The sequence below is a fragment of the Pistacia vera genome, unplaced genomic scaffold (genome assembly GCF_008641045.1).
Source record: "Pistacia vera cultivar Batoury unplaced genomic scaffold, PisVer_v2 Contig332, whole genome shotgun sequence".
NCBI lineage: Eukaryota > Viridiplantae > Streptophyta > Magnoliopsida > Sapindales > Anacardiaceae > Pistacia > Pistacia vera.
Genome location: NW_022196149.1, coordinates 347,756 through 419,844, shown reverse-complemented (window position 1 = coordinate 419,844; position 72,089 = coordinate 347,756). Strand labels below are relative to the sequence as shown.

The 72,089-nt window shown below is 35.0% G+C and overlaps 1 protein-coding gene and 1 long non-coding RNA gene across 6 annotated transcripts; one reads left to right on the top strand and one right to left on the bottom strand.

The window, feature by feature from the left end:
* Window positions 1–19,765: 19,765 nt before the first annotated feature.
* LOC116137676 (MADS-box transcription factor 23-like) lies at window positions 19,766–40,179 on the top strand. 4 transcript variants are annotated; one of them, XM_031423355.1, is made up of 9 exons: window positions 19,766–19,901; window positions 20,006–20,188; window positions 37,455–37,533; window positions 38,365–38,426; window positions 39,119–39,218; window positions 39,326–39,367; window positions 39,449–39,490; window positions 39,644–39,816; window positions 39,911–40,179. In XM_031423355.1, exons 2-9 carry the CDS (start codon window positions 20,007–20,009, stop codon window positions 39,927–39,929), a joined length of 699 nt encoding a protein of 232 aa, XP_031279215.1. In that variant the 5' UTR covers window positions 19,766–19,901; window position 20,006; the 3' UTR covers window positions 39,930–40,179. The 4 variants fall into 4 exon arrangements, with proteins under 4 accessions (XP_031279215.1, XP_031279214.1, XP_031279212.1 ...); XM_031423354.1 differs by having other exon boundaries at window positions 39,449–39,532; window positions 39,914–40,179; XM_031423352.1 differs by having other exon boundaries at window positions 39,449–39,532.
* On the bottom strand, window positions 35,959–51,400 carry LOC116137677. Of its 2 annotated transcripts, none has more exons than XR_004129218.1 (5): window positions 51,342–51,400; window positions 37,452–37,643; window positions 37,188–37,286; window positions 36,535–36,640; window positions 35,959–36,425 (listed from the first exon to the last, which is right to left on the bottom strand). It is a non-coding gene; the product is annotated as an uncharacterized LOC116137677 (long non-coding RNA). The 2 variants fall into 2 exon arrangements; XR_004129217.1 differs by having other exon boundaries at window positions 35,959–36,313.
* Window positions 51,401–72,089: the final 20,689 nt, after the last annotated feature.

Here is a 72,089-nt window from a genome sequence, read left to right as displayed (position 1 = left end):
CGTCGGCAAGCAAAGGGAAATGGCTACACTGTCCACCTTGTTTTGATGTTTTGTACATGATACAACTTTTTGTATAAAGAATGTATATATTTAATAAAAGAAAAATTTGGGCCCAACCTTTTATACTACTTTATATGTATTTTATTATGTACATGTTTTATGAGTATTTGAGTAGAAAGCGGCTATTACATAAATTTTCTCTCTAGTTATCAAGTTGACTACAATAAGAATAGTACTTGGGTTAGTGGCAAAAAAAGACCTTCATCTTGAGCAGTTAGATGTAAAGAGGGCGTTTCTTCATGGAGAACTGGATGAAGAAATTTATATGCAGCAGCCATAGGGTTTTAAAGTAGAAGGAAATGAGAGAATGGTGTGCAAACTTCACACCTAGACAATGGTACAAAAAGTTTGATGGGTTCATGAGTAGTAAAGGTTTCCTAAGATGCCAAGCAGACCATTGTTATTATTTCAAGAAACTTGTTACTCTTATATCATCATATTATTATATGTAGATGACATGTTGATTACAGGGGCTTGTAAACAGGAAATCGATAAGCTAAAAAGGCAATTGTCAAAGGAGTTTGCTATGAAGGATTTGGGAACTGCAAAACAAATCCTTGGTATGAGGATTACCAGAGACAAAGCCAAAGGTTTCTTGAAGTTATCACAAAAAGAGTATGTGAAGAAAGTACTTAATAAGTTTAACATGGATGGAGCAAAGTCAGTAAGTACTCCTTTGGCTAGTCACTTTAAACTATCCAAAGATCAGTCATCTGCAATAGAGCATGAGCGAAACTACATGGCCAAGGTACCCTATGCATAAGCAATTAACAGTCTTATGTATGTCATGATGTGTATAAGGCCAGACATAGCACATGCAGTGGGAGTTGTGAGTTGGTACATGAGCAATCCAGGAAAGCAACATTGGGAAGCAGTAAAGTGGATTCTCAGATATTTGAAAGGTACTAAAGATTCAACATTATGCTTTAGGAAGACAAACTTAGAGCTATAAGGTTATGTGGATGCTGATATGGTTGGTGATATTAACATTTTGTAAAAGTATCACGGGCTATGTCTTTACATTTGGTGGTACAGTGATCAGTTGGGTTTCAAAGTTATAGAAAATTGTTGCTCTCTCTACTACAGAAGTAGAGTATGTTGCTATGACAGAAGCTAGTAAGAAGCTAATATGGTTACAGCGGTTCCTAGAAGAATTGAGTCAAAATTATGAGAAGAGCACTCTATATTGTGATAACCAAAGTGCAATTCACTTGGCAAATAACCTAGTCTACCATGCTAGGACAAAACACATAGAAGTTTTTTACCATTTCATATGCTCAGTTTTGGAAGAAGGAGTTATAGCTCTCGAGAAGATTCGAGGGAGTAAAAATCCAATTGATATGTTTACAAAGGTGGTTACCATTGAGAAACTAAAGTTGTGTATAACTTCAGTTGAACTTCTCGCTTGAAGAAAGAGAAGTTGATGCCGCTGCTGATGGAAGTGAAGAATTGAAGACATATTGAATTAGTCTCCAAGCCTAATCCTTGATAAGATGAATGATCAAATCTAGACAAGTATGAAACACTATACTAACCTTTCTATCAAATAAGATATTCCAGGCCTCTCTGCTCAAGGCCTACCAAACTGTGAACTTGATGATGTCCAGTTGAATGTAGAATATCAAGCTGTATAACCATATAACTCCAGCCCATCCCCATCCAATGTCACTGATATAAACAAAGCTAGATTTTAATAGAGAATGAAGATACTCTTCATTCTCTATTAAATCTAGCTTCAAAGGAGCAAAGATTGTCAAAAATTGAAATAAAACAAAATATACATATCTTAGAAGACTAAATTCCATTGAAGCAAAGGTACATAATCCTTTAGAAAACCATTAATTTGGTACTATAACATACATCAGACTTATAGCATTTTGTTTGGATTATTCTTGTCCAAATACATATTTTATTGCTTAGGTGGCTGAAGCTAATTTCTATTTTATTCACCCAATTTTAGATTGTTAATATCATTCAATACATCTTCAAGCATCTTAGCTCTCTCATCACAAGCATCCCTTTGCTATGTAACTGTTTAGACCTCAGCCTCTAGTAGGGGTGGGACAAAAAATCCGAAAACCGAACTGAACTGAAAAACCGGTCTGACACAGAACAAAAAATTCGGTTTTTTTGTAAACCGATTCGGTTCTGATTTAAGCAAATTGAAAAATTGGAAAACCGGTTCAGTTTTTGGTTTGAGAGTATTCCCAAACCAGTTAACCGAAACTGGTTTTTAAAACTGATTTTAAGTTTTCAATAACCCTAGGTATATAAGGAAAAAGATTTTTAGTCAAATGTGTTTTGTAAAAACTCCATATCTATAGTCCTCTATCACATCGCCATTCGCCACCCACCACCCAACCCATCGGCGAAGCTTTCTCATCACCGTTAAGGCGTTATCCTTTCTCATCGGCTAACGGCGACAACCACCCAATGACCACCATGACGACACAACCACGGCTTTACGAACGATGAACGATGACAACCACCCACCCACAAACGACGAACGGCGACAACCACCCACCCACGAGCACGAACAAACAACATTCAACAAGCACCCAATGACCACCACGACGACACGACCACGACTAAAAATCTGGGTCCTCAGCTGCTCCACGTTGGTTTAGCAAGGTAAGCTGAAAATCCGGGTCTTGGTGGCTAGTGCTACCGAAGAGTCTGTTGCTGAGGCCTTGCTTCAATTCTTCCTTCTTATTTTTTTTAACAATGTTTCTTTTTTGTTTATTGTTAAAAAATAAATATGTTGACTAATCCCTCAGTGTATGCCATTTTTTTATTGTTTAACGATGTTTCCTAGTGCCTCATATAGTTTCCTTTTTTGCCAGCTCCTCGGGAAATAGATGAATATGAACTTATTGATCCTGTTGACATATCGACACCTTTAGAGAAATCTGGTTTTTGGGAAGGAGTGGTAAGTGCTCTGTCTTTGTGTTTTAGACTATAGATCATAATGTTTGTCATGCGTATTTTGTTGTAATAATTTATCTATCATTTTAGAAAGCTACCAAGTGATCGGAATGGAAACAGGCTATTACAAAGCTAACGAAGCTTGCTTCAACAAAAAAGATAGCCCCTGGTGATTTTTCAGAAGTTTGCCAAACCTTGAAGAAAGTATTTTTGAGACACTATATTTTCACTCATTGTTTCTGATAGCCCTTAATGTTTCTTGATGATTGGTTGGTGATCATTTGTATATTTGCTTGTAACAAAATCATGAGCTCTACTTGTAATTTGGCTAAATCTTCAGGAAGCTCAATGAATCTTTTCCTTTAGACCATTGATTATATGTTTACTTTTGAGTTTAAAATTTAAATTTGTGTGACATACTTTAATTAATTATTTGTCTGGGAAAAGAAAAGAAGAGAAAAGAATGTGTTTTGTATTCTATCTTGTAAAATGTAAACTATTTTGTGTTCATTTTCTATGTCATTTATGTTAAGAGTCCCACACTAATGAAGTCTACGATTTTGACAAGGCTAGTCATATGATAGGTAACGTTTTACTAAGGACTTAAGCTTTGAGGTTGGACTTGTTAATAATATATTAAGAAGTTAAAGGTTGCATCCATATTTGTGAAAGTTAATTAATTTTTGGTGGACCATCTTTTGCTTTGAATTTCTATTTTTTGGAGAGTTGCTAACTACAAGTTTACTGCACATGCAGATTGTTACTTTACCATGGAGGCCTGAATTGTTGTCCTTATCCAGTAGCACTATAGCAAGTTGAAGAAGTTTGGAGATCTGAAGTTTGGTGTTTTGACTTTTAAGATGGTTGAAGAAGACTTTTTCTGTTTGCAAATGTTTTTACTTTTTAATTATACCAATGTTTTTATTGATGAGTATTGAGTAATGTATGATTGAATACTTTTTTATATTCTGGATTCAGCATTTAAAAATAGGTCATTTAATGTGTTTTTTACACAAAAAATACAACAACAATACCCAAATAAAATAAAAATATAGCACGAAATTATATATAAAATAATAAATAACTGAATGCTGTTGGGACTGAAATGTAAAAAAAGTACAATTTAGGGTGGAATTAGAAAATCAATTTTAAAACTAGTTAATCGGATTCGGTTCGGTTTAAACTCGGTTTATACCATAAACCGGTCCGATTTCGGTTTAGCTTTTTGCCTAAACCGAATAACTGGTTCGGTTAACGGTTTACTCAAACTGGTTCAGTTAACCGGATTATCCCACCCCTAGCCTCCAGAGCTTTGCATCTCTCCGCTAGAGCTAGAATAATAGTTGATGATGAGCTAGAACTACCCATGCCTAGCCCACCGCTGCACTTTTTCTCTCTCATATCCTTGACATATGTCACATCACCACAATCCTAATGATTGACAGTAAAAGTGAATCAAATTCAATCATGCAGGAAAAAAAAACCAAAAATATTGTTAATATTATAATTAACATCCGCATAATTTGATTCTCATTCCCTTGTACAAATGATAGTAATGCTTACTGTACAAAAATAATAGTGCTTCCTAATTGTCTCCCTTTTATTTGAAACCATGAGGTTCTGCTTCTTTCTGCAAGATTCACAAGGAATAATGAGTTTCTTCACAAAAAGATAAAAAAATGACAATCTTACATATTTAGCCTATAAGAATATTATGGCAAGAAAGAGAACGAAGAATGAGTCTTACTCCTTCTAACCAGTTTCTTTCTTCTATAATTGCTTCAAAAGTAGCGACATCATCATAGCTTGAATAAAAAGAACAATGCACAACATTTGAAACTCCTTAAACTTGAGATTTGCATTCATCCCAACTGTTATATATGTCAGGCTCATGCCTAACATAAATCACGAAAAGTTTATTCATCTGCACCAAAAAAAAACAAAAAAAATATGAGATTGAACAGGCGCAACAAAATAAGGGAAAGAAAAAACAAACCTAGTGTAATACCCCGTATTTTTTTTTGTATGGAAGACTTATTGTGTTTACTTTTATAGTTCATGGGGGGTAAAATTTTGAGAACAGTTTACATATTACTGTTCTCCAATTTAATTTAGACAACTCAGCTTTGATAGAACCAATCTCACCATAATCTTTGAAATACTTGCATTTCTATAAGAAGTTTAAGCCTTGAGCCTCAATTCATCTTTGTTTGCGTCACCACAAATAGAAAATCACAAAGTTGGCCACCGAAGTTGCTGACCTCACATGACAAATACAAATAGCAAACACTATCCCACAAGTTCACTTCTAACTAACCAAAAGCAACAAAAGAAACACCTAATGGTAGTATAAAGCTTCTACCTTGGCGAAATTATAGCTAAAATCACCACATTTCCAAAAACATGAACCCATATTTCACCACTTAACATACAAATACGCTGAAAAATCCTGAGTTCATTTCAAATTAACCTAAGTAAACAAAAATTCACCACGTTATTATAATCGCAAATTCAAGGCCATCTACAAAATGTAGCCAAAATCACCACATTTTTAGCTTCCTAAAGCATCAAAATCACTTCAAAACACTAATTACAACACTCCTAATCTTGCAAACCGCAAACCCTAGACTCCATAACTTCACACATAAAACCACCAACAACCAAAAATGACAAAATTTCACTAAATTAACCATAAGCAAAAAAACGTCACCTGATTCAAGATAAAACTCTTTCCTTGTCGAGCTCGACTTTAGATAGAAGCTACATCGATTGGCTCCTTGACGAGTTGGAGCGTCGTGACTACCTTAAGAGCCATCAAAACTTTCCTTTCTCATCATAGTGCACAAGCCGGATCAGCCTCACTAGACCGGTAATTGGAGACGAAATAGATGGAGAATGTGACGGTGACGAAGAGGAATTAGATTGTGGTAATTTTATGTTTTTGTTTTCTTCGTTTTCTTGTTTTTGTTTCTGCTTTTGCTTTTGGTTTAGAGTCAATCACAAAAAGAGGGAAAGTGTGAGGTCGAGAGTTATAACTGGTTTTTGGGTTTACAAAGTGGTGTCAAGTGAAGATTTGAAGACATATTGAATTAGTTGTTGTCGCAGATCCTAGTGTTACCTCGAGTTTGTGGCATTGTAGACTTAGGCATATGAGTGTGAAAGGAATGAAGAAGCTTTAATCAAAGGGAAAACTACCAAAGTTGAAGTCGATTGATTATAATTTGTGTGAAGGTTGCATCTTTGGCAAATAGAGAAGAGTAAGTTTTTTCAAAGTAGCAAGGGAACCAAAGACAAAGAAGTTGGAGTTGGTTCATACAGATGTGTGGGAACCCCTCCTGTGTCATCCCTTAGAGGCTTAAAGTACTGTGTGATATTCATTGATGATGCGAGCAGAAAGGTATGAGTTTATTTTTTGAAAAATAAATCTGATGTTTTAGATACTTTTAAAAAGTGGAGAGCCATGATTGAAAATGAGACAAACTTAAGGGTGAAGTATTTGCGATCCAATAATGGGGGAGAGTACATTGATCAAGGGTTCAAAGAATATTGTGCCAATAATGGGATCAAGATGGAGAAGACCATTCCTACAACTCCTCAATAGAATGGTGTCGCGGAAAGGATGAATAGAACATTAAATGAGCATGCAAGAAGCATGAGATTGCATGCTGGATTACCACAAACATTTTGGGCTGAGGCAATTACTACTACAACCCACTTGCTCAATAGAGGACCCTCTGTACCGCTAAATTGCAAGATCCCATAAGAAGTTTGGAGCTGCAAAGAGGTAAATTACTCTTTCTTAAGAGTGTTTGGTTGTTTAGCATATGTTCATATTGACTCAACTCTTAGAAGTAAGCTTGATGCTAAATCTAACAAATTTTTTTTCATTGGTTATGGTGACGCCGAGTTTGGTTATCGTTTTTGGGATGACCAAACCGCAAGATTATAAGGAGTAGAGACGTCATATTCAATGAAGAAGTGATATACAAAGATAGCCTCAACATGAAGTTAGAATATCGAAACACTAAAGTGAAGAAGCAAGAGGTAGTTCATTTGAAAGACTTCCCAATGAATGACAAGTAGAACAATAACTAAGAAGATCAAGATAATATAGCTATAAAAGTTGAACCATAAACGCTCGTGTTTGAACTTAGAAGATCTTCCAAGACTTTAAAACCACCACATAAATACTCTCCTTTGTTGAATTATATTTTACTAACTAATGGTGGTAAACCAGAGTGTTACGAGGAAGCAATGCAAGTTGATGACTCAATCAAGTGGGAGCTAGCTATGAAGGATGAGATTGACTCATTATTAACAAATCAAACCTGGCAATTGACAGAGCTACCATAAGGGAAGCAGGCATTTCAAAACAAGTGGGTATATCGGGTGAAAGATGAACGTGATGGCAACAAACGATATAAAGCAAGACTGGTCGTGAAAGGATTCCCGCAGAAAGAAGGCATTGACTACATTGAAATTTTCTCTCTAGTTGTCAAGTTGACTACAATAAGAATAGTACTTGGGTTAGTGGCAAAAGAAGACCTTCATCTTGAGCAGTTAGATGTAAAGACGGTGTTTCTTCATGGAGAACTGGATGGAGAAATTTATATGCAGCAGTCATAAGGTTTTAAAGTACATTTCTGCAAACTTCAAAAGAGCCTATATGGGCTAAAACAGACACCTAGACAATGGTACAAGAAGTTTGATGGGTTCATGTGTAGTAAAGGTTTCCTAAGATGCCAAGCAGACCATTGTTATTATTTCAAGAAACTTGGTAACTCCTATATCATCCTATTATTATATGTAGAAGACATGTTGATTGCAGGGGCTTGTAAACAGGAAATCGACAAGCTAAAAAGGCAAAGGAGTTGCTATGAAGGATTTGAGAGCTGCAAAACAAATCCTTGCTATGAGGATTACCAGAGACAGAGCCATAGGTTTCTTGAAGTTGTCACAAGAAGAGTATGTGAAGAAAGTACTTAATAGGTTCAACATGGATGGAGCAAAGCCAGTAAGTACTACTTTGACTAGTCACTTTAAACTATCCAAAAATCAGTCACCTACAACAGAGCATGAGTGAGACTACATGGCCAAGGTACCCTATGCATCAACAATTAACAGTCTTATGTATGTCATGATGTGTACAAGGCCAGACATAGCACATGCAGTGAGAATTGTGAGTAGGTACATGAGCAATCCAGGAAAGCAACATTGGGAAGCAGTAAAGTGGATTCTCAGATATTTAAAAGGTACTAAAGATTCATCATTATGCTTTAGGAAGACAGACTTAAAGCTACAAGGTTATGTGAATGCTGATATGGCTAGTAACATTAATAATTGTAAGAGTGCCACAGGCTATGTCTTTACATTAGGTGGTACAGCGGTCAGTTGGGTTTCAAAGTTACAGAAAATTTTTGCTCTCTCTACTACAGAGGCAGAGTATGTTGCTATGATAGAAGCTAGTAAGAAGCTAATATGGTTACAGCAGTTCCTAGAAGAATTGGGTCAGAATTATGAGAAGAGCGCTCTGTTTTGTGATAGCCAAAGTGCAATTCAACTGGCAAAGAACCCAGTTTACCATGCTAGGACAAAACACATAGAAGTTATTTACCATTTCATACGCTCAGTTTTGAAAGAAGGAGTTATAGCTCTCGAGAAGATTCAAGGGAGTAAAAATCCAGCTGATATGTTTACAAAGGTGGTTACCATTGAGAAATTGAAGTTGTGTACAACTTCAGTTGGACTTCTTGTTGGAGAAAGAGAAGTTGATGTCGTTGCTGATGGAAGTGAAGAATTGAAGACATATTGAGATTGTTGAGATTATGGAGCCAAATTCAATCCAAATTAGAGTTGGATTAGGACATGGATTTTCCTAATTTGTGTTTAAGTAGAATTGTTTTCTTTTAGGAATACAATTGGAAATAGGATTATAATTGTATTAGGAATTAAAATATAATACCTATTAGGATATGAGATTTGAGTTCTATTGGGAATTGTGTCCCATGTATTACCTATAAAAAGGGGTTAAATCCTAGAATTAGATATCACGAATTGAATAGAAGCCACAATTAGAGAGTGAGAGCCACCAAATAGGGTTTAGTGAGTGAGACAATTTGTGAGGCTTGTGAAAGATTCTTGTAATTTCTTTTCTTCTTATTCATAATGAAATTCCGCAGCGGCAAAATGAACGTAGCTCTCATACGAAGAATAAACCACTATAAATTTTGTGTTTGTGTGTGTGGTTATTTTGTGTCATTTGTTCACACTATTTTTTGCTTTCAGGGATTTAGGATTTGTTAGTGTCCAATTCAATCCCCCCAACATTAAGAAATAAAGAAAAGGGTTTTTGTTTTCTTAATGGTGCCTTTGGCGTTGAGATAAAATATAAATAAATGAAAGAAACAACAAAAAAAGAGGGAACCGTCTGGTGTAGAGAATCCTTGCAACACCCCACTTGGAGATCAGATTATAATTTCCTTGCTGTGATCATGTTATTAATTAACATTACCATCATTAAACCTTTTGAAAAACAAATAAAAATGCTTAATTAATTAATCTGCTGCCCAACTTCATTGTCACTTTAAGGCTCCTCTTAATGGAGAAAAAAAGTGGGAGAAAGGGACATGGATGATGCATATCATGACTTTTCCTTTTATGTGGCATGATGGCCGATGGGAAGGAGAAGAGAGCAGATAGAAAGCAAAGGGAAATTTTCCATTTGTTGATTTCTCCGATCTTCCATGTTGCCACTTTAGGTCAATCTAATCTTAACGGCAATCATGTTCTCTGAAATTAAATTTGTACCGTTCACTTAATAATGCTTACGAGCACCGTTTAATATCATTCTTAAATCAAACTTATTTTATAACAAGATGCAGACAGGTTGCCGTTATATATGTGCAGACTTGATATCAATCAATATATATAAGAACCAGATAGTACAAATAATTTAATTTTAAAATTTTCAATGGCAACTTGCACTATTATAATTTAATCCTTCTGGTTAAGCAATGCACACGCACAGTACTGAATTTTATCATTGCACCACCTACTTGTAGGTGAACCACCTGCCATCGTTTCCTTTGGTTAAAATATGCTAATTATATGATCAAACGCATGTTGCAATAACAAATTTTAAATCATATATATCTTAATTGGGGAATGAAGACGAAAATAGTGAGTTTGGTGTTTAAAAGCAAGGCGTTAAGTAGATTAACGATGAACTCTAACTTTCTTATTTTGATTAGAGTAATGCTACAGTTACCGATAGGTATACATCGAATTTGTGTACCGAATAACGTGACTAAATCCTGACTATTTATTTATTATCAGTTAATATTAATTAACGGTTAAGATTTTATTATGTTATTTGATACACAAATTCGATGAAAACTTTTCGATCATTTTATCATTTTCTTTTTGATTATGTGTGCAGTACTAGTTGGCGGTTATGTTTCTTTTTTCTTTGTTTTCTTGGCACAATAATGAGGTGATTGGTTGGGCAAATACTGACCCACCATAGAAAGTAGAGTACTAAGTGGAGTAGATTCCCCATCAAAAGAAACAATAACTCAATAAGAAAAAGCCAATACTCCTTCCTATAAAGGATATACTTTTATTTGCTTTCCTTCTCTTAGTATTGCTCCACATTTATAAACGTGAAAAGCCTCAAACAAGTAATTTTCATAGAAACAATGATTAAGTAAAGAGTTATATTAATGCTATAAGCCTAATGGAGGAATGGAAGATAAGATCACCTTTTTCTTCGTTTATGAAATTTTGTCATTTTGCTGATGATTGACACTTGTCCCTGGTTTTTAGTTTAACGCTTATAAAATAAACACTGTTATCAATTAATGGGTTGAAGAAGCAAGCAACCATCCCCTCCCTCGATTTTCTATTCACCTTTTTTGTATCAAAAAGCTAACCCGAGTTTCCGTTGGTTGACCCTCATTTAAGATGGAATCTTATTGGTCCACGCAACGTTATTAACGTGGCTTCACCCCAATTGTACTTTGAGCTCATCAAACAATCCCTGAACATTGGATTGGATAGAGTGTTCTGCGTTTAGTTAGGCCTTGACTGCTTGACACGCTCATCATGTACGTATGAGATTCTTCATAAAAGCTTACCGGGCGGCTACCATACTGGAATATCAGATTATAAATATATATTTTTTGTAATGTCAATAAGATTCAGCTAAATGAAGTATGTAAAGGTGAATTACGTTGGTCCTGGTCCAGAGCTGTTTCCCATCAGGGTAAACTCGATGAAGGCGTGCGAGATGCGTCCTCGATTGGCTAATGGGCATGTTGGCTTCACGTGCGTGTCAGTCGATCAAATCTTTTCATGTGCAGTAGCAGTTGAACTCCCATAGTCCCATGCGTTTTGAAATAAAGGTAAATCAATTTTGTGATAATAATATGGTTCTTTCTTGTACATCAACATCGAGCAATTAAAAAAAAACCATAATATATAACTTAGCTAACTGATTTTACGTTTGAGGAGAATCCAAGGACTGTGATGTGTGCATATCTTAAATAAACATTTCTCACCTTGGCTAGACTACAACAATTGAAATAGGATTATAATTGTATTAGGATTAATATAATCCTATTAGGATATAAGATGTGAGTTCTATTAGGAATTGTGTCCCTGTATTACCTATAAAAGGGATAAATCCTAGAATTAGATATCACGAATTGAATAAGTCAAAATTGATGTAAATATGTAAATGATAAATATTTGTGAAATACATTTGGAAGCTTCCACCCTATAAATATGTTTTGATTGTGTAATTTCTTAAAGTTTGTAAATTATAAGTTTAGATCTTGTGTGATATTTATATGCATGTTTTGGATATTATTATTATTATCTTTATACAGATTTTTTTCTGAATACAACTCATTCTCCAGACATGTATCCTCGGGATTCTCATTGAGGGATATTCAGGGGATACCTGACTGGAGGGGGGTTTTACATGCAACCCACTTGCTCAATACAGGACTCTCTGTACCACTAAATTACAAGATCCCAGAAGAAGTTTGGAGCTGCAAATAGGTAAATTATTTTTTCTTAAGAGTGTTTGGTTGTTTAGCATATGCTCATATTGACTCTACTCTTAGAAGTAAGCTTGATGCTAAATCCAACAAATGTTTTTTCATTGGTTATGGTGACACCGAATTTAGTTATCTTTTTTGGGATGACCAAAACCGCAAGATTATAAGGAGTAGAGACGTCATATTCAATGAAGAAGTGATGTACAAGGATAGACTTAACATGAAGTTAGAATGTCCAAACACTGAAGTGAAGAAGCAAGAGATAGTTCATTTGAAAGACTTCCCAATGAATGACATGTAGAACAATAACCAGGAAGATCAAGATAATATAGCTTCAAAAGTTGAACCACTAACGCTCGTGTTTGAACTTAAAAGATCTTCCAAGACTTTAAAACCACCACAGAGGTACTCTCCTTCGTTGAATTATATTTTAGTAACTGATTGTGGTAAACCAGAGTGTTACGAGGAAGTAATGCAAGTTGATGACTCAATCAAGTGGGAACTAGCTATGAAGGATGAGATTGACTCATTATTAACAAATCAAACCTGGCAATTGACAGAGCTACCACAAGGGAAGAAGGCATTGCAAAACAAGTGGGTATATCGGGTGAAAGATGAACGTGATAACAGCAAACGATATAAAAGAAGACTGGTCGTGAAAGGATTCCAGCAGAAAGAAGGCATTGACTACAATGAAATTTTTTTCTCTCTAGTTGTCAAGTTGACTACAATAAGAACAGTACTTGGGTTAGTGTCAAAAGAAGACTTTCATCTTGAGCAGTTAGATGTAAAGACGGTGTTTCTTCATGGAGAACTGGGTGAAGAAATTTATATGCAATAGTCATAGGGTTTTAAAGTACAAGGAAATGAGAGAATGGTGTGCAAACTTCAAAAGAGCCTATATGGGCTAAAACAGACACCTAGACAATGGTACAAGAAGTTTAATGGGTTCATGTGTAGTAAAGGTTTCCTAAGATGCCAAGCATACCATTGTTATTATTTCAAGAAACTTGGTAACTCCTATATCATCCTATTATTATATGTAGATGACATGTTGATTGTAGGGGCTTGTAAATAGGAAATCGACAAGCTAAAAAGGCAATTGTCAAAGGAGTTTGCTATGAAGGATTTGAGAGCTGCAAAACAAATCCTTGGTATGAAGATTACCAGAGATAGAGCCAAATGTTTCTTGAAATTGTCACAAGAAGAGTATGTGAAGAAAGTACTTAATAGGTTCAACATGGATGGAGCAAAGCCAGTAAGTACTCCTTTGACTAGTCACTTTAAACTATCCAAAAATCAGTCACCTACAACAGAGCATGAGTGAGACTACATGGCCAAGGTATCCTATGCATCATCAATTAATAGTCTTATGTATGTCATGATGTGTATGAGGCCAGACATAGCACATGCAGTGGGAGTTGTGAGTAGGTACATGAGCAATCAAGGAAAGCAACATTGGGAAGCAGTAAAGTGGATTCTCAGATATTTGAAAGGTACTAAAGATTCATCATTATGCTTTAGGAAGACAGACTTAGATCTACAAGGTTATGTGGATGTTGATATGGCTGATGACATTAATAACTATAAGAGTACCACAGGCAATGTCTTTACATTAGGTGGTACAGCGGTCAGTTGGCTTTCAAAGTTACAGAAAATTATTGCTCTCTACACTACAGAGGCAGAGTATGTTGCTATGACAGAAGCTAGTAAGAAGCTAATATGGTCACAACGGTTCTTAGAAGAATTGGGTCAAAATTATGAGAAGAGCGCTGTTTTGTGATAGTCAAAGTGTAATTCACCTGGCAAAGAACCTAGTTTACCATGCTAGGACAAAACACATAGAAGTTCTTTACCATTTCATGCGCTCAGTTTTGGAAGAAGGAGTTATAGCTCTCGAGAAGATTCAATGGAGTAAAAATCCAGTTGATATGTTTAGGTGGTTACCATTGAGAAACTGAAGTTGTGTACAACTTCAGTTGGACTTCTCGCTTGAAGAAAGAAAAGTTGATGTCGCTGCTGATGGAAGTGAAGAATTGAAGACATATTGAATTAGTCTCCAAGTGGGAGATTGTGAAGCCAAATTCAATCCAAATTAGAGTTGAATTAGGACATGAATTTTCCTAATTTATGTTTAAGTAGAATTGTTTTCTTTTAGGAATACAACAATTGGAAATAGGATTATAATTGTATTAGGAATTAAAATATAATTCCTATTAGGATATAAGATGTGAGTTCTATTAGGAATTGTGTCCCATGTATTACCTATAAAAAGGGATTAAATCCTAGAATTAGATATCACGAATTGAATAGAAGGCAAATCCACAATTAGAGAGTGATAGCCACCAAATAGGGTTTAGTGAGTGAGACAATTTGTGACGCTTGTGAAAGATTATTGTAATTTCTTTTCTTCTTATTCATAATGAAATTCCGTAACAGCAAAGTAAACGTAGCTCTCATACGGAGAATGAACCACTATAAACCTTGTGTTTGTGTGTGTGGTTATTTTGTGTCATTTGTTCACACTATTTTTTTCTTTCAAGGATTTAGGTTTTGTTACTATCCAATTCAATCCCCCCAACATTAAGAAATAAAGAAAAGGGTTTTTGTTTTCTTAACTGTGCCTTTGGCGTTGAGATAAAATATAAATAAATGAAAGAAACAAAAAAAAAGAGGGAACCGACTGGTGTAGAGAATCCTTGCAACACCCCACTTGAAGATCAGATTATAATTTCCTTGATGTGATCATGTTACTAATTAACATTACCATCATTAAACCTTTTGAAAAACAAATAAAAATGCTTAATTGATTAATCTGCTGCCCAACTTCATTGTCACTTTAAGGCTCCTCTTAATGGAGATAAAAAGTGGGAGAAAGGGACATGGATGATGCATATCATGACTTTTCCTTTTATGTGGCATGATGGCCGATGGGAAGGAGAAGAGAGCAGATAGAAAGCAAAGGGAAATTTTCCATTTGTTGATTTCTCCGATCTTCCATGTTGCCACTTTAGGTCAATCTAATCTTAACGGCAATCATGTTCTCTGAAATTAAATTTGTACCGTCTATTTAATAATGCTTACGAGCACCGTTTAATATCATTCTTAAATCAAACTTATTTTATAACAAGATGCAGACAGGTTGCCGTTATATATGTGCAGACTTGATATCAATCAATATATATAAGAACCAGATAGTACAAATAATTTAATTTTAAAATTTTCAATGGCAACTTGCACTATTATAATTTAATCCTTCTGGTTAAGCAATGCACACACAGAGTACTGAATTTTATCATTGCACCACCTACTTGTAGGTGAACCACCTGCCATCGTTTCCTTTGGTTAAAATATGCTAATTATATGATCAAATGCATGTTGCAATAACAAATTTTAAATCATATATATCTTAATTGGGGAATGAAGACGAAAATGGTGAGTTTGGTGTTTAAAAACAAGGCGTTGAGTAGATTAACGATGAACTCTAACTTTCTTATTTTGATTATGTGCACAGTACTGGTTGGCGGTTATGTTTCTTTTTTCTTTGTTTCCTTGGCACAATAATGAGGTGATTGGTTGGGCAAATACTGACCCACCATAGAAAGTAGAGTACTAGGTGGAGTAGATTCCCCATCAAAAGAAACAGTAACTCAATAAGAAAAAGCCAATACTCCTTCCTATAAAGGATAAACTTTTATTTGCTTTCCTTCTCTTAGTATTGTTCCACATTTATAAACGTGAAAAGCCTCAAACAAGTAATTTTCATAGTAACAATGATTAAGTAAAGAGTTATAGTAATGCTATAAGCCTAATGGAGGAATGGAAGATAAGTTCACCTTTTTCTTGGTTTACGAAATTTTGTCATTTTTCTGATGATTGACACTTGTCCCTGGTTTTTAGTTTAACGCTTATAAAATAAACACTGTTATCAATTAATGGGTTGAAGAAGCAAGCAACCATCCCCTCCCTCGATTTTCTATTCACCTTTTTTGTATCAAAAAGCTAACCCGAGTTTCCGTTGGTTGACCCTCATTTAAGATGGAATCTTATTGGTCCACGCAACATTATTAACGTGGCTTCACCCCAATTGTAATTTGAGGTCATCAAACAATCCCTGAACATTGGATTGGATAGAGTGTTCTGCGTTTAGTTAGGCCTTGACTGCTTGACACACTCATCATGTACGTATGAGATTCTTCATAAAAGCTTACCGGGCGGCTACCATACTGGAATATCAGATTATAAATATATATTTTTTGTAATGTCAATAAGATTCAGCTAAATGAAGTATGTAAAGGTGAATTACGTTGGTCCTGGTCCAGAGCTGTTTCCCATCAGGGTAAACTCGATGAAGGCGTGCGAGATGCGTCCTCGATTGGCTAATGGGCATGTTGGCTTCACGTGCGTGTCAGTCGATCAAATCTTTTCATGTGCAGTAGCAGTTGAACTCCCATAGTCCCATGCGTTTTGAAATAAAGGTAAATCAATTTTGTGATAATAATATGGTTCTTTCTTGTACATCAACATCGAGCAATTAAAAAAAAACCATAATATATAACTTAGCTAACTGATTTTACGTTTGAGGAGAATCCAAGGACTGTGATGTGTGCATATCTTAAATAAACATTTCTCACCTTGGCTTTACTTTCAATTTACAAATCTTGATCTCTTGGAAACTTATCTGTCAAACCACCAAGCTGTTCTTGTTTTGATTTTGTTATGTTTAATTAAATGTGGACGAATATCTAAAATATTAATTTAACTACCATAAAAATGTAGTACAAGAAAAGAAATCACAATATCATATGTTTCATATGAAGACTTTGTGGTCGTCGCTTTCCCATTATAATTGGCATAAACTAAGCACGTCTTCTAATTATTTTATTCAGAAAGAGGACATTAGAAGCAAGTGGTGGACAATTATTTTTCCATATTTGGTCAATTGAATGAAAAATTCATTAAGTAAATAACCAAAATTATTAGCAGATAAAACGACAACGTTTATAAGATATTAGTAAATGCACTCAACGAATTAATTTTTTATTTTTATTTTTTCTTTATCAAATTCGTATTGTGACATGTAGATGGATTGGTTATCTAACGTTTTGTTCTTGTCCTCCCTCATATAACTTTCAACATTTTGTCTACTTCATATAACTTAAACCAACTCCTAGGATTTATTTTTCCTGCATATTAGTTATGACCCATAGGCTCAAATAACCAGTAGCCACTGATTAGGTTAGTTTGTGGTTGTAAATGTGTTTTTTAATATTTCTGAAAGACTATCTGCAAAACTTATCTCTACAGCTTCATACAAGGATCTTGCCTCCCAAGATTTAACACTTACCTTCACCTTTCTCAACCACTAGTCATCTTAATTGAAGATAAGATAAAAGAGCTTTTTTTTTTTGTTTTCAATTTTTTTCCTTTTGGCCATGGCATAGAATCATACTGCAGTGATGATAACGTCACTAAATATTCTCATTTAAGCTTTATCTTGGTGGATGCTTGTTTGGAATATGCATTAAAAGCGTACTAGGATACATATAATATTAAGATGATAATATCTTTGGTGGGTTTCAGATGAGCTGATAATTGACAGTGCTCAATTTCCAATTTGCAACTTGCCTTAATTTGTCAGAATCCAGAACATGGAGAGACTCAAATTATCAAGAACAATGAAGATCAAGTTACCTCATTGTTCTTGCCAAAAGAAGATGGGAGTTCAGGTGCTTTGGCAGCATCAAAGTTTAAGATATTTTCTGCAGCTCTCTCTTCCATTTCCTTATTTGGTAACCTTAAAAATCCAAAAAAGAAAGCAACTTTGCTTTCCATTCGCCACGTTCATTTCACGTGCCACTGTCTCACACACCAGGTAATGGGAAATGCACCCCATTAAATAATGCCATTTGTTATGCGTACTTTTACTAAATACCAAATTTATCCCTGATGTTTTTCATAAATTACGAGGATGTCAAGATCACGGGGAACATCATGGCAGGACATGACAGCCCATTTTCATGACCAATAATAGTTAGTCTTTGATTATCTCTAGCCTTTCAAGTGAAATTGCTTTACTAAATTAACCTACCCAAGCTTGACTTTGACTTCAACTGAAATACAATGCCTACTCTGCTTTTTTTAGTTTATTTTACAGCCTATCATGTATTATTGGTTCAATTATACACAAACCCATGAATTTCATTAAATTTATGGTTTACACAGATCCACAATATTGCACATTAGTAAAATAACAATCTCTTTTAAATCATTAAACTTGTTTTACTCGCATAAAGAACAAATTAATATTTCATAAAAATGATTTATCCCCAACAATGGAATTAAGAAATATATAATAAAATAATAATAATAAACGTATTCGGTCATTTAATGGTGAAACGACTTATACCTACCCAAAGTTTAACAAAATGACGATTGGTACCCAAAAGATTTCAAAAAGATAAATATGTACCTTCCGTTAGTGAAAAGACTAGAATGTCTTTTAAGAAATATTAGTCTATTTTTTAATTATTTTAAACCCCTTATGTTTATTAATTCTGTCAAATACCTCCAAAAAGGTTTAAAAATTAACAAAAACACCCCCACCCACCCATACTTGCCAGATTCCAACGGCCACCACCGATAGTAGCCGGAATCTGTCACAACGGTCTACACCACCACCGTAAATAGCCGGTAATTCACCGATCTGGCCGTCAATGGCAGCAACACTCAATCTTTGGCTGTCAGCGATGGCCAAAGATGTGGCCGTCATTGTCTATCAAAGATGGCCAAGATTTGGCCGTCGTTGACAACGACGGCCATTTCTTTAGCCGTCACTTTTCGGCCAGATCTGGCCTTTTCACGTCAGATCTGGCCTTTTCCGGCCATATCCATGGTGGATCTGGCCGAAAAAGGCCAGATGGGTGAATTACCGGCCATTTACAGTGGTGGCGTAGACCGTTGTGACAGATTCTGACTACCACTGGTGGTGGCCGTCAGAATCTGGTAAGTATGGGTGAGTGGGGATGTTTTTGTTAATTTTTAAACTTTTTTAAGGGTATTTGATGAAATTAATAAACTTAAGGGGTTTAAAATAATTAAAAAAATAGAATAATATTTATTAAAGAGCATTCTAGTCTTTTCATTAATGAAAGGTACCTGTTTATTTTTTTGAAACTTTTTGGATACCAATATATCGTTTTATCAAACCTTGGGCAGATATAAGTCGTTCGACCTCATTTAATCCAATACCGTTTGGGAAAAAAAATTGCACTACTTGATCACTAAAACAAATTTGACCGAGCCTTGTATTTCATTTTCATGTTGAATGGTCAAAACTAAAAATCAGGTAAAGTATTGGTCGTCCGTCTTGAAAACGACATCGTCCTGTCACGTTAGCCAGTCTCTTTTGAACTTGGGTGGACAGAACGGCCAATTCCCAACTTCAATGGGCAAAACCACGTGTTCCTAGGACAATAGAAGACCCATCCATCACACTGGGTTTTTTTTTTTTTTAAAAAAAAAAAACCTCCAAATTCCCAAAAAAGGAACTACGGTCTATGAATCCGTATGCCCACGTGTCAATGATCTATACGGTGGACGGCGATACCTTTAAAAACAAAACTGTTATTTTAAATTCTCTCAGCTGTCTATTGGAACACGTGTCCTTAACATAAAAACCACTAGTGGTTTACTAAACGAAACCGCTGGTTTCACCATCTCATTATACACTTTCCTTATATAGCTTTCTTCGGCTGATGATGTGAATCAGTGCGTACTCGGACCAAAACGACGTCTCTGAAAAAACCTTGGTTCTTTTGTCTCTACTATCTTCACTTTTCTTTTTCTTGCCAAGTAGGTCTCTATTTACTTTGTTTTTTTTTGTCAAAAAATTATCTGTTATTTCTCTTTGGCTTAAGCTTAATTTTAAATATTTTTGAATTTTGGTGGATTTTAAGGATGGGGAGAGGTAAAATAGTGATAAGGAGGATCGACAACTCGACGAGCAGACAAGTAACGTTTTCGAAGAGAAGGAACGGATTGTTGAAGAAGGCGAAGGAGTTGGCGATCCTGTGCGACGCGGAAGTAGGAGTGATGATCTTTTCCAGCACCAGCAAGCTCTACGATTTCGCCAGCACCAGGTCTTTCAAGATCTCATCATCATAATTTTTTGTTACTTGATATTACTTTTATTAATCATCTCTAAAATCGTTATATGATCATTTTATATAAAATTTCTTTTTGGTGGATAATGGCATGTACAGCTTGCGATCTGTACTAAATGCTTCACTAAATACCACATTTTATTATAATAATGAAAATGATTCTATACTCGATGCCGCATTTGATATGTTGTTTTCATACTTCTGGTTTATATGAAAGCTAGCGGTGATGTTAATTTGAAATTGTTTTAAGTAATTATTATGTTTGCTTTTATAGGACCATAGGTTGCTGATTATTTAGGGAAAAAAATGTAGAAATTTGTGAATTGCGTCGGTGTTTGTAGCATAATTTACGATTTTAAAATTTTATTTGATGAATTCTTGAATATTAGATTCTATTTACAGCTTGAAATCTTTGGCGACAGCCGGATTTTAGCTTCAATTTTATTAGAGGATTTAACATTAGTGAGGTCGGCATTGATGGAAAAGATGATGTCTCTTGTAGCAGTTTTATCGTTTAAATTGCTGCATTGAGGGTTCTTAATTTGAAGTTAGATTCTGGTCATTATTCATCAATGATCCTTGACCTCTTGCTAACAGTAAAGAGATAACATGCCAATTCAATGAAGTGCAAGCCCAGTGACCAGACAATTATATTACCAAGACGTGATCTTGTCAATTTCTAAACAAAGGAAAATAATAGAAAAAGGAATGGAGGACTGAAGTGAGGTTGAGATTGAAAAGCATTGATTGTAGAGGATATAGATGGTAATGGCATTGGAGTTTGTGGTGGTGTTGGTTATAAATCAGTTAATTATACTTTGTGTGATTTCTTGATTTCTAAAGGTTGTATCGATGCGAGGATTTTTGTGTTATAAAAAGATTATATATCATGCCTTTTTAGTGGATACCTGCTGGTTCTTGTCTAAGAGAATGCTTTTTTTATAATGGATATTTGGCGAAGTCCATGACAGCCTTAAAAGTGTGAGAGTATTTACCTTCCTAGTTCGTAGTGAATACCTGCTGGTTCTCGTATAAGAGATTGCTCTTTTATAATGGATATTAGGTGAAGCCCTTGATAGCCTTATAAGTGAGAGTATTTATATATAGTACGGTTTCTAGGAGAACCGCCATCAGTGAGAAAAGTTTATGTTAAAAATGATGGTTGGGATTGATTACAAAGGAAAGGTTAGATGAGACTTGAGGTATAGAGAATAGAGGTATAGAGGTATCGATTTGTGAACATATTTGTTGGCAATGGCGTAAATGATTAATGACTAGTAAAGAGATTAAGCATGGATAATTTCGAAAATCAACAATATTAGAGGAATCCAACTTTCTTTTACTTTTGACATAGTTATAGTGAAACTTGCAGAGGTAACAAAGTCATTGAACCTTCCTGATTTATGCCATGCATTTTATTAATGTGGTCTCATCTTTACTAGTGCATTATCTTCCTTCCATTCTAATGAAGAATATCTTGATTCATGCCAAGCATCTTATGTGCGATATGTCTTTAGAAAGTCATCTACTTTCTATTAAATTGACTCGTATGAGACAAGTCCTAGATCTTAGAGTCTGTTACAAGCAACTCTCTGAATTTCACAGTTTTGTGAGACTTACTTGTATGTTAAAAGAAAATTCTAATTTTAAAGCTTCAGCCTAGGTATATGTTGAATTTCATCAACTAAGCCTAAAACACTATCAATTGATTAACTTATCAAGCTTAGAATGAATATAACCCATAAAGCTAAGCAAACTTAGATCAACTCCTCTCAATAGTTATTGATCATCTACCTTTATTCTATGGGTGAGTTGTCCGATATTGATAAAACTCTAAAAATAAAAGACAGTTTCACAAATTTGTTGATTATGAGAGCATTGAAAATTATGAAGTATAAATACTTGCTGATTCTAAAATTAGGAGCTTCTATTTAGTAAACCAATAATAGAAATCCTAATTCTAATGGCTTGAAAACCTCTCTTTATAGTACAAAATAGAGAGAAGTCTTAAATACAATTAGTAAACAAAGAGTTCATGAAACAAATCAAAGTCCTCAAACAAATGAAACAAATAAAATCTTATAGTTATATAAAAATTGCTCATATTCCGCATCACCTATATGGTCTCCATCAATACCAAAACTCTTAAGAATAATCGTTTATCCCATATGTGAGTTAAGTAACCGTTTCATCGTTTTTTCGATATATCAAAGCACCTTCCTCTAATTTCAAATTAAAAAACAATGTTTTTATATCAATTAAATCGAAGTCTTGAAAAAAATTTGCCCCTTTGATTGAATAGGAAGAAAACTTCAAAAATGATCTACCAATAATAATATCTTACAACTTTGCTTCAAGCTCATTGTGATGCAATTAAATTTGAGCAGGAATAAGTAAACCCCTTTGTTCAAGTGTACCATGAACATACAATACTTTAGAATCTATTGACCTTTTAGAGAATACAAACATGAACCATGTATATATATACAAAGCTTTAGCGTATGGATGTTAGGAATCGATGTAATGTAGATTTCGGTTTTGGAGGCCGCGGTATCAAATTTCAATGAATAATATATCATTAGTTTCGTTTGGAAGATTCGTTTGGACGCCTTTTTCGACACAATTCCATTATTTTGACCTTCAAATTCGAGTTCTTTTGTATTCATTTTGAAAGATAATTTTGGTAACTTTTGAGTTTAAATCCAAATTTATTTCTATTCTTTTCTTTTTTATTTTGTTTAGAAAAGTGATTTTTTATTTTATTTATTTCTTCTAAAACTCAAAATTTCTCATTTATTATGTTACAAGTTCTAGGGTTTAGGGTTTATGATTATGTTTTTCAGGGTTCAGGGTTTATGATTGGGTTATAACGTTAGGGTTGTTATTCAATAAATATTATTTAAGTTTATTTTTAAATAAAATTATGTTATAACCTTTTTTTTTCTTAATTATCTGTCACGTTTCTACTTCATTAGGGATAAATATTAAAATTATACAATTAGGGATGTAATAGTCTCATATATAAAATTATAAACAATAATGTGATAAGAAAAATTCTAGGGTACAACAGACTACTACTTCACTCATACAAAAAGCAATGTATTCAAACTATGAATACATATAAGTTTATTGTATGAGAGCTGCAGTAGTCTCTTTGTGTCATAAACTCATTTTAGGATAAATTCTAAAATGTATAATTGGAGATGGGCTAGCGACGAGGATGGACATAATTACAAGCAAATGGGTTTGTCTGGAAAGTCTAAGAAACAGAATATGATAATTATATGAAGTTATCTCAACAATAAAAGATCTAAAAACTCTTTATATCCATCTCAATCTCCAGCTGCTTCCAGCCCTACAGTAACTTCCCTTGCATGCTATTCTCAGTTTCTGTCCACTGTATGATATCCATAAATTAGGAACTCTTTACAACTCAGAGTCGTGACATCCAACCACCTCATACGATTTGTATCCAGCCAAGCAACCAACCTAGCCCACTCTCTGAAATTCAAACACTTACCGTTTCATGCATGCATGCGATAGGTTTGAATTTTTCGATTGTTAGTTCATGGAAGCTTAAACCTTTTCCTTTGTAGTCTGGTCTTCAGATTATCTGAGTTCTTCTAGCTTAGTATCATGGGGACAAAGTGCATATTTTATTGTCATTGGAAAGAGAGAGTAATACATATCGAGAAAGATATGTTTGGGGAATTCAGCGATATCTTTCCGAAAGAGGGAAAAATGAAAGATATCGATGTAAGTAAGTTTATGCATGCATGCATGGACAAGCTGAATCATGAACCACTATTTAATTCTTTAACAAAAAGAATCCTTTCTCGTAAAGGGGCAAACTTTACTTAATTTACATCTAGTATACTCCTACAGTCCCACTACGTTAAAACAGCCAGCCAGCCATGCATAAAAGAACTTAAAACAGTTGCAAGTTGCAACTAGACCTTAGTTTATATTTTCTTAACACTTGAGACTTGTATGGTGTCTGTCTCCTATTTTTAACTTTTCTTTTTGAAACTGATAATTGAACCCCTTTAGTGTAGCTGCGTGTTGCTTTCCCCATGAGATTTTCACTCAGATGGTGGCTCAAAAGTCTATTAGCCGCATACTCTCTCTCTGCCCTTTTTAATGAGGCGGCCCTACCGAGAAAGATTTAGATAAGTGATAAGATCGTGGAAAATTCTTATATGTTGAGACAAATATTATCCAAGTTCCATTGTCAATACACAAATATCCTAAATCTACCATACTTCCGTCCATTTTATTGATGTGGTTGAATCTATTTGCACTTTATTATCATATTTGTTTCATGCTAAGTTGGTAAAAAAACACTTGAAGATAAATATTCTGATGTATTAAAAATTATATATACATTCATTGAAATTAGTAAATTTTCTATCTTCTAATATTCTTAAGGTGTGTGTCCTGACTTTACTCAATAAAATTATAATGAAATAACATAATATTAATGTTCATAAATCTTAGATTACACAAGAATGAAGATAGTTTGCAAAGGAAAAAAGTCATTATTTAGCCTTACACGGTTCACCATCCATAACTAAAAACGATAGAATAACACCTTCTTTTTTTTTCCCCATAAACAAGCACTTTATTTGAAACTTTTTTCAAAAGTGTTCTTTTGGTGATAAGAAATATACAAATGATAAAATAAAAAAAAGGGAAATTTTTTTAATTATTATTTTTTTTTTAAATACCTTCCAAATAATAACAGCCAACTATTTAAATATCTTCACTTATAATATATATATATATATATATTTTTTTTTTTTGTTCTTTTTGTTGATTTATCTGAAGTAATAAAATTTTATAATCCCAACAAAATTACTCTTGATCCTTTTGTTTTAACATTCTAAGTGATTTCTCAACATCACATTATCATGTAGATGATTATATACTAGGTTGACACAAAATTATTGAACCTACAAGTTAGGATAAGCATGTCTTGTTATGTTATTAAAATAATACAAATGAACAAATTTTAACCTAAAAAATGAATGTGAACAAATATCATTTAACTTGCTTTAGGATATAAATTCAATTCCATTCATAAAATAGAACTGAAAAAAGGAGTATTGTTGATTGTCTAAACAAGAAGAATATTGTTGCCAAACTGAAAACGTCAACAGTTTAGGGAATCTTTTTAAAACTTAGTCTATACAAACAAAATATAAAAATACAATTTACATGATTTGATTAGGGCAGCCTACATCCGTGGAGACCATGATAATAGAGTAATTTAAGATCTACAACCTAATCTCACAACTTTATCTCACAATTTCCGATGTGATAGCTCGTCATTAGTTAGCTCGTAAAATTAGTCATGCCTGCTTACGTCTACCCATTTGCGAGCTAACCAAATGACGCATCTATCACATCGGAGATTGTAAAAAAAAATTGTAAAAGAATGTTATAGACCTAAAATTATTGACAATAATAGGAGTAATACTGTACCAACCATCTTTTTATACAAATTTTCTCTCACAAACTTATGCTGCAAAAGATGATTGAGTGAAAGTTTATTTTAAATTTAAAATCACCCAATCATCTTTTATTACATATGTTTGCGAAAGAAGGTTTGTATAAAAAGATTGTCGATATAGTATTATTGTAATAATAATACAAGTATATACATTACTAAATAATACAAACTTATAAAATAAGAATAAACACTCTAATAATTGATCAATTTATAATTCTTAACTTTTTGTAGATTTTCCTCATATTTTTGGCTAAATGATGCATGAAGAACTTTGCTTTTGGAAGCCAAGATGATAAATCCCTCAATACCTTATTCATTGTTTTTAATTTAATTCTCAAAGGTTAAATTTTGATGCCATCAAGGAATAAAAAAAATTTAGTAAGGACTGAAAAATGTCAATGTGTGATTAAATTGATTTACAAATAGTTATCATGATTATTTATTTTAATAATATTAAACAAATTTCAAATACAATTTATGTTATTTATGTTGGAAGCCAATCTATTGTTTCTCCAATCATGGGTCGAGTGCTTGTTACTTACCTAAAAGACTAATCTATAAAGTGAGGTTGTCTATCTACCTTTATAAGCCCAAACTTAAACATATTTCTATCCGATATTGGACATAACATTCCTTACACCCAAATACGTGACAATATTGGCTGGCACGGGCCGAGCTTTGTCAATTACCTAAAAACTAACATGTCCACCTTTATGAGCTCAAAACCTAACTCATGTCTAGCACCTAAATATGTGACATCTTTATCAGGTCCGACGATATCACTCTACTTAACACCCTTCACATTACCATTGGTCGGCTTAGGCTGGGTCTTTACAAACTGCCTGAAAAGCCAACGTAGTTGCCCTTACCAACTACTCGAAAGACTAACTTACGCACCTTTATAAGCCCAAAACCTATCCCATGTCGCCCAAATTTGTGACACCCTTGTCACGTCTAACATGATCACTATATGTGATAACCTTGTCATGTTATCATTGGTCGGCTTGAATCATGTGTTTGTCAACTATCTGAAAAACTTAACCTATGTTTACCCACCCATATACATGATACCTTTGTCATGTCCAACACTTTCATTGGTTGACTCTTACAAACCTAAGACCTAACTCATGTCTACATTCCTCAAATAAGAGATGCCTTTGTCATATCCAATATTATCACTAGCCAGACCATGCCGATGGCTTACTAACTACCTAGAAGATTAACTGACCTATCTTATATCTGTCCACCCAAATACATGATGCCCTTATCACGTCCAACACTATCACTAGCTAGCCTAAGTTGGGCATTTGCTAACTAGTTAGAAGATTAACTAGCCTAACTAATGTCCACCCACCCAACATGATGCCCTTATCACATTTGATACTATCATTGGGTAGCTCATGTCAAGCGCTTGCTAACAAGCTAGAAGACTAAGTCGAGTGCTTGGTAACAAGCTACAAGACTAACCGTGTTATGTACAACATTATCACTAATCACTAGCTACCCAGGTTGGGTGCTTTTCAACTACTTAAATGACTATACTATTAAGTAATGTTGCCTATTCATCCTCATAAGCCTAAGACCTAAGTCATGTCTATCTGAGGTAGAACGTAATATTCTAACCCTTGACATTATCTCTGGTCCTGACTCATCCTTTTGGTCTATCTGATGTGAGATGTAACATTCTAATCATTGACATTATCTCTGGTCCTAACTCATCCTTTTGCTTAATCTTTGACGATCTAAATAGTGGGACCAAACCATTAACCTAATGACTTAATTTATCAATAGTAAGCTTAAAGAAGTTGTATTTTGTAATACTTTTAGTGGTTGTATGAACACGGTGATTTTTCCTATGTTTGGTTAGAGGTCTAAGAAGATAACCTCGATAATCTGTCTTTGATCCAAGAAATTCCCTTGTTTGGTTTTTTAGTAATAAAAAATTTCGATAATCTTCCAATACCAATAGTGATTACTGTAGTTACTATATGGGGTAATCAAATTACCAACTCAAGGGGTGTTATTCTTTTATTATCGAAGTAATCCAAATTTTTATTCCCATTTTACCCTTACTTAATAAACATTTTGGACAAATGTCCTCATATGTCTGCCAAATAACAATTACTCAAGACCCCTACATTTGAAAATTTAGCTAAAACACCTACAATAAAAGCTTAAAATTTAACAAACTACCCCCAACCACCCAAAATGACTATAAATCATCAGCCACCATTGGCAATCACCGATGACAGTCGTCAAAAGAGCACACGTTTAAAACACAAATCTAACACAATTTAAGCGAGTAAAAGTGTATCCTAAATGTGTTTGTATCATATTTGATTGAAAACTCAACCATTTTATTAATCATGTCGTGTTCAGGTTGAAAGGTCGAAAGATCTTAACCTACAAGCCTTTTTACTGACAACTAATTAAATTAATTGTATAATTTGTTTAGGACAATTAGTTGAACAGGTTGTGTAACTCATTTTTCACAAACTTTTTATGACTCAATTATTTGTTTGAGATAAGTACCCCTTTCTAACACAGTTAAAGACACGAATATCCCTTTACAACACAATTAAAGATATGAATATCCTTTTATAACACAATTAAGACACAAATATTCATTTACATCATGGTTAAGAAACAAATATTCGTTTATAACATGGTTAAGACATGAATATTCATTTATAACAAGGTTAAGACACGATTATTCATTTAAAACGTGGTTAAAAGTTTAGACACAAATATTTTTATAACACAGTTAAGACATGAAAATCCATTTATAACAAGTTAAAACACAAATATCCTTTATAAGACAAAAATATTTGTTTATGAGATGATAAAATCACAATTAATATATAAGTTAAATGAGCGAAATGTGTCATAAATGGGATAAATGAGTTAAATGTGTCATATCAGTTAAATGAACTAAACTTGTTATAAACGAGTTAAGTCATGTTATGACATGAATATGACAAATGTGTCATAACGGTTAAATGAACTAAACTTGTTATAAACGAATTAAGTCGTGTTATGTTGTAAATGTGACACATTTATCAAAGCAATTAGACTAATCACATTTGTGTCATTGTGCAATAATCGTGTTTGGAACTTTGATATAAACAATTAAATGAGTTGTATCCAAGTTAGATTTGGCACCACATGAATTTGGCATGCTAGCCTGTTTTGTCACCCATGTATATGGGTTTAAGGATTTCAAAACTTACAAACTAGTCCGAACTCTTACTCACAAATATTTTGAATTGTGACAAGCTTCTCACCTTATAAACTTCTCGTCCTTGTGGTGAGTTTTAGTCAACACTACATCATTAAGTCATGAATACGTACTAACACCAATTGTAATAACAGTATAAATGAATAGATAGTTTTAACTTAAGGGTTTATACAATTATCTTTTACTTTAATAGATTTGTTTGTGGGATTCAAACCTACCTGTGTCACTTAAAACATATTTACTTAGTCAAGAGAACTCGATACTTTATAAGTTGTAGCTATAACTTTCATTAAACAACCACGTGAGATGTAATTTTAATTGTAGACATTATGCAAGTATCCTCCTTAAGTCTACCTATTTAATTAAAAAAAACAAAACTTATGACCTTGCCGAAACTTGAGGTGTAGTCAAGCCAAGCTCCTCGCAAGCAGCTAGGGCTCAACTCACTAGGAGCTTGAGCTCAAATACTTCGAACGATATACAAGCCAAGTACCATACTTGCGAGTACTCAACTTGTAAGCTTGCGAGCCTGTCAAGTGTCACATATCCCACATCAAAAGGGAAATGGGGAGAAGGGAAATGGGGAGAAGGGAGGTCTTGGTTTTATAAGGGAGGGACTCCCTTCACCTAATAGGTTAGCCTTTTGGGTGTAAAACTCCTAACCCGTTACATAAGGCTCACATAAATTAAAAAAACCCCAAATACCCAAGGACTCCCAAATTGCAAAACGCAATCTAGAGCTCATTTTTGCTTTTGCTCTCCATCACCCAGCCTCCCAAATTGCAACACAAAGCTTCTCCTCAATTTTTGCAAAAGCATTATCATTAGTATTCATCACCGATTCACCATTTCTTTGTTTCTCCTCTCTCTCTCAGAATTCCTCTTGGTCAGGTCAGTGTTCATCAACAAAAGTTGAGTAAGCTTTAGTTACTGTTGGTCAGGTCAGTGTTTGTCAACAAAACTCGAGTAAGCTTTAGTTACTATTGGTCAGGTCAGGATGTGAACTGGTTGATGTTGATCTAGGTTGTTATGTTGATGTTGATGTTGAGCTCAATTGCTTTAGTTACATGTATGTTTGCTTCTTATTTGGTTTGTTCATTTGATGATGCATTCTAGAAATTTATATGAATGTGTACTGCTACTATTGCAACTCAAATTTGAGCTCCATCTTGAGCTCAAATAGGGCTCGATTCATAAACGAGCTTGAATCGAGCTCAAACTCAGCATCCTTACCCAAGCTCGAACCTAGGTTTCCAGAGCTCGGTGAGCTCGAACTCGAGCTCAAAATATTTTGACAAATCAAGCCTCAAGTCTGGTAGTGTTTGGCTCGACTCAATTCGTATACACCCCTAGGTACCATCAAAAGATATAGATTTCAGCTTTAGGTAAATGTCATTTACCTAATATGTGTCTACATATTTGCTTAGCTAAGGAATTTAATGTTTGCTTAGCTAAGGAATTTAATGTTTATAAACTAACTCAAACTCTCACTTGATAACACATGAGATGTGATGTAATAAACCATATCAAAATGGCCTTTACATTCAAAATTTTCTTTGAGAAACTAGGACTTTATCCTTGTTTTGATTTTTAAATACTTAAAATATTAAATAAGACATAGAATTGATAGATAACAATTCAAATAACAATGTAAAGAAATAATATTATACATACAAAGTTGCGTACACAAACAAACATGAAACAAAAAGTGAAAGATTCAAAGTAGTTGTTAGAAGTTGAATTTGTCCCACATCGTCCTAATAATGGGCTGTTATGGTGTACATAAGTAATTGGACTCCTTCCTCCCTTGAGCTAGCTTTGGGGAGAGAGTTATACCCAAGCCCCTCTACTTTATCATGGTATCAAAGCCACGTTTGTTTCTCTCCCCTCTTTGGTTGAGGCGATGATGGGTTTAGACCCCAACCTTGCACGCCGAGCGTAAAGGAGAGTGTTAGAAGTTGAATTTGTCCCACATCGCCCTAATAGTGGGTTGTTATGGTGTACGTAAGTTATTAGGCTCTCTCCTCTCTTGAACTAGCATTGGAGAGTGAGTTCTACCCAAGCCCCTCCACTTTATCAATAGTTAAGTAAATATGCGAGAATGAATGGTGTAATTGTAATTATCTTGTGCTAGGCTCTATTCTAGTCTTCACAAGCCAAGTTCAAACAACTTTGCGGCTTCTAAGGTCTACGAAATTAAGTAAGATCAAAGGAGAGTGAAATCGCAATACTTCTTATTTTCTTGAAGTCTAAAGAGGCCTAAATGGTCAAATCTAAATTAAATATCTAGTTTTTTTTTTTTTTGTGTGTGTGTGTGTGTGTGTGTGTGTGTGTGTGTGTGTGTGTGTGTGTGTTTTTGTTTTGTCATGTCTAACTTTAGTGTAAAGTTTGTTATTTACATTAAAAATATGTGAAAACTAACATTTTTGTATGTTTACATACTATTGATAATTATGACAATAATAACAAAGTAAAAACTATAAATGTGGTGTTGGTGATAATAAAGATCCTGGTGTTATCCATGATGGTGAAATAATGGTGCTGGTATTTTAAGATAGTGACTTAAATAGTTTTTATGAAATGAAATAGGAATAGTGACTGAGATGAGGAGGAATAGTGGCTTAGATAAAATTTGGATGAAATAAAGGAGGAAACATATGACAGAAACTACTCTTACAATAGGAGATTCTTTAAAGATATTTTCTATTAAGGTAAAACTAAAAAGATTCCACCCTTTTCATTCAGACATAAAATATCTTAGAATAAATGTCAAGTAAACAAACAACCTAAAATGTTTAATTACTGACATTAAGTTAAATTCATACTTCAAAAATATTACCAAAAAGAAAAACCTATGGGTGCTCAATAAATGAAAAATATCTAATGATATCCCTTTAGGGGCATTATTATTTGTATATTAGGGTACATTAGTATGATATGATGGGGAACACACTACAACATGCAACATTCCAGTGCAACAAACATGTAATATTCTTTTGAACATGAAAAACAATGTAGTGACCTGACTCAAGAAACCTTTGACAGAATTATCACATATGGAATTCCATCATCTTTCACTAATAAAACCAGGAAGTATTTGCTAATAATCATGTTACGGATAAAGGCCAAAACAATTTTTGAGATAATTAAGGTAGCAGCAGTTTGGAACCTGATGAACAAACTTTACTGATATGGTATATAGATTTGTTGTTTGCTAGCAAACTAGAAACTGATAAGATAACAGAAGTGTTCTCCTATATTCTAACAATGCAAAATATAGGTTGAATTGACTCCTTGTAAGCTTGCGAGCCTGTCAAGTGTCACATATCCCACATCAAAAGGGAAATGGGGAGAAGGGAAATGGGGAGAAGGGAGGTCTTGGTTTTATAAGAGAGGGACTCCCTTCACCTAATAGGTTAGTCTTTTGGGTTTGAAACTCCTAACCCGTTACATAAGGCTCACATAAATTAAAAAAACCCCAAATACCCAAGGACTCCCAAATTGCAAAACACAATCTAGAGCTCATTTTTGTTTTTGCTCTCCATCACCCAGCCTCCCAAATTGCAACGCAAAGCTTCTCCTCAATTTCTGCAAAAGCATTATCATTAGTATTCATCACCGATTCGCCATTTCTTTGTTTCTCCTCTCTCTCTCTCTCTGAATTCCTCTTGGTCAGGTCAGTGTTTGTCAGCAAAACTCGAGTAAGCTTTAGTTACTGTTGGTCAGGTCAATGTTTGTCAACAAAACTCGAGTAAGCTTTAGTTACCGTTGGTCAGGTCAGGATGTGAACTGGTTGATGTTGATCTAGGTTGTTATGTTGATGTTGATGTTGATGTTGATGTTGATGTTGAGCTCGGTTGCTTTAGTTACATGTATGTTTGCTTCTTATTTGGTTTGTTCATTTGATGATGCATTCTAGAAATTTATATGAATGTGTATTGCTACTATTGCAACTCGAATTTGAGCTCCATCTCGAGCTCAAATAGGGCTCGACTCATAAACGAGCTTGAATCGAGCACCAACTCAGCATCCTCGCCCAAGCTCGAGCCTAGGTTTCCAAAGCTCGGTGAGCTCGAACTCGAGCTCAAAATATTTTGACAAATCAAGCCTCAAGTCCGGTAGTGTTTGGCTCGACTCAATTCGTATACACCCCTAGGTACCATCAAAAGATATAGATTTCAGCTTTAGGTAAATGTCATTTACCTAATATGTGTCTACATATTTGCTTAGCTAAGGAATTTAATGTTTGCTTAGCTAAGGAATTTAATGTTTATAAACTAACTCAAACTCTCACTTGATAACACATGAGATGTGATGTAATAAACCATATCAAAATGGCCTTTACATTCAAAATTTTCTTTGAGAAACTAGGACTTTATCCTTGTTTTGATTTTTAAATACTTAAAATATTAAATAAGACATAGAATTGATAGATAACAATTCAAATAACAATGTAAAGAAATAATATTATACATACAAAGTTGCGTACACAAACAAACATGAAACAAAAAGTGAAAGATTCAAAGTAGTTGTTAAAGTTGAATTTGCCCACATCTCCAATAATGGGCTGTTATGGTGTACATAAGTATGGACTCCTTCCTCCCTTAGCTAGCTTTGGGAGAGAGGTTACCCAAGCCCTCACTTTATCATGTATCAAGCCACGTTTGTTTCTCTCCCCTCTTTGGTTGAGGCGATATGGGTTTAACCCCAACCTTGCACGCCGCAGCGTAGAGAGTGTTAGAAGTGATTTGTCCACATGCCTAATAGTGGGTTGTTATGGTGTACTAAGTTATTAGCCCTCCTCTCTTGAAAGATTGGAGAGGAGTTCTCACCAACCCCTCCACTTTATCAATAGTTAAGTAAATATGCAGAATGAATGGGGTAATTGTAATTATCTTGTGCTAGGCCTATTCTAGTCTTCACAAGCAGTTCAAACAACTTGCGCTTCTAAGGTCTACGAAATTAAGTAAGATCAAAGGAGAGTGAAATCCAATACTCTCTATTTTCTTGAAGTCTAAGAGGCCTAAATGGTCAAATCTAAATTAAATATCTAGTTTTTTTTTTTTGTGTGTGTGTGGTGTGTGTGTGTGTGTGTGGGTTGTTTTTGTTTTGTCATGTCTAATTTAGTGTAAAGTTTGTTATTACATTAAAATATGTGAAAACTAACATTTTGTATGTTTACATACTATGATAATTATGACAATAATAACAAAGTAAAAACTATAAATGTGGTGTGGTGATAATAAAGATCCTGGTGTTATCCAGATGGTGAAATAATGGTGCTGGTATTTTAGATAGTGACTTAAATAGTTTTTATGAAATGAAATAGGAATAGTGACTGAGAGAGGAGGATAGTGGCTTAGATAAAATTTGGATGAAATAAAGGAGGAAACTATGACAGAAACTACTCTTCAATAGGAGATTCTTTAAAGATATTTTTATTAAGGTAAAACTAAAAGATTCCACCTTTTCATTCAGACATAAAATATCTTAGAATAAATGTCAAGTAAACAAACAACTAAAAGTTTAATACTGACATTAAGTTAAATTCATACTTCAAAAATATTACCAAAAAGTAAAAACACATTCAAAGAAAAAATCTAATGATATCCTTTAGGGGCATTATATTGTAATTAGGTACATTAGTATGATATGATGGGGAACACACTACAAACATGCAACATTCCAGTGCAACAAACATGTAATTCTTTTGAACATGAAAACAATGTAGTGACCTGACTCAAGAAACCTTTGACAGAATATCACATATGAATCATCATCTTTCACTAATAAAACCAGGAAGCATTTGCTAATAATCATGTTACGGATAAAGGCCAAAACAATTTTTGAGATAATTAAGGTAGCAGCAGTTTGGAACCTGATGAACAAACTTTACTGATATGGTATATAGAATTTGTTGTTTGCTAGCAAACTAGAAAACTGATAAGATAAGAAGTGTTCTCCTATATTCTACAATGCAAAATTAGGTTGAATTGACCGTATGACAAGAGATTCTTTCTCTGCTTTCAATCAAGACAACTACTATCATAGCACACTATGAACTTAGGATTGACAAGGTAACAGTATCTTTTTCTCATATTCAAAATTACAAAATAGGTGAAGCAGATGACAGTAGAATGGCCATTTCTAACAGAATGTTCTCTATATTTAACAATGCAAAATATAGGTTGAATTGACTGTATGACAAGAGATTCTCTCTCTGCTTTCAATCAAGACAACTACTATGCAACTTAGGATTGACAAGGTATCAAGTATTCTTTTTCTCATATTCTAAAATTACAAAATAGGTGAAGCAGATGACAGTAGAATGGCCATTTCTAACAGAACTGTTCTCCTATATTCTAACAATGCAAAATATAGGTTGAATTGACTGTATGACAAGAGATTCTCTCTCTGCTTTCAATCAAGACAACTACTATGCAACTTAGGATTGACAAGGTATCAGTATCTTTTTCTCATATTCTAAAATTACAAAATAGGTGAAGCAGATGACGGTAGAATGGCCATTTTTAGGAGTGATAAGCAGTTGGAATTTTCATTCAATTCCCATATTCTGAACCAAGGATGCTATGACTAAACCCAGAAGAAGCCTCAAGATAGCAGCTCCTATGATAAAACCTATATATTTGCACTATTTAGTTTTATAGAAGTACCAATGGCTAGTTGGCCTATTTGCAGTGTCCCCTTGTAGATCAAGAGCAAGTTTTGGTTCCTGGTGTTAGGTGGGGAGACATGCCAAAATGACGCAAGCAGAGGGTGAAGATACCCAAACAAACAAACATTGATCAAACTAAGAACTTGTGAATTGGATAAAAAATTGAAAGCTATCTAATTGTTTCGGTGAGGACCAAGAACATGAATTAAGAAAGCTGATCCTACTGGTATTTGATTGACTTCCCTGATTTGGGTTCAGTAAAGAGAGGGAATGTGGTGCTGGCACCAAAAAATTGAAGTGCCAGCGCAACATAGTAACCCTTGAAAAGATCTACAGAATCTCACTTTAGGCAAAAGTTTCACCATTATCCATGGGTTGAATCATTATGTAACCCAATTTAACTAAAAATATAAGCTATAGAAAATCCAATAAAGATAACACTGAATGGTTCTACATCTAGACATGCAAGGCCCAGAGAAGAAAAGCATGATCAATGAGAGGATGTATACATGGCAGTAAAGATAAACATACTCCTGTCTGCATTTCATCCATCTAAAAACCAAATTTGCACCTTAATGATGTTCCTTCTCAGTTGTTAACTCAGCTGCATGAAACTTGTCCTATTTATCATCCCACATAGTTTATAAGAGAACCTAGCTTTAAGCCAAATTGTTCCTGGTCAGTCACAGAAACAAAAAAGACAAAAACAGAAATGATGAGATAGTTAGAAGTCATTTTCACAGCATGAATCACCTATAAGAGAACCTAGATTTAAGCCAAATTGTTCCTGCTCGACCACAGGAAAAAGACAAAAACAGAAATGATGAGATGGTTAGAAGTCATTGGTGCAGCCTGAATCACCTAGTATAGAATAATAGATACACTGACATGCATACCTTTTCTACCATTTTTTCGTCCATCTCCTCTTCTGTCTCTGAACAAGATTGTCTATTTTTGGTTGCTCTTCTTCTCATCATTAACACCACAAGATCATTTTAAATACTACAGCCCATAGAAAGTGAACCACTTTTGATATACACCCAAAAGCTATAATAAAAGAACTTATGTAGTACTTTAATGGAAATTCATTAGAACGACAGGCAATAATTCTGTTAACCTATCACGTATGACAGACAATAATTCTTTAACCTATCATGTATGCATGGACGGTAAGATTTATTGTATGATTCCTCAAAATACTACTATATACACCTCATGTAGAGTCATACAAATTATAATAATGATGACTGCCTCCAAAAATAGTATAAAATTTCAGGTACTTAGATTAGTTTTCTTCAGTACTGATGGTTAGAGAGGCATCTAACAAGGTAAAGGTGTACAAAAGGAAAATTGCAAAAAACAACAGCATGGCAATCAGTGTAGTTCCCATGTATTTGTCAGCTTCAAAAGAGTGAACTGCTTTCTAATTTTTCAGCCACTAGAAATAAGATAAAAGAAAAAGAAACCAACTCCAAAACTTATTGAAACAAACTGGGCGCTATATAAAATAATGAAAAATAAGCCTTCAGATTGTACTCTTAACTGTTACCTGCGCTTGCAAATTTAAGTTTCTAGGAAATTGTCCCCAAGCTGTTTCTAGAAGTAACATGATTTCAACTTCATGAGCTTTGAACAACATAAATTATATCTGCAGGAAGGAAATATAAGAGAAGACATACATAATACCGTTAACAGAGCATATTAATTTGCTTTCTATAAATTCTTTTTATGGTGATTCTTAATGCTGTCTTTAATATTTCTCTACTCAATTAAACAGCAGCATTTAACTGAAACATTTCAAATCTTCTTATACCAGCATGAAATCAGTAATTGAACGATACAACAAATCAAAAGAAGAGCATCATCAACTAGGGAACCCAGCCTCTGAAGTCAAGGTAATCTTCAACTCTAAGCCCAAACTGTCATTTGTAACTTCGTCAGTTCATCTTCAATGCATACTTGATATGATTTCTGTGGCAGTACAGACACATCTATTTAGCTTGCACTGACAAAAAACTAGAATTAGTAATAAAATTAAATATTTGAGTTTTTAGTCTATGAAGCATGGCTTTGTGTAAAAGCAGAGCAGCATATATGACATGCAAAGATCAACATGATCTACCCTGATTTTGTTGCACCCCATAAAGTAGGTTGCCAGCAGAAGAGCAACTGACTACTTTTTGAATTGACCAATGGCTACAAGATATGCCATCAAACAGTATTTTGAAAATGGGTTAACACCACGTAAGGCATCTGAGTCTCTGACAAGCTGGAAGAAAATGGAGCTGAAAAAGTTGTTATACAAAATCCAAAAATTTACTGTTGTGATCGTTGTATCATAGATATTAACTAATTAACCTGGGCTAGCCTGAAATTAAATATCTTAGTTTACAAATTGTTCATATAAATTTTGATCAGAATGGAAGAAAATAAAGATGTGGGAACAAAAACTAAAATCTAAGCTCGACCCTGCATTATGCCTATAAACACAAAATACATGCATATAAGTGTTTGATATTTTACATAGAATTGTTTAGTTTGGTAAGCTTTTAATTCAAAAAAACAAGCATGCTACTCAACAATTACCAGAAACAGTGTCTTTTCATATGTGCTAAATAATGTTCCTTGAGATAAGATTTATTTTAGTCATCATCTGTTATTCATAATGTAATTATGCTCACCAGAACAATCCTAGAATATCAAACCATTTTGTATCTTACTTCTAGTTCTGGCAACGGGAAGCAGCAATATTAAAGCAACAGTTGCAGAATTTGCAAGAAAATCATCGGTATGATCTTCTTTCTTATTATAGCTATTCTTCTGCTAATGTTTACATGTGGGTGATTTCTTTTTAGCATGTTAAGTTTCAATCCTCAACAGTCTTCTCTGCACATGTGGGTGTTCAAGGTTTGCATGCATAAACCTTGAACACACCTCTAGTAACAGTCATAATAGCCAGGACTAAAGTAAGGACTTAAGGATCTAGAATCAACATAGAAAGTCAATCTTCAGAAAAAAATATGCAGGTAACATGAATTCGGCTACAACCAGGATAGATATCTCATCATTTAACAGGTTGAGCTAGAATACTTTACAACATATAAAATGATAGTTGTATATTAACAGTCAAAGGGTATCAATTTCCCATGACATGATAGAAAAGAAACAAGGAATGTATTAACAGCAATTTTTCACAAGCCCTAGCCACAAAATCGGCAAAGCAGAAATGAAACTGATCAGGAATATTCCAGTGAAAGATGAACCTAAATTGATCAACAAAAGCTATGACTAAAAGTAAAAAAAGCTTAAATGGGACAAAAATCAGCCTTTATAAACATCAATAGTACTCCAAGAATAAAAGATGTATTTATGGGCGAAGCATTTATTTGCATCTTATTCTTGACCTCACAAACAAAAATTTGAATACTGAACATACATGTATTTAAAGGCCTAAGCTATACGTCCATATGACAATAACAGACAAATGATGGGCGAAGAGCTCTCTGGTTTGAGTGTAAAGGATCTGCAGAATTTGGAGAACCAATTGGAAATGAGTCTTCGGGGTGTTCGTATGAAAAAGGTTTAAAATTCTTATCTCCCATACAGTGAGTAAAATTCCAATAACTTGGCATATAAAGCACATGACTCTTACTAGCATATTCCTTTTTCTTTTTTCCTTTTTTGCAGGACCAGATTCTAATGGATGAAATACAGGAACTAAACCGAAAGGTCAATCCTAGAAAATGGCTAATGATTTCTACAATCTTATCATTTAAATTCAAGTAGTTAAATCCATCTTCTCTGTTGTAGGGGAGTCTCATTCACCAAGAAAACGTGGAACTCTATAAGAAGGTAAACCTTATTCATCAAGAAAACATCGAATTGAATAAGAAGGTATAGACTTAAATAACTAACACAAAGTTCAATCATCCTTGAAAGACTAGTATGATTCAATCATTAAACCTTTGTTGAATTCTAAGATGTTATAAAACCACCCTCAAACAGAGAAATTACACATCCCAGGCTTATGTTACAAGGGATGTGAATGGCGCAAACAGAGACTCACTGCTTACCAACAGTCTAGGCATCGGGGAGGACTCGCATGTACCTGTCCATCTCCAGCTTAGCCAGCCTCAGCAACAGAGTTATGAGAAACCAGCAAGAGCAACAAAGTTGGGGTATAGTTTCTCCATACCAACAGATGTTTTAATTATTAATACCAAGTACTTTTCAAAAATTTTGATCACAAATAGTTTCCTTTGGAAAATGCAGCAGACTACAACTGCAATAATGAAGTATATGCAACAACGTGGGAATGCTGTTGCTCATTTTCTATCAACATTGCAAAGTTATGCTTCTATTAGTGAGATGTGGTATGTAAACCACAGACCTTTCAGTTAAAAGACTTTGGTTTGAAAATGATTAAAAAATCTAACTTTAGTATGTGCGTTATGATGAAGGAACCCCGCTACTTGTGTAAAGATTAAGTGTAATAAAGAGAAATGAAATTGCACAGGATGTGCAATGCATCATTTAAGAAATTTTAGTCCTTGAAATGGACTACTCGAGATAAAGGTTATACATAATTTCATTTCAGAAAAATTAGATTAATAGATTAAATACTTAGTTGTCTGCTTCAATAAAAAGATACCAACACCATCATGCAGATATTTCAGAAAAGAAAGTACCTAGAGGGAAAGACAGAACCATAAAGCATCTCAAATTTAGTACTTTGAAAACTAAACTAAATGCAAGTTCATTGGAGGAGAACTGTAAAAGTAAATTTTATCGGAGAGGACATGGCAAACAAGCAATGTCTACCTTCTTGTTCTCCTCCACTTAATTTTATATTAAATTTTAAAAACTTACCTCACAATCTGTGTTGCAAAAGTCAAGGACCATCCCATGATAAATAGTCTTCTGTGTTTAAATTAGACAAGAAAAACAACTAGATACAAGATACAAATAACAAAGCATTACATTTTAAAATAAGGCAATAAGGCACTTATTCTTACCCACTTAAAACTAAATGAGATTGTCAGATTGTAGTAAAAAAGTGTTCAACTGAGTGAGACACAGGAAGAAAGAGAGATTTAGATACTTTACACACTACTTGCAAGTTATGTCACAACTTTTTCATACAATTTGATCAGACAACTAGATTTACAAAAATTTATATTACTTGACAGTAGTAAATCATCTTCCATATACTTGTGCAAATCAATTTCCATTTTAGTTTGTTCAGAAAAGTTCAAATGTATATTTAGTAGTGTAGTAACCGGAGTAGAACAATATATGATATTCGTAAAACATGACTGTAATCCTAGAATGTATAAGCCTGTCACAGATAGAAGATCCACCCAAGTCAAATAAGTATTGACAGTAGCCTAAAAATGCCTAAACTGCAGATGCAGAAAACTCATAGCTGGCACAAACATTAAGACTTTCTTGCTTAAATTAAACATATCTTGCATTATGATAACCCACCATTCATAGTGTATATTATGTTTCAAAAAGCACTTCAACAAATATTACATCGACAACCATTGATAAGAAACAGCACTAGAGCTAGGACAGAAGCATCCACAGTTCAGGGTGAAAAACAGTAGCATGCAATCCACTATTGAAGGTTTCAAGATAAAATAAAAAAATAAAAAAATTGTTTTTTTTTTTTTTACAGATGCAAGGTCACATCAAAAAGTCACACTCTGTAGAAATGAGGACTTCAAGATTATTCTGAACCATTCGATATTACTCAAACACTTGAGAGAATACTTTTTTTCTTTTCAATTTTCCTAATATCAAATATTTCCTTCAGAAGATGTAAAAACAAAAGTCAACTTACCAGATTTATCATCAAAAGCCATTCAAATTACACACTAACGAAGTCAAACTCAAAAGAAAAGACTTGTCTTATGATTAATCTCCAGAATAAATTAGTCTATAAATATACTTAGAAAATTTTAAAAAGTCAGAAACGTCTATTTAACTTTCATGTTTCATTTCTTATCATCACAAGAAAAAAACTAAAACACAAGTTCGGCAAGAATTTGAGAATTAATTTCTAAATGAGGAAATTTAAAGAGGGTAAGAACTAAAAAATTGTCAACAAAATTAAAAAATAAATTGCATGGTTTGGATACTAAAAGTCCCTATAAGAAAAAGTGAATAAATATTTTTTTTTTTTTGCAATAAATCCACCTGTGATGTATTTAATGTCTACTCTTACATGCACAGCTGATCCCAAGCCCGGATAAAGGAGGAGGGTTGCAATTAAAACAGATGTCAAACATTTTGATAGTTCCCAATAGCAAGATCCAAGCACAAGGGATACATGTAACTAATTATCATATTTGAAATAGCACTAAATAAAGTTGAACCCCCCCAAATGTATTTATTGTTACAGAAGATCCTTAGGAGCAATTAAGAAGCATCTCCAAATTTTTCGCTTATAGGATCAGCCCAATAAAGTTGCCTTTAACATTCTTGGAATAATATTTAGAACATCACAATAACACAGTCCAAAGTGGTTCAAAATGGTGAAAGACATAAAACAAGTAAAAAGAAAAAATAAAGGGACACCAACGATCTTAGTTAAGAGGGAGAAAGGATTAATAAATGGAAGTGGCAAACAAGGCCTTTCAAGATATTCAATAAATTGTCATCCCAATACAATCTTTCATATGCATATTTTGAGTATGCTTACTTCTTCACAAGCAAGACTTACAAACTGGTTGGAAAAATATTTTAATTGAAAATGATACCATGTCTACTACAGGAGAAAAAAAAAAAAAAAAAAAACTTTCTTTGAAGCCAAACAAAACACTAAGGCTTAGTTTGACATAGAATTGATATACAATGCTAACTTTTTTTTTAAAACAATGAATTCAAGAAATTTTAAGAAAATGCATTTAGTTGAAATGATCTCAAAAATTGAGGCCTGAAATACAATTCTAAAAAGTAAAGTACAATTAAAAAAAAAAAAAGGATAAAAGTCATTTTTCTTGTTTTTTTTAGCTTTTTAAATTCGAAAACCATTTTTACATATCATATAAACAAGTTTTTTTTTAGATTTTTACATTTTCAGATATGATTCATATTTTTAAATTGTATCAAGTTTTTTAAAATTACTTTTGGATCACAAATCAAAAAGCCCTAAGAGATGTTTAATGTTTATGTTGAATCATTATCATAAGTTTCATTACTTAAATAAATTTTCTTGTTTCCGAGCCAAAAAATAAATAGAAATTACCAAACCACCATGCAATAATTACATAGAAATGAAGTGTTTTCACCTTCATTAAACTCAATCCCCCACTATGATATTGATAAAACCCCAGGATTAACAAGCAACAAGCAACAACAAAATCAGACAAGGAACCAATTCGCGAGACAGATTTTGGATGGATTGAATTGGGATTGATATTAAGAACTGAAATTGGTAAAAACAGAGTAATTTTCCAGGACTGAAATGAAAGAAAAAAAACAGAAGATAAATCCCAGCAGTTCGAGGAGCAGGGGACATCCCTGATTCACACTTTACAATTTTTCTCCTTTTTAACCAAAAGGCTCTCCCTTTTATACATGAATCATCTAACAACTTTTATTCCCTTCTAACTAATTGGTTCATGTGTCACCTGCCTCCAGCTTCTCTCCACTCAAGCATGCTCCTCCAATTCCAACCAAATCTGTTAGTGGCTTTTTACCCTTGTGCCCTCTGTGCTTGTAAACCTTCTTGATAGGTGGTCTATCAATACCCCCTCCTCCCCCTCCCCCTTCCTTGAAGAACCACCTTGTCCTCAAGGTGAAAGTGAGGAAATTGAAGAGTGATGGTGTCGGCCAACTCCCAGGTTGCTTCAAATGGGGCTAAATCCTTCCACTTAATAAGGACTTCCTGAGAGCCATTCACTAGTGTGCGGACTGCCAAGACAGATTCCGGCTGAACCTGCAGCTCCATGTCCTCTGTGAGGCAGGATGGTAGAGGTTGGACAGGGACCGAGCTATGCAGACTGCGCTTGAGCTGAGATATGTGAAAAAGGGGATGAATTTTGGCTGTGGAAGGCAACTCCAGCTTATTTGCAACCTGTCCAATTTTTTCCAAAATGGGGAATGGTCCATAAAAACGTGGACTCAACTTTTCATTGAGTTTAGAAGCCAGGGACCTGAAGCAGTAAGGCTGAAGCTTCAAAAACACTTGGTCTCCAGGCTGAAAGTTAACATCTCGGCGATGGGCATCTGCCTGTGATTTCATATGGTTCTGGGCAGTACTCAGGTTATGTTTCAATATGTCCACGATGGCGTTACGATCGGCCATATGCTGATTGACTTCTTCAACCAGTGAAGGATAGTCGGTGAAGCGGAGAAGAGTGGGTGGGTCACGACCGTAGAGTGCTTTGAAAGGGGTCATCTTGGGTGCACTATGAAAAGTGGAATTATACCAAAATTCGGCCCATGCTACCCACCGTGGCCATTGTTTAGGCTGGTTGCTACAAAACCAATGGAGATAGGCATCTAAACAACGGTTAACGACTTCCATTTGGCCATCGGTTTAGGGATGATACGCGGAACTGAATTTCAGCTTGGTACCTGCAGCTTTAAACAATTCTTGCCAAAATAGACTGACAAACACTCGGTCTCTATCGGATACAATTGAGTTTGGAAACCCATGCAGTCGAACAACCTCCGAAATAAACAGATCAGCCACGTCCTTGGCCATATATGGGTGACATAAGGGAAGAAAGTGACCATACTTAGTTAATCGATCCACCACGACCAAGATCGTGTCGTATCCTTTGGCTTTCGGCAGCCCCCCGATAAAATCCGTACTAATGTCTTCGAATACGTGGGTGGGAATGGGTAAAGGTTGGAGCAGACATGCAGGTTTAAGGGCTGAATGTTTGTTCAATTGACAGGTGGCACACTGTTGAACAAAAGTCTGAACATCTCTTTTAATACCCTCCCAAAAAACCAGATTCGTCACTCGTTTGTAGGTTCTAAAAAATCCAGAATGACCACCAGCAGGACTGTTGTGGAATTCCTCCAACAAACGCGGAATAAATTTAGAAGATTTGGGAATCACCAACCTGTTTTTGTAGAGCAAACAGCCGCGGCGTAGACTATAATTCGGGTGACTCTGGGGATCACAAAGCAAATCTTGGATGATAGTTCGAAGCTTCTCATCTTGTTGTGCTTCAACTGCCAGATCATCAAATTCTGAGAAGGTAGCTACAGATACAGCTGTGAATTCCATGTCTTCTCTGCGGGAGAGGGCATCAGCCACGTGGTTTGAACTACCTGGTTGATATACGATCTCAAAAGAGTAATCAAGAAGCTTAGAAATCCATTTTTGTTGTTCAGGTGTTTTCACCCTCTGATCTGTCAGGAACTACAGACTGCGCTAGTCCGTTTTGATAGTAAATTTTTGCCTACTGAGGTAGTGACTCCATTTTTGAACCGCGAACACTATGGCCATTAACTCTCTTTCATATACTCATTTTTGCTTGGACTAATGGGAAAATGCTTTACTGATGAATGTTATGGGACGCTGGTTCTGAAGTAAGACAGCTCCCAATCCTTGGCCTGATGCGTCCGTGCGGACTTCAAAAGGAAGATTGAAATCAGGAACAGCCAACACAGGCACGGATGACATGGCTTTTTTCAGGTTATCAAAGGCTTGTTGGGCTTGTTCATTCCACCCGAAGGCATCTTTCTGCAGTAGTTTAGTTAGTGGCTGAGCTATTGACCCATAATCTTTCACGAATCTACGGTAATATCCTGTTAATCCCAAGAATCCCCGCAACCCTTTGATAGTCTGTGGAACAGGCCAAGATAGCATGGATTCAACCTTGGTTGGTTCTTCCTCCACCCTTTCTGCCGAAATCAAATGTCCCAAATATTCCAACTTCAACTGACCAAATATACATTTTTTTCGGTTGACAACCAGCTCGTTGTCGATCAAGATTTGGAAGGTGTATCGCAAGTGAGTGAGGTGGGCTTCTAGGTTGGGGCTGTAGACTAGGATGTCGTCAAAAAATACCAGTACAAACTTCCTTAAAACTGGTCTAAAAATGGTGTTCATTAGAGCCTGGAAAGTGGAAGGAGCGTTAGTCAGCCCAAATGGCATGATCAGGAATTCGTAATGCCCCTCGTGAGTCTGAAAAGCTGTTTTCGGCACATCCTCGGGCCTAACTCTAATCTGATGATATCTGGATTTCAAATCCAACTTAGAAAAAACTGTCGCTCCAACCAACTCATCTAACAACTCATCAATTGAAGGTATGGGAAATTTGTCAGGTATGGTTATGTTGTTAAGGGCGCGGTAGTCAACACAAAATCTCCAGCTTCCATCTTTCTTTTTAACCAACAGCACCGGGCTTGCAAAAGGGCTAACACTTGGTTGGATTATTCCGGACAACAGCATTTCACCCACCAAGCTTTCTATCTCATTTTTTTGAGTGTAGGAATATTTGTAGGGGCGTAGGTTAGGGGGTTTAGAGGATTGTTGGAGGGTTATGGCATGGTTAGTTGGTCTCCGTGGTGGTAGGCAAGAGTGTTGGTCAAACAGTTGGTAGAATTCATTAAGTAATGCAGCAACTTCCGGCTCCATGGGTTCACTCTGTTCTTTGACTTTCCCCTCAATAGAACAAAACTCAACTACATACCCTGCACCCTCAATCTGTAGTGTCTTGAGCGTGGCTTTTAGAGATACTATAGTCTTAACTAACGAAGGATCACCTTGCAACACAATTCTCTGCCCGTTACTATCGAACGCCATGGTTAAATTTTTCCAGTTAGAGCACACATCTCCTAACGTGCTCAACCAAGATATCCCTAACACCACATCAGCTCCACCTAAATCAAAAGGAAAAAATCTTGTGTCAACTCCACCTCCTGGATCCTCATACTCACATTTCTGCAGATTTCTTCTCCCCTGACGGTAAAACCATTGCCTACCATTACTTCGAATTGTTTCCCCTTTTCCACATTCAAGCCTAGCTTCCTTACCAACTCCTTTGAGATGAAATTGTGGGACGCCCCACTATCAATCAATACAATGACTATCTCATCTCCAATCATTCCCTGGATCTTCAAAGTCTTATCCATAGTCATACCCACAATCGAGTTCATAGACAAAGCCAAGGGATTACCTGTTGGGTTGGTGTCATCGTCGTTGTCAGAGTTGGGTTCTTCTTTTTCCGGTGAGTCTTCATCGATTACTAAGAGAATCTGCAGTGATCTCGCCTTACAACGGTGTGTGGGACTGTATTTTTCGTCACATTTGAAGCACAGTCCCTTCTCCTTCTTGCTATGAATCTCAGCGTCAGTAAGTCGTCGGAACCCTTTGCCTCGAGTTCCTTGCATGGGTGCGTTGGCTGGCCTCTGTCGTTCATTTCCTCTGCTTGGAACCAGATCTGTTCCTTTGCTTGAAGCCAGATCTGAAGCATGTGAAAAAGTACTTGGGAACCACTCATTTGTGCGCCAATTTTCTAGGTTGGGTGTGACCCGCTGGTATGGCTCCATTTTAGGTAGATGGGTCTTAAATGGCTTGGGCCTTTGTTTTTCCAAAACCCAGTTTTTCTCCACAACTCTGTGGGCCTGCATAATAAGTGCAAAAAGTATATTTGGTTGGGCCAAATGCAGTTCAGCCCGAATTTCTTCTTTGAGTCCATTTAAAAAAATTCCCATTAACAAATCTTCTCCTACCTCACGTAAAGGAGCTGAATGTTCTTCAAAGCTTTTTCTAAATTCTGTTACTGTTCTAGTTTGTTTTAAGGCCACTAGTGACTCATATGTTTATCCTTTGAAAGATGGACGAAATCTCGCAACCACGGCAATTTTAAAAGTTTCCCATGAACTAATTGGTGCCCTTGATTCGACCCACTGATACCAATTTAGTGCCCGTCTCTCCATACAAACCGCAACTGCCTCTACCTTTTATCCCTCTGTATAACGATTGACTGAGAAATAGCGATCCGCTCTGAAAGTCCATCCGGAGGGATCTTCTCCATTAAACATTGGTAATTCTAATTTTTTTTTTTCCTTTCTTTTCCTCCTTAAGGCTCTTAGTTTCCTTACTATGACCCATTTCTCCATTGTCGTTACTGTTGGAGTTTTCCCCCAGATTTGAGTTACCCTGATCTCTACTATTTTGTGCTTCCCTCTCCTCTTTCAGTCTCATCCATTCCCTCATTTCCAGTAGATACCCTTTGATACTGCCTAACTCTTCCTTCATATTACCCATTTCTTTTTCTAATCCCTCCACCTTTTGCTCCATTTTTGATTTAGGCATTACCAAGCTCTAATACTAGTTGATAAAACCCAAGGATTAACAAGCAACAACAAAATCAGACAAGGAACCAATTCGCGAGACAGATTTTGGATGGATTGAATTGGGATTGAAATTAACAACTGAAATTGGTAAAAACAGAGTANGGCTACGAGCAAGAATTAAATTGAATTCCCATTTCCCAAATTACAACTAATATTGTTGACACTTGATTTTGGATGCCAATGACTCGCACGTGAGAAGCGCTAAGCGGACTTAGGAATCACACGTGATAAATCCATGAGATTTGAATATGGAGCTGAGATTATATATTTTGCAGAAAATATAAAAAATAGGCTGACAAGAGAGGTTTTTATAGTGGTTCGAATGCTCAACAAGCGACTCCTACATCCACTGTTATTTTATTAATCTTTGACTATTTCTATGATTTTGCCCGTAAGACATACAAAGATGAAGAAATACAGTGTTTACAGAGAGAGAATGAAATGAAGCTCAAATCTCAGCCTAGCCTCCTTCTTTGGGAAGAGGAGTGCCTATTTATACACCTAAATACTCAATGTAATGATTGTTTTGCAAGTTGACTTGACACATGGAAGGCTTTCGTCCATTCATTTCTTGAAATGAGATAGAGTTGGTGTGGATATCTTTGAGGAGATATGGGTCTGACAGCTAGTACAAAGAGACATTAATTGTGTTGACATAGGCGTGACTTTTGAGGCATAACAGAAGCTCCCCAGTTTTTGAAGTGCGTAGTTGCGCTTCAGAAACTAAAGTCTTTGATCTGAATGGCTACAGTCTCGAACTGAAGAGCTCGAACTAAAATCTGGCGCGATCAAGTGTTGAGAGCTAGGAGCTGATTGGGATCTGTTAGGAGAACGACCTGAAATCTGTTAGGAGAATGACCTACAATTTGTTAGGAGAATGACCTGAGAGGTCAAAATGACCTCGACCTGAGAGGTCAAAACGAGCTCAATGAGCAAAACGGCCTCAATCTTAGAGGTCAAAACGAGCTCGACCTGAGCGATCATAACGAGCTCTACATAAGAGCACAAGAGATCATCGATCTCAGCGTGTGATTAGTGATCTGAACACGCGATTTGAAGCTAAAGATAAGCGATCTGAAGCCGAGGATCAGGATGACATGGGCGTGCTATCTGCGATCTGGCCACGCGATTGGAGAACTCTTATGCATACGATCTACGATCTGGCCACGCGGTTGGAGAATTCTGATGCGTGCGATCTGCAATCTGGCCACGCGGTTGGAGAATTCTGATGCGTGCGATCTGCAATCTGGCCACGCGATTGGAGAAGTCTGACGCAGGTTTGAGATCTGAGCATGCCATCAAGGAACTTGGATGCAGGCTTGAGGAGAATCGGACCTACATGGGCCACCAAACTGTTGATGCTTGATTTTGGACGCCAACGACTTGCACATGAGAAGCGCTAAGCAGACTAAAGAATCACACGTGATGGATCCATGAGATTTGAATATGGAGCCGAGATTATATATTTTGCAGAAAATATAAATTATACGCTGACAAGAGAGGTTTTTATAGTGGTTCGGATGCTCAACAAGCGACTCCTATATCCACTGTTATTTTGTTGATCTCTGACTATTTCTATGATTTTGCCCGTAAGACATACAAAGATGAAGAAATACAGTGTTTATAGAGAGAGAATGAAATGAAGCTCAAATCTCAGCCCAGCCTCCTTATTTGGGAAGAGGAGTGCCCATTTATACACTTAAACACTCAATGTAATGAGTGTTTTATAAGTTACCTTGACACATGGAAGGTTTTTGTCCATTCATTTCTTGAAATGAGATAGAGTAATGAGTGTTTTGCAAGTTGCTTTGATACATGGAAGGTTTTTGTCCATTTATTTCTTGAAATGAGATCGAGTTAGTGTAAATATCTTTGAGAAGATATAGATTTGACAGCTAGTATAAAGAGGTTTTAATTGTGTTGACATAGACGTGATTTTTTTAGGTATAATAAATATGGACCATAATTGATGTACAGCTGGCTGGGCCTCATTAACACTGTTGCATATGTCAATCAGTAAAAATAAAAAAAATTCAGAAGATTGGTTTTGACTGATGTTGTCAACGGTCGTTATACCAAGTACCTAAGGTAGCTAGTAGGATCAATCTACTTAGATTCTAAAATATGACATTGAGATAGTGAACAACTAAAATTGCAAGCGTCTTTCTATAGTTCTCCCATAAGTTATAAATACATTATATAAGGGGAAAAGCATATGACAAATAACTACAAACATTATATAAATATAAACCAGAATGAGTTATTTATTACAAAAATTTCCATTCAAACAACAATATGAGGGAGGAAATAAGAGCTTAAATATTGTTGCTCAACTCTTACCTTAATTTAGCTTTTGAGTAAAATAGTTACCTAACACATACAGTAAGGACAAGTCTCAATGCCTCCACCATAAAGACTTACACATATTGGTTTTAGATTCTTTTATTCTCAAGGTTTGGGTTGAGCAACAACACCTAGTCATAATCAAACCGTAGGTGTGCATAATCACAGGCAAGTAGTATGCTTTCCTTAATAATTGAAAGCATAATCAGAGGTTCAATTATTAAGGAAAATATATTGATATTGAGCTCGCGCATGGACAGACTTGTGGTGTTTCCCCACAAGGTCTGGGGTTCGAGCCCTCATGGGCACTAGCATGGCCAAAGGCCATCGTTTCCTGATTCCCAGATTGCAGGTCGGCGAGAGGCTCCAATTCTCGAACTCGGCTTGTCAAGCAAGTGCAGAGATTTCTGGATTATCAAAAAAAAAAAAAATATCGTCCCAAAAAGTTTTTGTAGTGCCATTATTTGGTCATAAGTTAAGTTCCCTAGGAAAGCATAATATTTTTGGCACGTACTAGGGATGAGTTCAAATCCCTAAAGACACTTACTATTTCCAGGCAAATTAGGGGGATTGTTAGCCAGATTAGCCAAGATCCTACAAACAGGGAAGGCCGTGGCAATCTCTACTAACGTCTAGTTTTTGGTCAAATGATAACTCCATTTGATTCTAACAAAATTAAAAGAAAACTGATGGTATCAATATTTTATGTGACTTTATAGTACAAGCTTATTGAAAAGACCTGGATACTGCATAGGAAAATCATTATTCATGGCTTACGATTTTAGCAAAGAACATAAAAATGTGGAAGTGGTACAAATCTAATGAAATGTCAGCCTATAAAAGAAATAACTGCTGCCCAAACATGTATAATCTGACATACACATTAACATCTCGGTAGAAAAACAATGAGTGCATTCAATTAAAGTTCTAAAAAGTCCCAACAACTCAAACGTAAGCTGTACTAAACACTATAACCTAACCATCAAAAGAAATAAAAGATACTTAAAGAAAAGGAAAAATTATCACTCACCTGAAAGACAAACGCAAACATTCCTTTAATCAAAGTCCACCCTTCGACACAACTAGTATCTGAATATAACACAGAATGAAGTAAATACAATTGATCTAAGTAAACGTACAAGAAATAACAAAAGAAACAGATAGAGCTACTGAAATCAATAATAATAACATAAATCATCAAAGCTAGTTTGATAAATAAAATATTGGTTAATTAACCAAAAACCGTCAAAGTAATGACAATTAGGGATTTAAAATGGGTCTGCAAGAAGTAATCAGTTCTCCGTCCGCTTTGCGCCTTTATTTTCCTTCAAAGTTTCTCAACAACCAAACAAATCCTAAGTATATTGCAGAAACACATTATATTCATATGCGAAGGCACCGGAACATAAAAAATATATATGTAAATTACCTCAAACTAAAGGTCATCATAGATCGAGCAACAAATTACGCAAGGAACCAGCACAACATGAAGGAGCTCCGACGTACAAATACGTAAACATAAATTCACAAAAATGCAAATCCCTTGGCGAAAGAGAATGTCAAAATTAAAGAAAAAATCGAATTCACAGATGAACGTAAAGGGTAAAAAATGACAAGAGATCTGCTTCTTAGAGAGAGACAGTGAAAAGTTGCAGAAAACGCTAGAGAAGAAAAGAGAGAGAGAGAGGGGGGCATGGAAATATCTGAGAGCAAATGAAAAGAGGTATATAAAAAACACAGGTGATGCCCCCACCGATCTATACAGTAATCAATCAGTTTAATTGGGTTTATTTGAATTTATCTTTTTTGTTTTTGAAAACCTAGGGTTTCGGAAAATATCTGAGAGCAAATGAAAAGAGGTATATAAAAATGGCTTTTGAGGTTTTGGGACAGCTACGGTTTCAGCGTAGCAAGCAGTTAATTTTTTAAAATTTTAATTTGAGTCGGTTTTACAGCCTTTACACCAGCTTTTTGCTTGGCGTGGCTTCGGGACGCCCTATTTTCTTCGCAGGGTCATTTATTTGATGTAAAATAAATCATATTATTTTTTTTAAAACTATTATATTTATCCAACACAATATTTTTATAGAAAAAGAAATTATATTAAAATAATGTATTTGTTATTCAAGAACGGATAAAAACTTAGGATTGGTTTGGTTTATGATTAAAAATCATTTTTAATATTAAAATATAATTTTTTATTTGTATCTTAATTTTTTTAAATTTTGAAATGTATCTGAAATAAAATTTAAAAAATTATTCAAATTTAAAACTGTTAAAAAATATTAAAAACGTTTTTTTTAATTTTATACCAATTTTATGATTGTATCAAAAACTATTTTTTTTAAACAATTCAACTCATTTTACAAACACATTTTCAAAAGATTTATTATTCTTTTTTAAAAACCAAAAACTATATTTAAATTCTATATCAAAAGGGTACTTATTTAATGGTCACAAGTAAATTGGTTATATTTGAGACTAATTAAACATTAAATAGGATATTGAAAGCATATATTTGTACATAAGAAACAACTTGTGTATAATATCAAGATTTTCTTATAATTTAATATTAAATAAACTCTTTATGGAAGTCTCATGAGTTTATTTGTCCAAAAGTTTAACTTGATAATAATAAATGATTATATTACATATGCATAAAACTAATTATATAAATTATTTTTTACAAATTGATGTGGTAATTATATATTTAGATATAATTATTTAATTTATTTAATTATCATTAATTTAAAATCATTCAAACCATATTACAAAACATTAATTTATATGAACTAGTATATATAGTACTATTCATAATAAATTCGTGATTGATTTTGTTTCTTGGCAATTTCAGCCATAATATTTGATAAATTTACAATTGAAGTCGAAATTATCGTTTTGTAAATAGCTTTAGTGACAGCATTGTATATCGCAGTCAGCGTAAAATATAAGGTGCGTGAGCAGTAAAGTAGTTGGCAAAAGAAGTGTACTCCGAGAGCTAAGCTGAGCGGCTAAAGCGGCTGGTTTTTGTGCCCGGTTTCACGAAACGTGAGGCTGACTCGGTTTGGCAAACAAACTTGCGCCAATGGAAAAAAGTTTCGGACGAAGACGAACCTCCAGGGACACGTAGCGGCCTCATATTTAACCACGCAAAATCAGCTACAAACACTCGAAGATTAGGTCTTAAACGTGTCTCTTTCAACTAATACAAAATTAACACGTAGTGATGTCCATGTCCTAACCTCGCCTTTAGGTCTTTTAAATTCTCAAAATATAGGCTCAATTTTCTAGTTACCTATACCCGGAAGTATCAGGGAAAGAAAGTTCTGTACAATAATAAATAAAATAAAATAAAGTACAAAAAAAAGTGCCCTACCTACCTGTCACCAACACGTGTCGGCCCTTTTGAGCTTGGCAGCTATGTTATAATTCCCCCCATAAAATAATGTCCAAGGACGAAGATATTTCAGAGGTTGTGGTGCCACCTGGCTTTTAAGCAAGATATTTTGGAAGATGAATAAATAATATAGAAGAAAGTTAAGAGAAGATTCACCATTCACAATATCATGGTTTTCAGGAAAAAATTTGAAAAGGTGATAGATTAATGTCACGTGAATAAAGAGAATAAATTGAATTAACAAGGTTTTACAGAGATGACTGTGTCCTTATCAAAGCATAAATAATTAAATTGGTTTACTAATTAAAGTTTACCCAATTGAATCAAAGCTCTTATAAGTGGGAGCTCGGAAAGATTTTATGATGGAGATCAATAGAGCTATGATTTTTATAGAATATGATTATCATAATATGATATATATATTGTTACTATCATATAACATGGTGCCGATCTTGTTTATTTTATGCATATAATGTTCTCTATTATATAATATGGGTGCCGTACTTTGTTTGTTGTATAGCGAATATATCTCTAAGTGTGGATATTATCATTAAGTATTTTTAATCTCGATTAACAAAGTATTATCAATTCTCTTGTAATCTGTGGAATAATAAATAAAAATAAATTGCTTTTCCCTACCAATGTTTGCCTAATGACCATTTCTTACTTAAAAGTTATATTTTGTTAATACCTAAAATATATTTCACTTTCTCAGTCGACGTTCGACGAGTTACCAAGAACCAGGGTAGAAAGGTATTTGTAGAGTGGAGGCTAGTGGATTAAATGGTGGTGACCATTGAATATTTACCATAAAAAATAAATCAGAAATCATCAAGAACATGAAATCTAGCTTTGCGATGACCAACAATCGACAAGAAATCAGGTGTCGTGTGATTAGAGAGGTTTTATAAAGAGGAGACCGAATATTTAAATTGTGATGACAGAGAGAATTTCTCCGTCAGAATAGGCTTTGGAAACGAAATATAAACTTTAGGTGAAAAAAATAGTATTTTTAAACTTTTTTGCGTGAAAAAGTGTTATTAAAGCAAACTCGATGGAAAAGTGGTATTTCTAATGTGGAAAATATCTATGGCACTACATAAAGAGGCCCTAATTAATTTATTGTTAGATCAGTTAAAAAGTGATGAGATTAAGTAGATTTGATCCAATATAAAAACTTGAGGGTAATCTTGCGGTTTGGTGCAATAATATAAACTGATGTAATCATATACAAATGAATCATTAATAATATTAGGATCATGAAATTAATGCCGTCAATTTTAAGGTGGTTCATGAAAAATAAAATAGATATATCAACATTCACATTCGTAAATTCATCAAAACATTTAGCACTTTAGGTATAAATTGAAATTTGGTCTGTTTTTGCTTTCTAACCCTTTAATAAATGGAGAAGAAGAACAAAATGGTTACGAGCAGAATTAAATTGAATTCCACTTTCCCAAAATACAACGATATTAACTGTTTTGAGTTTTCTAACTAACCTACTTGGTTTTATTCTCACATTTCACTCCATGAGAACGGGATCTACAAGTATTTTCAATCTTGGCCTCAAGTCAATGCCTTAGATTTCTTAGATTTTGGATGTTACACTTCCCATCAAAATCGTACTTATTTGTATGGAAGTTGTTCGGTTGATGAGCATACTTAATACAATGAGATAGATCCAACCCATTGAAATAACTCAATATGTTATAGCTTCCCATATAGCTCACAAGATTTCATTTTCGGTTCTTATCTAAAAGGTCTTGTAAGAATTAAAAAAGGGATAAACATACAATAGAGCAACCCTCTCTAATCGAGAAATTTGACAATTTGATACCTCATGAGCCTTAGATTTTGAGTTTTACAACTTACAAGTAATCCATCACATCTTCAACATTTTTTCACTTGAAACATCCATTGATTCCAAAACTCTTTAATTTCTTACAGCATTCACATAATTTAAAAAAAAAAAAAAAAAAATTATACCTATCATTTCATATCTAGGGGTGTAAACAAGCCGAGCCGAGCTGAGCTTGCTCAGTTGTTGTAGTGTTGAGCTCGAGCTTGGTGAGCTTGAAAAATCGAACTCAAGCTCGAGCTCGAAGCTAAAAATTCGAGTTCGAGCTCGGGCTTGAACTCAACTAATCGAGCTCGAGCTCACAGAAATAAACTCTCCAAGTCTCCTACATTTTCTTATTTTATCAACTGCAAAGGGGAAAGGTACAAGCATTAAGAAGGCAAGCAAAATGATGAATATTTGGAAATGCCCACTAAGTGAAATTGATGCCATTGCACCATCATAGGTAAGCATCATTGCAAGTATTGCAATATAAGCTCCCAAAACTTAGGATAATTGTTGGTGAGTATCATGATGGTCATCAAGGACATGAAAAACACAGCACTATTGAAAAACAAGAACCAAACGAAAGTAAAGGTACTTCGAGAAGCTAAATTTGCTTAACATTTTTTATCATCTTCATCACTAAGCCCACCTGGAGGATTTAGTATGGTAGATCTGTCCGTCAGCATGGTCTATGTGGGTAGTCAAATCTAGCCTGCCACATGGACTACATGGTCGACCAGATTTGGTCAGCGTTGTAGCCCACACGGCCAACCATATTTGGCCGCCTTTATGGCCTCAATCACACATGGCAGCCATGGTAAACCGAGAAAAATGAGAGAAGAAGAAATGAGGGGAAAGAAAATAAAAAAAAAAAGAAAGGAAAATGAGGGGAAAGAAAATAAAAAAAAAAAGAAAGGAAGAGAATGGAAGGAGGAGGAAATCTGGAGAAAGATGAAAAAAGAAAAGAAGAAGAGGGGGTCAAAGTTAAAACCATAAAAGATAGAAAGAAGAGATAAAGGGGAAAAATAATTTATAATATGTCAAGCTTGGCTCGGCTCGCGAGCTTGTCGAGTCGAGTTCTGGCTTGTTCGAATATTGCTCATAGAGAGTATTTCAAATGTTGTCTAATTTATAAGATTTTAAATCAAAACATTTGCTCTTTGATAGTTTCCAAGAATTTCAAACCCTAAAACCAGACACTTCATGAAGTCAAGTAAATCTCTAATTTGACAAGATGATCAAATACTATGAATACAATAAGAAACTACTAGCAAATATTACATGCTAACTCTCAATAATTAAAAATTTACTTGAATCCCCCCCAATCCACAAAGATATCAAAAAACCGATGAGAGATTTGGCCTTCTTTCTTTCTTGAAAAGCTAAAAAATTGATGCTATAAACTTTACAACATCACCATAACTCCACTATTATACAGGTTTTTAATAAAGACATGCACCCACCACCTTATTCTTCTCATGTTCCATAGTCACTAGCCTCATCTAAAGGCATTACCAAGTAGAGTCAAATTTTATTAAAATCATTTCTAACTAATACCTTCTTAAATTCAGCCTCCTAACTTCCAACCATTCCAACCTAATCATGAACATATTGCACTCCATTATTAAGGTTTAGAATTATAATTGTCAATAACACAGCAATAAAGATGGTTTTCTGAATAACTTGGAAGCATTCTATAAGAGAATAAATTCAAAAATTATTTCCTTTTTAAAAGGTGCCACATAATATTTCAGGACGCATTACATCATGAGCTATCAAGTTTATTTGATCTTGTCTAACCGATACGAAAAAGCTTTCAACTTATACTCTCAATCACATTCCCAAACTATGCAACTCCAGCATAATTGTAACTTCAAACCCCCACTTTGAAAATCGCTCTAAACCAAAATCCTTCCACATCTTACCAACAAATCATTATAAGTTTCTCAAAGTTAATTATTATTACTTAAATATGGAGAAAATCAATCAAGATAAGTCCTATTTGGAATTATGTCTTACTTCTTTGTAGTATCGTTGTTCACAATGCCACTTGTTGCATAGCTGAACTAAGCCTTTTATATGTTTTACTCGAACTATCATCCAAAAAATTGTATACAATTACCTAAGGTAGCTAGTAGGATCAATCTACTTAGATTCTAAAATATGACATTTGAGATAGTGAACACTAAAATTGCAAGCGTCTTCTCATATAGTTCCTCCAATAAAGTTATAACTACTAGTTATATAAGGGGATAAGCATATTGAACAAATAACTACAAACATTATATAAATATAAACCAGAATGAGTTATTTATTACAAAATTATTCCATTCAAACAACAATATGAGGGAGGAATTAAGAGCTTAAATATTGTTGCTCAACTCTTACCTATTAATTTAAGCTTTTGAGTAAAATAGTTACCTAACACATACAGTAAGGACAAGTCTCAATGCCTTCCACCATAAAGACTTACACATATTGGTTTTAGATTCTTTTATTCTCAAGGTTTGGGTTGAGCAACAACACCTAGTCATAATCAAACCGTAGGTGTGCATAATCACAGTCAAGTAGTATGCTTTCCTTAATAATTGAAAGCATAATCAGAGGTTCAATTATTAAGGAAAATATATTGATATTAGAGCTCGCGCATGGACAGACTTGTGGTGTTCTCCCACAAGGTCTGGGGTTCGAGCCCCCTCATGGGCACTAGCATGGCCAAAGGCCATCGTTTCCTGATTCCCAAAGATTGCAGGTTCGGCGAGGGCTCCAATTCTTCGAACTCGGCTTGTCAAGCAAGTGCAGAGATTTCTGGATTATCAAAAAAAAAAAATATCGTCCCAAAAAGTTTTTGTAGTGCCATTATTTGGTCATAAGTTAAGTTCCCTAGGAAAGCATAATATTTTTGGCACGTACTAGGGATGAGTTCAAATCCCTAAGGACACTTACTATTTCCAGGCAAATTTAGGGGGATTGTTAGCCAGATTAGCCAAGATCCTACTAAACAGGGAAGGCCCGTGGCAATCTCTACTAACCGTCTTAGTTTTTGGTCAAATGATAACTGCCATTTGATTCTAACAAAATTAAAAGAAAACTGATGGCCTTATCAATATTTTATGTGACTTTATAGTACAAGCTTATTGAAAAGACCATGGATGCTAGCATAGGAAAATCATTATTCATGGCTGTGACGATTGTTAGCAAAGAAACATAAAAATGTGGAAGTGGTACAAATCTAATGAAATGTCAGCCTATTAAAAGTAAATAACTGCTGCCCAATCATGTATAATCTGACATACACTTAACATCTCGGTAGAAAAACAATGAGTGCATTCAATTAAAGTTCTAAAAAGTCCCAACAATCTCAAACGTAAGCTGTACTAAACACTATACACCTAACCATCAAAAGAAATAAAAGATACTTAAAGAAAAGGAAAAATTATCACTCACCTGAAAGACAAACGCAAACATTCCTTTAATCAAAGTCCACCCTTCGACAAACTAGTATCTGAATATAACACAGAAATGAAGTAAATACAATTGATCTAAGTAAACAGTACAAGAAATAACAAAGAAACAGATAGAGCTACTGAAATCAATAATAATGAAACATAAATCATCAAAGCTAGTTTGATTAAATAAAATATTGGTTAATTAACCAAAAACCGTCAAAGTAATGACAATTAGGGATTTAAAATGTGTCTGCAAGTAAGTAATCAGTTCTCCGTCCGCTTTGCGCCTTTATTTTCCTTCAAAGTTTCTCAACAACCAAACAAATCCTAAGTATATTGCAGAAACACATTATATTCATATGCGAAGGCACCGGAACATAAAAAATATATATGTAAATTACCTCAAACTAAAAGGTCATCATAGATTCGAGCAACAAATTACGGCAAAGGAACCAGCACTAAACATGAAGGAGCTCCGACGTACAAATACGTAAACATAAATTCACAAAAATGCAAATCCCTTGGCGAAAGAGAATGTCAAAATTAAAGAAAAAATCGAATTCACAGATGAACGTAAAGGGTAAAAAATGACAAGAGATCTGCTTCTTAGAAGGAGACAGTGAAAATGTTGCAGAAAACGCTAGAGAAGAAAAGAGAGAGAGAGAGGGGGGCATGGAAAATATCTGAGAGCAAATGAAAAGAGGTATATAAAAAACACAGGTGATGCCCCCACCCGATCTATACACGTAATCAATCAGTTTAATTTTGGGTTTATTTGAATTTATCTTTTTTGTTTTTGAAAACCTAGGGTTTCGGAAAATATCTGAGAGCAAATGAAAAGAGGTATATAAAAATGGCTTTCTGAGGTTTTGGGACAGCTACGGTTTCAGCGTAGCAAGCAGTTAATTTTTTAAAATTTTAATTTGAGTCGGTTTTACAGCCTTTACACCAGCTTTTTGCTTGCGCGTGGCTTCGGGACGCCCTATTTTCTTTCGCAGGGTCATTTATTTGATGTAAAATAAATCATATTATTTTTTTAAAACATTATTTATATTTATCCAACACAATATTTTTATAGAAAAAGACTATTATATTAAAATATATGTATTTGTTATTCAAGAATCGGATAAAAACTTAGGATTGGTTTGGTTTATGATTAAAAATCATTTTTAATAATTAAAATATAATTTTTTTATTTGTATCTTAATTTTTTTAAATGTTTGAAATTGTATCTGAAATAAAATTTAAAAAAATTATTTTCAAATTTAAAAACTGTTAAAAATTATAAAAACGTTTTTTTAATTTTATACCAATTTTTATGATTGTATTCAAAAACTATTTTTTTTAAAACAATTCAACTCATTTTTACTAAACACATTTTCAAAAGATTTATTGTATTCTTTATTTTTAAAAACCAAAAACTATATTTAAATTCTATATCAAATGGGTACTTAATTTTTTAATGGCTCACAAGTAAATTGGTTATATTTGAGACTAATTAAACATTAAATAGTATATTGAAAGCTTATATATTTGTACATAATAAGAAACAACTTGTGTATAATATCAGAGATTTTCTTATAATTTTAATATTAAATAAACTCTTTATGGAAGTCCTCATGAGTTTATTTGTCCAAAAGTTTTAACTTGATAATAATAAATGATTATTATTACATATGCATATAAACTAATTATATAAATTATTTTTTACAAATTGATGTGGTAATCTTATATATTTAGCATATCATCTTATTTAATTTATTTAAATTATCATTAATTTAAAATCATTCAACCATATTACAACACATTAATTTATATAATTGAACTAGTATATATAGTACTATTCATAATAAATTCGTGATTGATTTTGTTTTCTTGGCAATTTCAGCCATAATATTTGATAAATTTACAATTGAAGTCGAAATTATCGTTTTGTAAATAGCATTTAGTGCACAGCATTGTATCATCGCATGTCAGCGTAAAATGCATAAGGTGCGTGAGCAGTAAAGTAGTTGGCAAAAGAAGTGTACTCTCGAGAAGCTTAAGCTGAGCGGCTAAAGCGGCTGGTTTTTGTGCCCGGTTTCACGAAACGTGAGGCTGACTCGGTTTGGCAAACAAACTTGCGCCAATGGAAAAAAGTTTCGGACGAAGACGAACCTCCAGGGACACGTAGCGGCCTCATATTTAACCACGCAAAATCAGCTACAACCACTCGAAGATTAGGTCTTATAACGTGTCTCTTTCAACTAATACAAAATTAACACGTAGTTGATGTCCATGTCCTAACCTCGCCTTTAGTTCTTTTAAATTCTCAAATATTATAGGCTCAATTTTCTAGTTACCTATACCCTGGAAGGTATCAGGGAAAGAAAGTTCTGTACAATATAATAAAATAAAATAAAATAAAGTACAAAAGAAAAGTGCCCTACCTACCTGTCACCAACACGTGTCGGCCCTTTTGAGCTTGGCCAGCTTTATGTTATAATTCCCCCCCATAAAATAATGTCCAAGGACGAAGATATTTCAGAGTTGTGGTGCCACCTGGCTCTTTTAAGCAAGATATTTTGGAAGATGAATAAATAATAATAAGAAGAAAGTTAAGAGAAGATTCACCATTCACCAATATCATGGTTTACAGGAAAAAATTTGAAAAGGTGATAGATTAATGTCACGTGAATGAAAGAGAATAAATTGAATTAACAAGGTTTTACAGAGATGACTGTGTCCTTATCAAAGCATAATTAATTAAATTGGTTTACTAATTAAAGTTTACCCAATTGAATCAAAGCTCTTATAAGTGGGAGCTCGGAAAGATTTATGATTGGAGATCAATAGAGCTATGATTTTTATAGAATATGATTATCATAATATGATATACTATTGTTACTATCATATAACATGGGTGCCGTATCTTGTTTTATTTTATGCATATAATGTTCTCTATTATATAATATGGGTGCCGTACTTTGTTTGGTTGTATAGCGAATATAATCTCTAAGTGTGGATATTATCATTAAGTAATTTTTAATCTCAGATTAACAAAGTTATTATCAATTCTCTTGTAATCTGTGGAATAATAAATAAAAATAAATTGCTTTTCCCTACCCAATGTTTGCCTTAATGACCATTTCTTACTTAAAAAGTTATATTTTGTTAATACCTAAAATATATTTCACTTTCTCAGTCGACGTTCGACGAGTTACCAAGAACCAGGGTAGAAAGGTATTTGTAGAGTGGAGGCTAGTGGATTAAATGGTGGTGACCATTGAATATTTACCATAAAAAATAAATCAGAAATCATCTAAGAACATGAAATCCTAGCTTTGCGATGACCAACAATCGACAAGAAATCAGGTGTCGTGATTAGAGAGGTTTTATAAAGAGGAGACCGAATATTTAAATGGTGATGACAGAGAGAATTTTCTCCGTCAGAATAGGCTTTGGATAACGAAATATAAACTTTAGGTGAAAAAAATAGTATTTTTAAACTTTTTTTGCGTGAAAAAGTGTTATTAAAGCAAACCTCGAGTTGGAAAAGTGGTATTTCTAATGTGGAAAATATCTATGGCACTACATAAAGAGGCCCTAATTAATTTATTGTTAGATCAGTTTAAAAAGTGATGAGATTTAAGTTAGATTTGATCCAATAATAAAAACTTGAGGGTAATCTTGCGGTTTGGTGCAATAATATAACTGATGTAATCATATACAAATGAATCATTAATAATATTAGGATTCATGAAATTAATGCCGTCAATTTTAAGGTGGTTCATGAAAAATAAAATAGATATATCATACATTCACATTCGTAAATTCATCAATAACATTTAAGCACTTTAAGGTATATAATTGAAATTTGGTCTGTTTTTGCTTTCTAACCCTTTAATAAATGTAGAAGAAGAACAAAATGGTTACGAGCAAGAATTAAATTGAATTCCCATTTCCCAAATTACAACTAATATGGACCACAAACAATTGATGTATAGCTGGCTGGGCGACATTAACACTGTTGCATATGTCAATCAGTAAAAATAAAAAAATAAAAAAAATTCAGAAGATTGGTTTTGACTGATGTTGTCAACGGTCGTCTCTTTATCAGCTTATCTTTGTCGTCACACTAGCAGATTCATCCAGATCACTCATCGCAAAAAAATATCTTCCATATTTAATTGTTTAAAACAGAACATTCATGTTATGTTATGACTAACACCTACCCACTAATACGACAACATAAACGCACACCTAACCTCCCTAGTAATCAATCCCTTTCTAGTTGTCAATCCCAACTCTCCTTACCTTAAAACACAAATTAAACATTACATCGAGCACGCAGTAAGCTCGTTTATAACATAAAACGACCACGTGTTAAAGTTGGATTTCTTTTTTTCAAAAGCGTTATTAAAGATTATGAGGGTGTGGAAACGTTTAATTGGTAAACAAGATTGACGTTTTCTATTTTAATTGACTCATCTGTTTTCAATGTATACCTACTTGACAAAAGCCAAAAAAGAGTGGAGAGATTCATCGTATTTGTGTTTCCTGGTTGAAACCAATCAAACATATGTCGGCAATCTTGCCAACATTCTCCACGTCAATCCAACTTTGAATGTAAAACCCATTTCGCGTCACTTTCCTGTCATCTTGCTCCAGCTATTGATGATGACACACTACTCTTGAATACCTTTTTATGTTTATGTTCAATATATTATATTGGTAGAGATAGCATAACATTCTAGAACATCAAATTTAACTCAACCAGAGTGTTGTTGGTTAAATTTCATTATTTGTTTATTTTCAAGAATCAATGTCCTTTTTTTTACTCTTGTCTTTAAAAACACCACCCGTTCATGCTCATCGTAGGAAACAGTTGGGAACTGCGTAAGATCACTGATATATAATTGCATCACAAATGAGGTTATCAGGGTCTTTCACTGTTCCCGATTTCTGAAAATTTTATTAAAGGGTGAACTGGAGAACTGTGAAGAATCTCTGACTATCTATAGCGGTAATTACTAAAAATTCAGTGATAGCAAATGGGCCTATAATGTTGCCCAAAAAATGTTAGAATCCTAACGTGAAAGCCCAGTTGGCACTGGTACATTAACTTTCATCGTAATCAAAACATTAAATGGTTTTAATTAGACATGAATGATTGTTCTTTTATAAGAAATTAACATTCCTCATGAATAAATAATTATTCCTCACAGAAGGAATAACCGTTCATTAGACCTCAAAAGAACGTTATTTATTTCCTATGAAGGAACAACCATTTTCTTATGAAGGAACGGTCGTTTTTTAGATTTAGTTAAAATTATTTTATACCTTAATATAGTGGAATTGACATGACAGTGTCAACTTAATTGCCACATTTGGGGTTATGATCACTAAAGAAAAAAGGTATGCTTAAACCTTGCATAAAATCATCACATAGCTCTATGCTTTCAATTGAAACTAAACTTCACTAATTTGTAAAGTAAGTCCATATTAGTATTTTTTTTTAATTATAATTATACAGTGAACTAAAATTATTAAATCATCCTTAAACACATATAATTTCTATTTGACAAAATCTTTTTACCCAGTGCTAAATTATTTAACATATGAATATTTTTTAAGAAACACTAATTCAATCGCGCTTTTTTCTCTTCTTTGTCATGTCAAGTTGGTTAAGCAGTTTCCCTAGGGTTGGAGGTTGGAGCAATGTCTCAATGTCGCCTACCTGTAACGAATAAAAATGAACATTTCTATTATGATTAGATCCTTTTTTTTAAGTGGATTCAATCAACTTGCAGCACTTTGTCTCCCTTTCTCGGTTTTGTGAATCCATTTATTCTGTTTAGAGTTGTAATGTATTAAGAATTTTAACTTTTTTGATCTATAAGGGTTTGTAAAATTTTAGATATGTTTGATGATAATTTAAATAAGAGTATACAACTTTTTCCTCAACTAGACCTGACAAAATGGGCGTGTGGGCCAGGTACAGGTCAGGTCCAAATGGGTGCAAGTCCTATGGGTATGGACCTCAACAGATCACTTTAAACGGGTCTAAAATATCGGACTCTCACCCTATCCTACCTGCAGGTATCTGTATTGTTCATAGCAATTTCAAAATTATGATAGTTACACCTTCAAAATTCCAGCAGTTTTCAATTATGACAGTTACACCCCCAAAATTCCTACAGATTTCATTTTTTTACAGTTACACCCCCATAATCAACTACTCTGTATTCAATTTATTTCACCACAAAAGTTCACAACCAACTCAATTTCTCATCAATTTAAGACCAGAAAACATATAGAAAAGATGAACTTTTCAATATCTAAATAAACAAATAAGAATAGTTACGTATACAAATTCATTTATTCAAATAGTTAAGTCTCCTAGTGGAGCTACCAAATACAAAGGCCAATTAAACTACATATACCAGGACCAGCTTATTGTTCTTCCATTAATATTCAAATAAACAATATTATCTTAGTAATCACCATTTGAATCATGGATTCAGATATATAAACAATCGGACTGTCAGTGGAATCAAAAATAAAAAGACAACAACTGCACTGATGAAGATGTAACTGCAGCCTGCAGGTGCAACAAAACTAAACAGAATTTATTCTTTTTAAACTATTTCACAATTTTGATCTTCATAAAACCAACAATCTAGTTATATGTACATAAACTGCCAGCAAGCCAAGATTATCATCGTCTTAATTTATTCCCGGGAGATCATCTCACTTGAACATATATAGACGATGTAGAATCAGAAACCATCTTCATTGATCATTCTATCATTATTCCTCGTATCTCATAGTTTTTCAGTTTCTTGGGTCTCTTATAGTGCTTCAACAAGATAGAGCAGCAAACTAATTTATTTATTCGGTTTTCATGTTGCTAATTAGGGGTAGACACCTATGAGGCAGTGAAATATTCTTTGGCTCTTTGCTAGTAAGTGAAAGAAAGAATTTTGGCAGAGGTTCCACCAGTAATCTCTTTCTATCTTGGAATTTATTCCCCAAAATACGGGTACTAGCAGGTACACTCAGCCCACCCGTATCAAAACCGGAGCGGGTCGGGTGTGGATCCAATTTTCACAAGTCCACAAGATTTGACTTGTATCCCATATTATTTACTCGGGAATAGACCAACTGGCGGGTTCAAACCCATTTTGCCAGGTATACCCTTAACACATATCTGTTAGTAATTTTCATTAAATACAACATATATTTGTTGTAAAGATGAAGATCTCTTCATTGTTTGACTAATTTTTTTTATTAAGATTAAATTACAAATTTGTCCCTAATTTTTTCTCCTTTCTTTTCTTCTTTCTTTTTCTTTCCTCTCTCAATCGCACTAGGCCATTTTTTCTCTTCCGCCTCTCTTTTCTTTTCTTTCTTCTTTTTCTCTCTTCCCATTTTTTCTCTCTTTACCGCCCACTTCCCTTACCCCACCCATTAACACAACAATGTCAACTCCTTCCAAATCTAAGACGAGGCATGCCACACTATTGTCGTCGTCAACCACCCAAAACGATAGTGGCCACCTGGTCACCTAGTCAGGCAAGGTTCGTCTTCTCAAAACCCTTGAAAAACTCACCAAATCAAACCAACCATCCTCTCAAATCACCATCGATCTTGAAACCTTCAACTGTATCGACTTGGCACCAATGTTTTAAAACTTGCTTGGCCCAGTCGGTTGAATCGGGACACAAGGCCTTCATCGGGTTGAGTTACAAATTTTACTGTTCATCAAAAACCTTAGAAATTAAGATGATGATCGACGAACAGTTGAAGGATGGGATGTTGGAGGTTTTGAAAAGGAAGGGCCGGTGAGTGGAAAGGTAGCGATAGAGGTGATTTTCGGTGAGTGAAACGACCAAAAATCACAAAAATAAATCAGCAACAACAACAAGCTGTTGCCGGCGATTAGCGAGGCGAACGAGGGTATGATGAGATGGGTTTTGGTCAAGAGGCTATGAAAAGAGTTTTGATGGTGATAGGGTGTTGTCGACGTCGGAAAAAGGCCATATTTGACTTGGGTTGTCGATGCCAACGATGTAATTTGGGGTGTTTTGTAATATTTTAAAGCTATAGGGACTTATGGGAATTTTAGGAGTGTTTTTACTGGATTTCAAACTTTCTTACATACTAATGTCACCGGTTTGACCTATCGGTCAAATCGATTTAACCGATCAACTTGGAACTCGACAATTTTGTCAGGTTTCACGCTTGGTTGGGTTTTAAAACCTTCCTTTGCGGTTAACTTAAATTTCACCCACTCCTAGGTCTTTGGAAACATATGAGAAGTGGAAATCAATTGGGATTGACAAAGCCAAGATTGTGATTAAGAGAGTTGAGTTGGTTAAGGAGCAGACTAATTTGATTATGAAGGTTCTCAGAAATTTTGCAAATGGGAATTGATTAATGTATTTAGTTATCATTTTGGGTTTTGATATTTGTACAGATCACAATAGCAGATTCATCCAGATCACTCATCGCAAAAAAATATCTTCTATATTTAATTGTTTAAAACAGAACATTCATGTTATGTTATGACTAACACCTACCCACTAATACGACAACATAAACGCACACCTAACCTCCTAGTTGTCAATCCCAACTCTCCTTACATTAAAACACAAAAACATTACATCGAGCACAGAGCTCGTTATAACATAAAACGACCACGTGTTAAAGTTGGATTTCTTTTTTCAAAAGCGTATTAAAGATTATGAGGGTGTGGGAACGTTAATTGGTAAACAAGATGACGTTTTCTATTTCATTGACTCATCTGTTTTCAATGTATACTACTTGACAAAAGCCAAAAAAGAGTGGAGAGATTCATCGTATTTGTGTTGCCTGGTTGAAACCAATCAAACATATGTCGGCAATCTTGCCAACATTCTCCACGTCAATCCAACTTTGAATGTAAAACCCATTTCGCGTCACTTTCCTCTCATTGATCCAGCTATGATGATGACACACTACTCTTGAATACTTTTTTATGTTTTTGGTAGAGATAGCATAACATTCTAGAACATCAAATTTAACTCAACCAGAGTGTTGTTGGTTAAATTTCATTTTTTTTGTTTATTTCAAGAATCAATGTCCTTTTTTTACTCTGTCTTAAAAACACCAACCGTTCATGCTCATCGTAGGAAACAGTGGGAACTGCGTAAGATCACTGATATATAATTGCATCACAAATGAGGTTATCAGGGTCTTTCACTGTTCCCGATTTCTGAAAATTTTATTAAAGGGTGAACTGGAGAACTGTGAAGAATCTCTGACTATCTATAGCGGTAATACTAAAAATTCAGCGATAGCAAATGAGCCTATAATGATGCCCAAAAAATGTTAGAATCCTAACGTAAAAGCATAGTTAACACTGTTAAGTCAACTCCGATCACATTCAAGATATTAATGACTTTAATAAACATAAACAGTCGTTCTTTCATAAAAAATTAGCGTTCCTTATGAAGGAATAATGCTCCTCACGAAAAAATGGCCGTTCTTTGACCACAAAGAAATGGCTATTGTTTCTTACGAAGGAACAACTGTTTTTTTATGAAGGAACGGTCGTTTCTTAGATTAGTTAAAATCATTTTGTGCCTTAATGTGGTGGAGCTGACGTGACAATGCCAACTTAACACCACGTTTGGGGTTATGGTCACTAAGAAAAAATGAACTTAAGCCTTGCATAAAATCCTCACATTGCTCTATGCTTTCAATTGATTAAGCTTCACTAATTGTAAAGTAAGAGTCCACATTAGTATTTTTTTAATTATAATTATACAGTGAACTAAAATTATAAATCATCCTTAAACACATATAATTTCTATTTACAAAATCTTTTTACCCAGTGCTAAATTATTTAACTAAATAATTTTTTAGAAACACATTCAATGCGCTTTTTTCTTCTCTGTCATGTCAAGTTGGTTAAGCAGTTTCCCTAGGGTTGGAGGTTGGAGCAATGTCTCAATGTCGCCTGCCTGTAACGGATAAAAATGAACATTTCTATTATGATTAGTCCTTTTTTAAGTGGATTCAATCAACTTGCAGCACTTGTCTCCCTTTCTCGGTTTTGTGAATCCATTTTGTTATACCTGAAAAGTAGAGCTGACGCGAAGTCTTGTCAACATGGGGTGGTCAGAACTTAGGAAGGTTCACCGACGTTCAGATGCAGCCACGTTGCATGATGACGTGAGTGGCATGCTCCTGTCAGTGCAGTAGGTGAATGTCAGGTTAACGGATGGTTGGAAATCGTCCACGTGTCCAATCGCTGCACAAGTCGAGGAAATCACTCGGGCAAGTGAACAATGGGACGTAGAGAAGGATTTGCACGATACCCACCCACTTACACATTTAGTAAGCATTACCTTGATTCATCTCACTATAAATAGAGGACTCCCCTCTCATTTGCGGGATTGGCTAATTTCACTATAGAACAGCTTACTCTCTCTCTCTCTCTCTCTCTCTCTCTCTCTCTTGTATTCTCTAAGCTGTAATCAACTTGCTGAACGCAAACCTGACCTTACTTTCATTAATACAATATCAGTGGATGTAAGATTACTTTGAGCGTCCGAACTACTTTAAACATTGCCTTTCACCATTTTATTTAACTAAATATTCTCATATCGCGTGGACTTCTAAGCCCGCTTAGCATTTCTCATGTGTGAATAGTTGGTGTCAAAATCGAGCATCAACAGTTTGACGTTAGAAGGAGGGCCTGATTTAGTACATGTTCTTCATCAGGAAAATCTCTGACTAATCAGTCCCACCACAGCAAATGGCTCGCGGCTTCGAATTTGAGCGAACCAGTTATGGCAATGAAGAGATCCCCCAAGACAGGAGGACACTTTTCCCGAAGTGCGCTAGCCTAGCAAATATCATGGGGGGATCCTTTCAAGCTCACGGCTTGATCCGACTGTCATGAGTTACCTAGAGAGGTTCAATAATACTTCCAAACGGTCAGCCAAAGGCTAGACGATTGGATCAGGTCGTGCCACCAGAATCTAATGAGGCGGTGCCACCACCGAAAATGCCTGCAGGTGAGGTGAAAACGCAAAAAAAAGGCAAAAGCACATACTGCGTGCACTGCAGTGCGTCAGAAAAAGGGAAAGCAAGTGACGCATAGCGGACCAAAGGCTCTGAGGGACTAGCGAACAGATCATGCCCCGGTAGAATCCGTGGCATTGCGACTTAGTGACATGTCGCAGCATGAGCCGTCTTGTACCACATCGCAGAGCACTCCACAAAAGTGCAAAACGGGGAGATTCCCATCATCGCCAAAGTGACGACCTTGATCGTCGGTGCAAGGGACCCCCATCGTCCGCGGGTTGATTCATACCACCGTGGAGGTCGGGAAGATTCTCCAAACCACTCAATGCCATCACACGACTCCAATAAGCGTGTGTCGAGATTGGTCGGAACTGCAGGCCGAGGTGAGGAGGAGTCCGATTGCGGTCTCCTCAACCGTAACCGTGAGGGTCAAACCCACGTTGCGGAAAGTGATTCCCAGATATCTCCACTGCCTCAGATTGAGGAGCTACAACTAGCTCTGGATCAGCTTAAGGCTTAGAGAAATGAGCAAAGGCAGGTCGTAGAGGCGTCTCCTTTTCTCCGACAGTTTTAACTGCTTCTCTCCCATCGAGATTCAAAATGCTCGACATGCGAGCTTCGATGGGAATTCCGATTCGCAGGATCATTTGTATGAGTTCAACGACCTCATGGAACTCATCAAGTCTTTGACTTGGAAAAATGACGTTGCTTGGTAGTAACCCTTACTTCCATGTCAAGCAATGGTTTAGGTCGCTCCTAGAAGGATCAGTCAGCTCGTGGCCTCAAATGAGCTCGACATCTCTGAGGCACTTCCAGGCGAACAGGAAGTTCTCAATGCCGCTAAGTTACCTGAGCAAATAAGGCAAAGAGGGATGAGCCCCTCCAATCTTATATAGACAGGTTCACAAGGAGCTCCATAAAGTAGCTCACACTCCGACGATCCGTTCGGACTCTCATTATCACGGGAGTTCGCTCATAGACAAACTTGTGGAAGGAGTTACAATTGAGGACGTGGTTTCCCTCACCCCTTCTACAACCTTACTGAAAAGTACCTCCGTATTGAAAACTTCGTGGCTGCACTCAAACGCTCAACCGCCACGACTCGGTCCTTCAGGCAGTGCTCCTGATTGAGGGGAGAATAGAAGGGTTGATCGCAAACAGGCTAACGATGATCAACGAAAAGGAAATAAGCAGTGATATGAGCCTAAGAAATCCTACGCCCCAGTTCCTTGTCGTGATCGCGACAAGAGTCAATACACTTCTCTGAATGCCTCGGTATCGGCTATTCTAGATAAATTAGAGGAGGCTGGTTTGCTCGGAGAGCCCGAGCCCATGAAAAATCACCCTTCAGCCAGAAACAATAAAAAATACTGCCCTATCATTAGGATAATGGGCACCACATCGATGAGTATCGGACCCTAAGCAAGCGATTGTGGACTCATTAAGCAGGGGCATTTCAAAGAGTATGTCGATGACTCTGCCCGTTCGGGAGAAAAATCAAGAGGAACCGAGAAAGAAGCGTCATGGTCGCAAAGGTTCTACAGTGTGGGGATCATCTTTGGGGGACCACACCTCGCGGGGAATTCTCGAGGTGCCCATGAAAGGTATGCTCGCGCAGCCCGTCATGACCCCATAAGTGTGATGAGCACGACACTGCACCTACCAAGGTTCGCAAAGGAGGAGGAAATCACCTTCTAAGAAAGATGCGGTGCGACGCATCATCCCACCGATGATGCTCTCGTCATCACGCCTAAGATAGGACGGTGCAAGGTTCACAGAATGTTGGTGGACAATAGAAATGCCGCGGAACATCTGTTCCAGTGAGCCTTCGAGAGGATGAAACTAGACGGGACAGATCTGAAGCCTGCCTCTATCCCTTTGTATGGTTTCACCAGGGATCATTTGATTCCCAAAGGGACGATCGCGCTCGGTCACGTTGGGAGAGACTAATGAGATGACTAAAATAACTAAGTTCTTAGTAGTGAAACGTCCTCCGCATTCAATGGCATCTTGGGACGACCTCTACTA

Excerpts from the sequence above, each read along its gene's own strand:
- LOC116137676 (XM_031423352.1), top strand. The coding sequence starts at position 20,007 with ATGGGGAGAGGTAAAATAGTGATAAGGAGGATCGACAACTCGACGAGC. Across the intron at positions 39,219-39,325 it reads GGGGTGTTCGTATGAAAAAG|GACCAGATTCTAATGGATGA; the intron begins GTTTAAAATTCT and ends CCTTTTTTGCAG. Across the intron at positions 39,368-39,448 it reads TACAGGAACTAAACCGAAAG|GGGAGTCTCATTCACCAAGA; the intron begins GTCAATCCTAGA and ends TCTCTGTTGTAG.